General features: G+C 34.7%; 3 protein-coding genes and 1 non-coding gene across 4 annotated transcripts; 2 read left to right on the plus strand and 2 right to left on the minus strand.

The window, feature by feature from the left end:
• The first annotated feature begins 7,517 nt into the window (after positions 1-7,517).
• LOC145015435 (histone H3.3) lies at positions 7,518-8,883 on the plus strand. The gene is made up of 5 exons (XM_078973909.1): positions 7,518-7,648; positions 8,080-8,151; positions 8,242-8,318; positions 8,402-8,492; positions 8,583-8,883. Exons 2-5 carry the CDS (start codon positions 8,080-8,082, stop codon positions 8,751-8,753), a joined length of 411 nt encoding a protein of 136 aa, XP_078830035.1. The 5' UTR covers positions 7,518-7,648; the 3' UTR covers positions 8,754-8,883.
• A 6,060-nt stretch (positions 8,884-14,943) lies between these two features.
• On the minus strand, positions 14,944-16,646 carry LOC145018349 (cytochrome c oxidase subunit 6b-3-like). Its single transcript, XM_078976240.1, has 5 exons — positions 16,549-16,646; positions 15,898-15,981; positions 15,689-15,771; positions 15,455-15,536; positions 14,944-15,104 (listed from the first exon to the last, which is right to left on the minus strand). The coding sequence occupies exons 1-5, from the start codon at positions 16,582-16,584 to the stop codon at positions 15,051-15,053; spliced, it is 339 nt and encodes a 112-aa protein (XP_078832366.1). The 5' UTR covers positions 16,585-16,646; the 3' UTR covers positions 14,944-15,050.
• Positions 16,647-16,740: 94 nt separating this feature from the next.
• Positions 16,741-16,825, plus strand: TRNAM-CAU (transfer RNA methionine (anticodon CAU)). The gene is given in 2 exon segments: positions 16,741-16,778; positions 16,790-16,825. It is a non-coding gene; the product is annotated as a tRNA-Met (tRNA).
• An 11,559-nt stretch (positions 16,826-28,384) lies between these two features.
• On the minus strand, positions 28,385-29,999 carry LOC145014183 (14-3-3 protein 2-like). The gene is made up of 4 exons (XM_078972556.1): positions 29,405-29,999; positions 29,021-29,143; positions 28,774-28,890; positions 28,385-28,649 (listed from the first exon to the last, which is right to left on the minus strand). The coding sequence occupies exons 1-4, from the start codon at positions 29,885-29,887 to the stop codon at positions 28,584-28,586; spliced, it is 789 nt and encodes a 262-aa protein (XP_078828682.1). The 5' UTR covers positions 29,888-29,999; the 3' UTR covers positions 28,385-28,583.
• Between the last annotated feature and the right edge of the window lie 42,090 nt (positions 30,000-72,089).

Raw genomic sequence — 72,089 nt, forward strand, 5'->3', positions numbered from 1 at the left:
CAATTCGAATATGACATGTTTAATTATATATTATTTTTTATAAATTTTATAGTTTTATAAATATAATCGTTGAATATTGTGGAAAACATGTTAATTAGGGTTACGTATATTACTATCAATATATATATATGGATACTGATGTGCCTCAGATTTTGGCTCTGATTATCCTTCGAGTAATCAAGGCGTGAGACCGCCCAACTTGAGTGGCAACACACATAAGCAAGTCATTCATCGAGGATTTGTCGAGAGAACACTCTGATGACAAAGTTAGAAAACAGTATAGGAAGTTATTAATCATAATAGGAAAATGGTTTTGTGGTTGTGTACTGTCACACCCCAAAACCAGGAACGACGGAAACGTTCTGGGGCAGAGGACGTCATGTATAATATCAACAACAATGTAAAGTAGTAAACAAGCAACAACATCATCCATTGCATTAATAATATAATTATTATACAAATATGTTCTGCCAAATTTTGATGAACACTAAAGCATAAATCAAAATGAAAGATAAGTCTTGAACAAGCTCCATCTTCCTTTCTCCTTGCATCGATACCTGTCTATGATGACCTGAGGATACAAGTAATTTTGAAAGCGAGTATCAGCTTTGAAGCTGGTGAGATCATAAGTATTTAGTGTCTTAATTTGTATGTAAGAATTTGTATGTGAACTGTAAGTATGAAAATGTTTGTAAGACAACTGTAAACGTTTGAAAAACCTTAGAAATCCCTATGATTCCTTCTAGTATATGAAGGTGTCTTCTACCAAGACCTAACTGTTCTGTGTGTGTGTGTGTCTCTTGTAAGATGATGTATTTTCCAAAGTATAACTATCATTATCCAAAAATATAGTTTGTACATTTATGTTTAAGTGAGGTTATCACTAAAAATATGTAATGGAAAAATCTATGCAGTACTATGGTGTAGTGCAGACTACAACCGTACCTATTACCTTAAATCTAGGGTAATACTTCCAAGTACTGTAATATTTAATATAAATAACTACATCGGTACTCAACTGCCTTATTTGAGGGATAAGGTATAATGTGATGTCTAGATCCCAGACTATACAGTCCCCTATCAAAGGGATTTTGGAACCTACCCACGACCCCTGCCTGAATGCAAGTCGTGAGCATCCACATTACCGAATGATCATGTATACTCGATATAACTATCACAATTGCGGTGTGATTCATCAGTATAGTTAGATCCTGAACTGGTTCCGAGCTATAGCCCCTAGTGACGTCTATTCTATGTATATGTAAGTGTACTCATGTAAGTGTGATCATGTAATTGTACTCAAGTAAGAGCGATCATGTAATAGTACAGTAGTGTACTGTAATGTTCTACGTGTGCTAGCTGTAATGTGTGTTCTCTCTATCTAGCAAGTATAGTAATGTAATCATTCTAGTATAGTTGTATATGTTCTCGTCCTAGTATAGTTGTATATGTAATGTACTGAAAAGTTCTAGAAAGTATTGACTCGTGAATGAACTGACTCATTGTATGATATCGCGTTCCAGCAATGGTTCTAGTATCTTCCTGAACTACCCATATGGTAGCTTTCTAGTAATCTAAGTGGTACGTGTAGACATGGATGTATAACCTTGCTACCCAAGGGCATATGATGAACTTGAAGGACCTTTTATGACTATATATGTACACATGATATATAACTAATATTTAAACGACTTTCGGACGAATACCCAATGTCCCACCAGACCACATCTCAAGGCGCGAAAAGGAAATAGGGTGGATAGCCTTCCTAAGTCTTTTAAATATTTGTTATATAACTATACATATAGAGGCATGCAATTTATATCATAAAAGCATAAATAAGTTTTGTAAGACATTTGAAACATAGATATTATTTTAAGAAAAGATTTACTTGATGTCAATCTGTAAAACAATTTGAAGGCATAAGTTTAATAAAACAGTTTAAGTATAAGGAAACATTTGTTTGAAACACAGTTGTAAATAAGTTTGAAAGGAAATGTACGGAGTAAACTGTACAGTGTAAAAAGGAGTTTAAAACATATAAAATGTTTATAAAAAGTAATTTGAAGAAAACTGTTTGGTAAAACGGCTAATGAGTAGCCAAATCATTTGAATGTTGTATATTAATCACATGTGATTGATGTAATAAGTAATATAATCCTACTTACTAATCACATGTGATTGACATAATAAGTAGCATGATTCTACTTGTATCCCCCCCCATAAAACATTTAAAAAGAGTTTAAAACATTAGTTAAGGGGTATGAACTCACCTGCAGTAAGTGACTGGAATTGAACGGACTGTTATCGTACGGAAGGATCGGGCAAGTGCTTGGTGTCAAGTGGAGACTTAGACACACACAATGATCCTAATTACATATGAAAACATATGTATATACATAATTAGTGATTATAACACTAATTATACAAGTAATAACATTTAAGCGCGAGGAAAACACTTTTGGTCAAGTGCTAGGAGGCTAAAGGGTTGCAACAAAGGAGTGCAATGCCCCTAATGTGAGTTTAAGGTCAAAAGACCATATTCATTGGAGTTTACGGCCCAAGGAAGTAAGTTCCTGGCCGTAAACTCTCAACCAAGACTTGGAATGGTACTTTCAATTACTACAACCTTAGTGGGAATTGTTTCAAGGCATATACAAGTGTTTGGGCACCATATTGACTCCTTTGGGGAGTTTACGGACCAAAGACCCTTTTCCCTTGGAGTTTACGGGCGTAAACTCCCTTGGGAGGGTGATTATGGTGCTTTCAAGTCTCAAACATTTCTAGGAACAAGTCTAGGCTTTAGTACTTGGCTTTAGGAGGATTTATGGCACCATTTGGTACCATTTCTTGGAGTTTACGGCCATAGAACATCTTGGGCCATAAACTCCCTTAAACATGGGGTTCTAAATGTTTTAGCTAGTCCATAACTCATCTAGGTACTTGTCCAAATTGTCCCTTGGCCTTAAGAAGTGTTTAGGGTGTCATCTGACCCTTTTAAAGGAGTTTACGGCCCAAGAATTACTCTTGGCCGTAAACTCTTCAACACATGTGCTTTCCTTATGTTTTCCAGGTCCTAAATAGTTTAGGGTATTTGTCTAACATAAAGTCCAAGCTTTAGGTGCCTTAAAAACACCATTTGAGCATGTGTTAGGGGAGTTTACGACCATAGAACATTTTGGGCCGTAAACTCCTATTTCTTGGCTGATTTCTTGTACCTAACACACTCCTATACATGTCCAAGGTAGTTACTAAGCACGGGGGACAATCTAGGCTCGGTTTCGGGAGTTTACCGCTCAAGAACACCTTGGGAAGTAAACTCCTAAATCGGATGATTTAGCTATGTAATCTATGTTATGAAAACATTTAAAGCTTTCTAACACTACTAGAAAGAGTTACTCACAATTTGGGATAAAAACCCGAAGATCCGTCAGAGAGAAAATGGATTTTCTCTAGTTGGGAATGTGAATAATGAATGAATTTGGTTCAGAAAACTATTTATAGTCCTGAAATATTTTGGCAGAAAATATTTCTATTCTCGGAATGGATTCTAATGATCTAGGGTGATGGAATTTACAGTGTTGCACAAAATCCTAGTGCAACCACTCTCCGAATAACCCTTTTTGGTGTAAAACCCTAAAACTGCCAAACTTATATTCTAAGTTTGAATTTTCACTGTAACTGATCTACATCTATTGGCTTGATATGGTTTATTAAAAATGGAAATTTCGGGTTGTCACATGTACCTTTGATGATACACAAGGGTTACCTTTATATTGGCCTTCCTTGGGAAATGGTGATTTGGTACGTGTTGTACATACGATGGTCTTATCACCATTAATGCCCTTTGTCACACCCTGGCCCGTAGCGAAAGCATCGAGGTTGCAACGTCAAAAACTGGATTACAGTTTACAAACATACATTGAACTGTACAAAACTTGAATAACATTACATGTCTTCATAGATTTGAATACAAGGATTACATTAATTTAAACTTTGAAAATGCAATTTATAAAACAATTTCAACAAAGTGTAATTTAACAAAAGCAAAAAGCCTAAAGAGGTTAGCTAACAACAAAAGACAAAGAAAGATAAGTTATTCCATAAATCATGAGGCTTGAAATCCAGCTTCTAATTGCTTGATAATACACACGTTTGAAAATACGTCAACAAAATTGTTGGTGAGTTTTACATGTTTTGACTCTGTTTCTTTTGTTAAAAGTGAAATTTTATATAAAAATAAACAGTTATCAGATTGTATAAAATGTTACTTTTATAATTCAAAGTGTAAAATAACAATGAGAAGTGTTACCTTGTCTTATGTATAATTGTACTTGTGATCCGATACAAATATGTATATTGATTCACTTATGAACTATAAGTTAAAGTCAACATGATTTCCTGTTGTATACTCTTAAGAGCTTATTTGATTTAAATAAAACACTACATTTAGTTCTGAACTAAGAGTAAATCCTTATGCTACATATAGTTTTATTCTAACTTAGGGATGTCAACGGGGGCAAACGGGGCGGGGATTGCATCCCCCACCCCCACCCCCGAAATTTTCCTGTTCCCCCGCCCCCGCCCCCGTTTCCCCACCCCCGTTTGGGTTGACTTTTTTTGGGCGAACGAATGTGTAGTTTAGGCTAAAACAAGTTGTTTTTTAATCTAAAAGAAACCATTTTGGATAAAAATAATTATTTATAGCATAAGTTTATATATTTAAAATAAAAATATTATAACATCTTAAAAAAGCTATACTATAAACTTAAAAACATGATATTTAATTGAATTTTGGTAGTTCAAAATCATTGTTATTATTTATTATATTTTTATAATTAATATATATTAATATAAATAATATATTAACGGGGTCCCCATTGGGGGTTCGGGACGGGACTACCCAACCCCACCCCCGCCCCCGAAACTAAAACGGGGGTTGACATTGCCCCCGCCCCCGCCCCCGTCCCCGATTTTTTAAACAAATAATCCCCATTCAGGATCGGGGCCCCACGGGTTCGGGGTCCCACGAGATTTTTTGACATCCCTGTTCTAACTTGTATTAGTATTTTTGAAGTGAATTTTAGGCTACGTGGATTTATAAATAAGCTATATGACTTGAACATGCCTCCGTGAATCACAATTAATAGGTTGGTGTTTGGTGTCCCAACAACGCCTCATCAACGTCGTGATAAAAAGAGTAAGATAAAAACAAGAAGTTAGCATTTGTTTTGTCTCATCAAATGAAAGTTATAGCTAGCAACCACAGACGGGATGTCAACCCGTATAGATCTATACACAATATTCTTCGCTCAAAACGGATTAACGGTTATTACATAGATTTTTACTAAGTTTGTGTTCTTAGTTTGATGAATGCTAGAACTCCGACAAAAATCCCAAGTTTAGTTGCAATTCTACAATTGTTTATGTTCATAAACTTTCCGTTGTAAGGCTTAGTGAACCTTAAGTGTAAAGCTATAAAAGTTTTCCACTTTTCCTATCCAAATCTGTCAGCATAACGATTGAGTTTCAACAAAAACTAAATTTCAACTTAAGTGAAAACCAACAAAAACATTAACAATCTAAACATGTACAACTATAGCAGTAAAATGCGTGCGGAAAATAAAGTAATTTAAATGTGTACATACACAAAGCAAACATTTTAACGAACACATGTAACATTATTTTTTGTTCTTTTCATATATATATATATATATATATATATATATATATATATATATATATAACTATCTTCAAGTATTCTAACTAATTATTGTATAGATGTAGGAATCAATGTGAGTCAATCATTTCAAAACCTAAATAAGGTAAATTTTTAATGTTATCTATTAAGTAATTTTAGTAATTAAATAGAGATTTTAATTAATCATTTTAATTTAGGCAAGATAGTTTAAGAATTAATTAAATAAGATAAACTTTTAATGTTATCTATTAATTAATTTTAGTAATCAAATCTATTTGTTTAATAATTGTATATTTAAGGATGTTATTTAAATTATTATTATGTAACAATATGTATAAATCTATATTTGCATTACAATGTTTGAATATATAAGGATCATGTTATATTTCAACTGAAGGTTCAAAAATATTGTTTTTCTACAAGAAATTACTTCAATCAAAATATCTACTATATCAAAATATATTCTGGCATTTTCAAAGAATATCGTTGTAGCATAATTGCATTATAAAAGAATAAAATCGAGTAAAATTAAAAATTATGTTAGAATTAAAATTTAATTAATTAAAAAAAATAAGAATTCAAAATTAAAAGAATCAATATCCATTAAAATCCGAAATGTTCATTAGTTAAACACCGAAATGTTCATTAGTTAAACATGTGTTTCCTAATTTAAACATTTGTCTCATACTTTAAAGATAGGGAAATCATTACTTAAAATAACTAAAGTCATTGTTCTACATTCATCTCTACATCCAAACAATAATTAATTAGAATACAATAATCTAAGTGTATATATATATATATATATTACATTTTTACACATAAAAGTATATGTACGTATTTTATTATCGCCTAGGTGATAGAATATATATATATATATATATATATATATATATATATATATATATATATATATATATATATATATATATATATATATATATATACTAGCCGTTTACCCGTGCAAAGCGACGGGTGCCGATCAACAAAATGACATAAAAAAATTTGTTAAACAAAATGACGAACAAATAGAGATTTCTTATACTTGGGCTAGGATTAAACGTAAGACATTTTTGGGCTTATTCGATTTTAATAGAAAGAAAAACAAAGGAAGAGGTAGCGAGCATGAGAGAGAACCAAGGTTTTGCGGTCAATGGCAAGACATTCATGATAGACGAATGCTAGATCAATGCGTCTCTTCCAGTTTATATGAAATGTTTTATAACGTGTACATCGTATTAGACCGATTCAAATGGATATGAAGAACACTTGGTTAAACTTTGACTCATTCAAAATCTTATCATCATTTTATTTGTCTTTTTCATTATTATTAGTAGATTCAATATTTAGCGATTCAATTGGATATAAGTATATGATTTTAATTATAAAAATTGAAATAAATCAAAAATTGACAAATAGATAATATTTATTTCAAAAATATCATAAAATGACAAATATCAAAACTTATGAGAGATTGACATGTATCAAAAAAATATTCATTTATTAAGAAAGATATAACACATGTCATGATTTAATTAAGTAGGAAGATTTTTAGGAATAAAAAGTAATAAGATAGTTAATTTTTCTAAAATGACACATGATGATTTATAGAAAAAAAGTAGAAGTATTTAATTTCTCTTTTTAAAATTGACTCATGCCCAGAACAAAGCACATAAAGCTTTTATAGAAATTACACAAAAAATCAACCAATAAGAAGAAAGTATTAGGGTTCTACGATCCGTCTCATCCACATGGGAGACGCATCTCAACCGTCAAATCTACTCAAGAAAAAACACAGGATACGGAATCATTACCGTCAGATCCATCAAAACCATTCGATGCGAGGAAATAAAGACGCTATAAATACCCTTGTGCTTTCTCAACTTGAGTTCTCAGATTTATTTTCCCCCAAATTTTACCGTTTCGTCGCCGATAAGAAAATCATTCGCGGTATGTTCTCTAAAGCTTCTCTAAATTCTGTTTATTTTCTCTCTCTTAATCGATTAGTTAGCAGAGAAAACCTTTTATACGATCTGTTGGTTTCCAATTTCGTTGATTTCGGTTTTAGGGTTTGTATTTAGTTTTTCCTTTCATGTTCTTCATTAGATGATTATATTGTACAAGGAGATTGCTCGTTTCCCTCCCTTTCTTCTCTTTCTGAGGAGAATTTCCTGACTTATTTTGGTCGTTCGCTCTAGTTTTTCAATTTCATTGATTATCTGATTAGGGTTCGTTAATTAACGAGATAAATCTGTGGATCATCTTGATTTCTCCTCTATTCTTTGATGTCGCGGTTGGATCGTATGTTAAAAAAAAATTCATTTATCGTATGTTCATCAAATTCGTAATGATTTCTATGTTTTAATTTCTGTTTCTTGTAGATGGCTCGTACCAAGCAAACTGCTCGTAAATCCACAGGAGGAAAGGCCCCAAGGAAGCAGCTTGCCACCAAGGTATATTCTTTTCCTTTCTCATCTATCCAAATCCCCGTTTTTCTTCAATTCTTGATGCTAAATTGTTAAGTTATGATCATGATATGATAGGCTGCTCGTAAGTCTGCTCCAACCACAGGAGGTGTGAAGAAGCCTCACAGATACAGACCTGGAACTGTTGCTCTTCGGTATGTTACATTTCTTTCTAATTCAACATCAATTTTCACATTTTAATCCCTTTTATATATTAAAATTGGTTAATATTCTGCAGTGAAATCCGTAAGTACCAGAAGAGTACTGAACTTTTGATCAGGAAACTACCATTCCAGAGGCTTGTTCGTGAAATTGCTCAAGATTTCAAGGTTAGTTTACACATGGGATTTGCGCTGGAATTGGAATTCAATTCTATTCCAACATTTGTTAACATATTGTTATGATGTGAAATCTTGCAGACGGATTTGCGATTCCAGAGTCATGCAGTGTTGGCATTGCAAGAAGCAGCTGAGGCGTATTTGGTGGGATTGTTTGAAGACACAAATCTGTGTGCAATTCATGCCAAGAGGGTGACTATCATGCCAAAGGATATTCAGTTGGCTAGGAGAATTAGGGGTGAGAGGGCTTGATTTGAGTGTTATGAAGTAGTAATTAGTATTGTGTTTTGTTGGATTGGAAACTGTGGTTTCTTTGTTTTGTTTGGTAGGATTGTGAACTTGATTGTTGGTGGATTATTGTAATGGTTTGAGTATTTTCTTATGAGATGTTGCAAGATTTGTCAAAATCAACACTAATAACAATGGAGTATGAACGAGTAAACGTTTAATTTAATAATTATTAAAACACAAAAAATCCAGCTACTTAGAAAAATACCAGATAAAACTAATTAATAGATTGGGAAAAACAACAAGAAATCGATCTGATCAGTACTTTTTACTATTTATTGTGTCATATTATTAAAATTTCACTTGGTATGCTTTTAGAGTTTTATTTTTTGTGAAAAACTGAATTTAAATAACATATTTGATGATTTCATCCCCGACAATAAAACTACCATTAAGCCAACATGCTATATAACATATGCATATTTATAATTATAATTTACATTAGTAGTCTAAATAAAAAGCATGGATATAGACCAACTAAAATGTTTTTACAAAGTTTCATGATAGCTAGTTGCATAAATACATAATTACCAATGAATTTAGAGTAAATTACTAAAATCATTCCTATGGTTTGGTCAAATGTGAAAACTAAAATGTTTTTACAAAGTTTCATGATAAATAGTTGCATAAATATATAACTACCAATGAATTTAGAGTAAATTACTAAAATCCTTCTTATGGTTTGGTCAAAATTTCACATTTGGTCCATAACATTTTTTTTGCACTCGGATCATCCCTACAGTTTGATTTCGTTGCAATTTTCGTCCCTATGATTTGGTTAAAATTGCATGTTTGGTCCCTAATTTTATGTATGTAAGGGACGAAAAACGCAACAAAATCAAATCATAGGGACGATCCGAGTGCAAAAGAAAAGTTAGGGACCAAACGTGAAGTTTTCACCAAACCATAGGGACGATTTCAGTAATTTACTCATGAATTTATAATACTTATACATTTATGTATATCAAGTACAAACGCAATAGTGTCAACTACTCTAAGTCGTCCAACAAAGTCTGAAAGTTTATCTGCTCTGAATGTTTATCACTTGAAATAATTAAACACTGAGAGGGATAAGCGGACGTCGCTTAGAGAGTTTAAAAATAAATATAATATAACGCTATGTTATATACATAACAATATAATAGGAACAAAAAGAAACAAAGTACAAAAAAGGCTTATATGTGTATCAAATGAAAGGCTTTTTAGATCAATCAATGGTTAGATTCAAGAGATTACAATCAATGAGACACAATAATTTAGGATCATAAACATCATAAATTCCAGCCAAAAGGCATATAAAACACAATTCCTTTATATCATGTGGCCAGAATATACGGGCTTTCAACCCTACCTAGGCCAAAACCAATACCAAAGTGATACGAATCATGCTCTACATGGCCAAAGGCACAAAGCCAATACCAAAGTGATACGAGTCATGTTCTACATGGCCAAAGGCATCAAAATCCAATATCAAGTAATGACCACTTAGATCAATAACACAAGAAAGCACATTGCACAATAATACATAACACATAACACATAACATACAATTATCCCTATATTGAACTCAGTGTGTTGTAACCGAATGTTGTGATAAAATTCTTCTTTTTCTAATGAAATGACACCATCCTCAGGCCTCTAAAACCTTCAATTATACCCCTGGAGTTCATATTTTAAATTTCATAATCAATTACTCAACTAATCTCAAGTTATGTTATTTTCAATTTAGAAATTTTGGTTTTTGTTTTTTGTATAGCTGTCACTTGTAGATATGTTTTACCCTTCTTAAATACAAAATAACTAATAAATTCTAAATATTAAAAAAATAGACTCTTATATCTTTCCAATGCCACTGACCTCACATTTTTATGATTTTTCTATAATTTACTATGAATTTAACAACACAACATCCCAAAGCTATCAAAATTCAGTACTACACTAAACATATAGCTGTTTTCACCCATCTTAAGTCTGAAATTAGATTTTGGTGTTAAAACAAGAATTAAAGTATACATTCTCAACTTTCCAGGGATATATAGACATATCCATACAGTTTTTGTAACGACGTAAATTTTAAACCAATTTTTTTTCCATTTTTACAGACATCAAAACATCGAGTAATAATTTAAGTTCCAATGTAAATAATATTGTCACGACCGATTACATAAACAAAGATCACAAAATAGTCTTCCCCGAGTGTGTGTACGATCACGCCGGCGCCTTCCCACAGTCCTCGCTAGTACCTGAAACACATAACACAACAACTGTAAGCATAAATGCTTAGTGAGTTCCCCAAAATACAACCTACGCACATACGCCTTTCCAGGCCCTGACCTTCCGGTCCATGTGTCTCAGGGGACTTCCGTCCCGACTGGGTAAACCTTCCGGTCCGACCCATGTCAACCTTACGGTCCATTTTACAACGCCTTCCGGCCCATAACATATTCGCCTTCCGGCCCATAATATAATGCCTTCCGGCCCATATCACACATACCATACATAGCATTAACTTATCACACATAATGTATATATATAACTCATATCATGTTTGACCTTCCGGTCACACAGTTAAACCCTTCCGGGTACAGTATAGTGAGAAGACTCACCTCGTATGTCTCGATAACTTGTGAACCCTGGAAATCACTCGTGCTCGAACCCCTGAGCTGTAATCCTCCTATGACATCATATATCTATAATTATTACTTGCACCACTAAGGTTGACCATCCTTATCAAGTCAACATTGGTCAACTTAGTCAACAGTCTTTGGTCAAATTGACCGGACTCGGCGAGCGCACTAGAGTGACTCGGCGAGTCTACGCGTTTTCACCAACTCGCAAGGATTTTCCCTTTGACACGTCGAGTACTCCCCTGACTCGACGAGTTCCACCTGGGCATGAATCACGGGGCCACCGCGACTCAACTCGCCGAGTCGCAAGGACAACTAGGCGAGTCCCAACTCGACTTGGTCCACCTATCAAATACCTTTCTAACTCTCTGTGACTCACTGAGTCACTCACAACTCGACAGGACTACACATTGGGTGGTCTTAAGGACAATCTTCAAGCTACTCGTCGAGTCTGTTCTTCAGACTCGGCGAGTCCATGCCATGCATCATCTAAAAATTGCTTTTGCGGTTAGATCCGTTCCATACACACATAAATCTGGCCTTCCCAAGCTCATTTATCACGTAAAGTCTCAGTCTTGGCCGCCATGCAACACATACAAGACTCTTTTTGGGGAAATAACCTCTAATATGGCAACCCTAGCTTCCAACTCAAAAGAATGGACATAAAGCTTATCATTTGGGGCCTTCTGGACCTGCTAAGGTCCAGATCTAGGTTCCATATCTCCATGGGACCTTTCATACTTCAAATCCAAGCCAAATAAGGCAAGAAGAAACCCTAGATTTGACACATCAACCAAAATACGAAGTTTAGCTCTGAAAGTTACCTCAAGAAGGTTCCCTTGATGAAATAGAAGCAGATCCAAGCTCCCCAACTCTTCAAGCTTGACCTTCCCCTTCCTTTCTTGCAATAACACACAAAATGATGAACAAATAGCCTCTTATCTCACTCACAAGGTCTCTCAGCCGTTTGGGTGCACTTAAGGCTCAAGGTGGCCGCAATGAAGGGCCATAAGGTCCTTTAAATAGGGCTTAGGACCGGGAAATTAGGGTTTCATTAAACAGCGCGGACTCGCTGAGTCCATCCCTTGGACTCGCCAAGTCCGGACGCGAACCTCCGTCCAAAACCGCGACCCGACTCGGCGAGTTCGACCTCTAAATCGCCGAGTCCCCTCACAAAATACCAAAAATATGAAAGTAAAGATACCTGGAGATCCGGGCTGTTACAATTCTCCCCCACTAGAACAAGACTTCGCCCTCGAAGTCCCGCTATGCAAATAGCTCCGGATGTTGCTCACGCATCTCACACTCCGGCTCCCAGGTCATCTCTGATCCCTTCCGATGCTGCCACTGAACAAATACCAGGGGTACCTCCTTGTTCCTCAAAACCTTGATCTTCCGAACTCTCATGGCTACTGGTCTCTCCGCATAATTCAGGTTCGCATCCACCTGAATATCCCCTAATGGAACCACTGCCGATTCGTTGGCTATACACTTCCTCAACTGCGACACATGGAAAGTGTCGTGAATCTGCCCCAACTCTGCTGGCAAGTCTAAACGGTAGGCTACCCGACCCACCCTCGCGATCACACAGAAAGGACCAATATATCGGGGCCCCAACTTGCCCCTCTTCCTGAATCGAATCACTCCTTTCCAAGGAGAGACCTTCAGGAGTACAAGATCACCGACCTGAAACTCAAGCTCGGACCGGCGTCTGTCTGCATAACTCTTCTGTCGGCTCTGAGCGGTCAACAACCTCTGTCTGACCAGCTGAATCTGCTCGGTCGTCTGGAGTACGATCTCCGTGCTACCCATAACCCGCTGCCCTACCTCACCCTAACAGATGGGGGTGCGACACCTCCGCCCATACAACACCTCAAAGGGTGGCATACCAATGCTCGAATGATGGCTGTTGTTATACGAGAACTCCGCTAAAGGTAGATAGGTGTCCCAGCTTCCTCCGAAATCCAACACACATGCCCGAAGCATGTCCTCGAGCGTCTGAAACGTCCGCTCACTCTGACTGTCTGTCTGGGGATGATTAATTCTCAAGTTTACAAGTAGTTACTTGATTTCCATTTAAGATTCTAGGTTAATAACATCAACTCATGCCTAATTTCATGAAATTAGTGGTAAACCCACTTTGATCAAACCCTAATCTCTTAATAAATCACTAATTACAAGGGTTAATCCAAAAATTAAGAGTTCATACCTTGATTACTAGACTTGATACTTCAAGAGCACTAAAAATCTTGATTTAATCTTCAAAACTTGTTCAAGATTGATCATGTAGGTGAAAATCTTCCATAGTGATGGTGGGGAACTGAAAATATGCAGAAAATATGCCAAATTCGTGTTTTAATGGGTAACTTGTTTAAATAAACATAAACCCAACCTCACTTCCACCTCACCTTACCTTACATACCATACTTTATTTGAATAAATTTTAAAAATCAAGGACAAAATAGTCTTTTTAAGTAAGACATGGACCAAACGTGCAGTAAAAAAAACTGTAGGGACCTTACGAGTTAAAAAAATAAGTTAGGAACCAAACATACAAATTATCCCAAACCATAAGGATCGTTTGTGTAATTTACTCTAATATAAATATATTTAATTTAGATGTAAATTCAAATAAATATTAATATTAATATGTGAATGGTCTAAATTCACATATAATTAATTTATTTGAATATTTTAAGTTATTTTTTTTTTATTTTTTATTTTTTTATACCATTGCAACAATTTAATTATACACAATAAATTTATTAAGATTTACAAGTGAATTTATTCAAATTAATATGTAGAAGATAAAAAATTGTTGCATAAATTAGGTACAATTGCTATTTTAACGTGTACTAAAATATATGTAAAAAACTAAAAACTAATTATAGTTCAAAGCACAATGTAAATCTAAAAGAGTCTTAACTAATTGATTAGTTATACAATCGGTTAGAAGATGGGCATTTATGTAATTTCAATTATTTGTTCGGTTAGTTTGATAGATTGTACATATTAGAACATATGCATTGTATGATAGTATGATTCAGGTTTTAGTAATGAGAAATGAAGAATATCGAAGGGTTTCTTTCTCAAATTCCGCTCTTCAATCTCAGTTCTAACAAAGAGCTTGGAACAATTTAGAAAACGATACAATTTTAATTTTCGTGTGAATCCAACTAATAAATAAATATTGGCTTGTTTTTGACAGTCGATCGTTGATTGGTTAATTGATTTTTATTGGTTTCTCAACCGAAATAACACTTCTATAATATACTTCTAAACCATAGGTTTTGAATCCTAAAATACTTTAATTTTTAGGATATGGGTCCCACCAACATAGAAAAACAATGTAATAGAACTTGTAAATTTATAAACAAACTGAAAATCTCTCACAATAGTTTGTTTGACTTTATAGGTTTGACAAATAAAAAATACGTTGCTATTCTATAACCATATCCTAAAAATTGCACACATCAAAAACAAATAATACTTATTAACCATTTTCAAAATTCACTTTTGTTTCCTCAATGTCACAAAAAATTCAAAATAAAAAAATTGGGGAGAAACAAAGAACCATAACTCAACATAACAACTAAATGATTTATTAACCAAATTTTATTAACCAAAATTTCTTCTATAGAGGACCTGGAAAAGTACCATTCTCCCTTTGTTCGTTCCATCGGTCAACCTACATCAATTACATAACAACCATTTGTCATTTTAATCAAATATCTTTATAGTATATTACCAAAATGTCCCTGATTCTTGCATTTTTTGTCCCAAAAAGTCATCAATGTTCCAAATAAAATGAAAACATATTACCCTTTTTCTCATTCTTTTTTTAATAAATATTTGTTATTTAGTTAATATTTTAATCAATTCTCATAAAATTCCTATCAGATTGGACAAAAAAATTATAAAAGAATTAAATAAAGGGTAAAATAATCGTTTTATTTGAAACAACACTCAAAAACATTACAAAAACATCAAGATTCGAAAGGGTATTTTAGACATTTTGTAGTAAAGAAGCATACATACCCATTCGCCCGGGCAAAGCGAGCGGTAGTATTTTGCAAACTTATCACATTCGGGAGCATCATCTCCCTTAGCCGCAACACACCTAAATTAATAATAATAAAATCAATATTAAAAACCAAAAAAAAAAAAAAATCTAAAAAAGTCTAATTATATACATTTGTTCAAAAATAATGTCAAAATAAAAAAAAAGAAAATTAAAAATAGAATACTATAATTTTATATTTTTTGACTCACCTGTGGTACTCAACATATCGCGAAAAACAATGCCTGCTTTGATTTGTCGTTGGGAATCGATAATCTCCTGGTGCTGTTTCAAGCTTTTTTTTTTTTTTTTTATACCATAATAATTATATCAAATGAGGTGTTAAATAACTCGCAATTTTTCCGGTTAATCTTAATAAAAAAAATAAAAGTTATAATCAACTATTGATTTTTTATTGTACCTTAATCTCTTTTGGTTTGTGGGCATTAGTGACAACAGAAGTTATTGTATCTAATTTATCTTGTGCTTCCTTTAGAAGATAATGCTGCATCAATATATATGTTAAGTGAGAATATGAGATTGAATTGAAACCTATTTATGTTTTTCCTCTTTCTAATTTGTCTTTTATATATATTTGAGGTCAAAAGTTGTGAAAATGTATAATACGTGAATGAGTATAGTAATAGTATACTCAAAGAACTTTGCATGAATATATGATAATGTACAGATTCATTAAGAACAAATAATTAAGATCTATAGCCATAATAACAAATTGAGAACATGAACAAAATGACAAATTGATAGTAACAAAAGAGAATTAGAATTCGAACATGATCAGGACAAAAGGGATTTTGAAGAAAATCAAAATATAAAGCGAAAAATGCGAATTTAATAAATCTAAATCAAACAAACGGGATATGATTCCGTGTAGGATTTATATACAATCTATAGAGACGTAAAATTAAAACGCAAAAATCAACAAACTTTGATCGAATTTTGTATAAACGATACGATATTTATAAATTCTATTGAGAACAAGAAATCTAAGGAATCATACATCGATAATGCATGGTAATAAAAGAAGATGAAGAGGTATGGAGAATGTATATACCTCTGAGAGAGATTTTGCGTTGCCGGATTTCGCCATTGAGTGATCTAGTCGCAATTTGAGAGAGATGCGAAAATGAGACACAATTTGTAAGGTTTTCAAATGCAAGTGAATCGGATGCTAAGATGATTAGTCAAAAAAAATGAAAAATGTTTATATGAAATAATATATTTATTATATTAATGAAAACACAAAGGGGTGGTGGCGCAGTTGGCTAGCGCGTAGGTCTCATAGCTACTGAGTTATCCTGAGGTCGAGAGTTCGAGCCTCTCTCACCCCAATTTGTTTTTTTCACGTAACTCATTCACAAAACATGTTTCTAATGATTTCCTTTATAATTTAAAAACGATACAAACTTATAAATGGAAAACACAAAAATATATATGTGATTTTGGAATTTCTCCATGAAGATACCAAAGTATGTTGTTGTTATGGGTACAAAAATAAAAGCAATAAATAAAAATATGTTGCTTTTATGGTTTGAATGATGTTTACATATCAAATTTTGAGATCTAATGATGAATTGAATTTTGCACGTTTAAATTCGGAACTACCTTAGGTTTTCAACCCATCCCTAATTAACACCCCATTTGTTTGTTGGAACTTCTAGCATCAAAATTTTCTTAGTTTCTAACAATACAACAATTTTCTTAGTTTCTAACAATACAAATGTCATAATACATACAAAAATGATATTAGCAAAGTTTTAGATACAACAAAGTTGTAGATATCATATTCTTGGTTGCAATTTCACAATGTTATTTCCCAGCAAGAAACTTATTGAGAAATACCATTATTGTAGGTGACATCTGAAAAATATTATTTATCGACAAAAGATTCAGTAAGAAATACTATTTTTTTTTGCATATGATATATGTAAAAATGTAATTTCTGAATGAAAATTTCATTGAGGAACATTGTTTTTACATAACATTCTTATTGAAATTAACTATGAGAAAAGAAGAGTTGCTACCTAGATCCTTCTTAACATTCATAAAATCAACAGTAAGATGCTACATAAGTCCAAAAAATAACAATAACCTTGAAATCAACTTCCAATATCTTAAAATATGATATTTGAAACTTGGATGGTCCCTACTGTTTATTTTTGTTGCGTGTTTGGTCCTATGTTACTTAAAAAGACTATTGTGCCCTTATTAATCTATTTTTTAATTAATTTTCTTATTTATGTATTTATTTTTTACATATTTAAAAAAATTAATAGACCACACATATTAGTGTGGTCTATTAATTTTTTTAATATGTAAAAAATAAATACATAAATAAGAAAATTAATTAAAAAATAAATTATTAAAGGCACAATAGTCTTTTAGGTAAAACAGAGACCAACCACGCAATAAAAATAAACAGTTGGGATCATCCAAGTTAAAAAAATAAGTTAGGGACTAAAAATACAAATTCCCTTAAACCATAGGGACCATTCATATAATTTAATTTTTATTTTTCATTTTGTTCATATTTGGGTAATTTTTTTTGTACACATCTAGGTAACGAACTTGTTGAAAGCGTTCACATCTAGGATTTAACCTGCTATAGCAGGTTATAATGGTCATATGTGAACACTTACAACAAATTTGTTACCTAGATACGTACAAAAAAAATAGTTACCCAGATATAAACATACCAAAAAGTAAATTACCTTAATAAGTCTTATTCCCATAAAATAACAAAAGAAGAATTACAGAGACTAGTTTATTAACATGTGAGCTTATCGTGAGCTAACAAAAAACTAAAAAAGAAACTATAAGGGTTTAACTGTAATTATCTTGAATTTGAATTTATAAGTATTTATCCCATGGATTAAGGGATAGTTACTTAAATTAACCAAGATAATTATGGAAAGACAATAAGCTCTTCCCTTCTTTTTCGCTCCTTGGATTTTCTTTTTCCTCATCCTCTCTCTCTTGCTCAAGTTTTGGCATATAACCCTTCCTAGTTTTTTTTTTGGGTCAATAGGGAAGAAAAAGATTGTGTCGAATGTTGCTAGATCATCATTCTTAGGCGCAACTACATCATAACGATTTTGCTTTGTATCTTAATCATATAAGCTAACAAGAAATAATCAAATCTACAAATTGCATCATAAGAGGTATAAAATCCAATCCATTCTTTCTAGTTAATTTTATTGCTAAAACTCATGTGAACATGATTCTTGTGGAGTATGATGATCAAGTTTTGATTTTTATGCTTCCATTGCTTTGTGCTCAAATGATCATCATAACCCAACACCTAATGCTCTGGTCCTAAATATACACATTTCGTTCCAAGCGAGACTTAAACTCTCAACCTCTGGTTGAATAACTCCTATCCTTTAAATCCCGGCTAGGCCAAAGGCCCTTTAGTAGATTTAAGGATAATTTTAGAACAAAGAAAATTCAGATTTGGAGTTAAAAGCTTAATAAGTGACTTAATTGACCAGTGAGATTTATTTTATCCAACTATTGTTATCTTTAGGTAACCATTAAGTTCACCCACAACCCTAGAAGAGAAGCGAAGTATGTACGAGTTTTCTAGAAGATTTGATTTGATTAAATACCAAGAGTACATGTCCATATTACTAAATATTTTATAGATGATTTGGCTTAATTCTATAATATAGTACTCTTGATTTCTATGTGACTACTATATGTTATTGTTGCATTCATGAAACTTATTCTGAATGTGTTAATTTACGTTTGATTGGAATTTAAATGGTTTAAGCATCCTATATGTTCATATCACTTAGGCTGTGGTTGACTTGAGTGTTTCGAGGGCGCTTTTAGGATTAACTCTCATTTCGTTCTAAGTGGAGGATCGTTTTAATTGGAAGTTTTTGTTCAATATGGATGATTAGTTACTAGACGTCTAAATGGGTTTTTTGTGACATCCCCAAAATCACGGCCAGAAAAGACCGATTTTTTTTTTTTTTTTTTTTTTTTTTTTTTTTTTTTTTTTGGTATATGCTTTATAAAAATCAGAGTACTTCTTTTAATAAAATGTTGCGGAATTTGTTCCCAGAAAAACATGATAAATACGTTATTAAAACATTTTCGAAGAAAAGTATTTTATTCATTTCAAAACGTTTGGGATGACATCGTTAATACAGAAACATAAGCATAAACAGAACTTACATTTATTTACACTAGTGATCTACATTTTTTTAAATCTCTCAGTGTAATGTGACTTCATATCAACACCTGTGATATAAATAAACTGAGTGGGTCAGGTTGGGAAACCTGGTGAGTACATAGAGTTTTCAACCCACAATAATATAATTATTATGTCTAAACAATCAAACAATCAACCCAATTACCCATCCCCGGTATCTTCTTTATTCTTAAGGGTCTACCCTAAGAATCAGCTATTTCTCATTCATTCATTCCTAAGGATCATCCTAAGGAAACAACATGAAGTCCATTGTTGCCAATGACATATTGGTCAAGCGCAGCTACTAATCTTGTCACTTAGGCGCAACTGCCAGAATTGGGACATTTTCTATGAGGCGCTTCTGCCGGTATTGACCTTTAAACGCTACTGTCATGGTCATAAGGCTCCCTATTAGGCGCAGCTGTCGATACTGTCCTTAGAGCGCAGCTGCTAGGACGTTTACCGTAGATCTAAAACATCTACGGGTTGTGGCGCAGCTGCCAGTGCTCATCTATAGGGTACTAGGTCCACTGCTGCCAATGTATACCCATAGGGCACTAGGTCCATGCTAATAATGTTCCTCTATATCAACTTTTATCGCTCATTATTCATCTACCCATGTTTTACCCAACATATTTTGTAGATATAAAATACTTTATACAGTTTACATCATTTAAAACATGTATAAAAATCTTTCCTCAACATAGACAACAAGTATTCAGACAATATGCACACATAGCACGCAATTTATAATAAAATACTTCATATCTATGTGTAAGATGAAAGGGACCATGCACTCACAACACGTAAATTATATAATAAATACTTCATATCTATGTGTAAGATGAAAGAGACCATGCACTCACCTGAGAAGGTGGTGACTCGGTACTCGGACAGCGCTTCGTTTACTTTAAAATAATTTCCTTCGACGAAACCTAGTATTATCACCAATAGATTTTAGTCTATTATTCGCCGAGACTAATTAATAGTCTAACTATTATTACTACTATATAAGCGTTAAAAAAATACTTATGTAACCCATAATAATAGCCCAAGTATTTATTATATGTTCTTAATAACGTTAATATAATTAAATAAACACTATATTAAAAATAGCGTAGCCGTAGCTCACTTACACCGGGTTTTATAGAAAACCAGGCTTTGCTTGGAGCAGCGTTTCTGAGCCGAAAAGCTCTTCTTCTCGGAGCCGTCGAGCACTCCGGGGCTTCCGCCTCGTGCTAGGGAGTTTCCCTAGGCTTTTCGGGGGATTTCGGGGCTAGAGAGAGGTTCTAGAGAGAGAGTAAAGAGAAGAAAGAATGGGAAAGGTGTGAAGAAAATGAGGGTGAGAGAGGTTCTAGTGCCACATCACCCATTTTCGCACAACACGCTTCCGACTTCTAAAATCCGTAACTTTCACATACGACCTCAGTTTTTGATGTTCTTTATATCCACGCGTAGGTAAAAATAATATCTAAATCTTTCATTTTGAATCCGTCGGCTAATTCTCGACCGATCTTAAATTTAACATTACGAGGCGTTTAGACTGTTAAATGACCGCGAAGAATTCGTAACTCCTTCATACGGACTCCGTTTTCGTCTGTCTTTTTACCGTTGAGTTCCTATTAATGAGATCTTCAACTCTCATTTAGGTCACGTAAGCCAAAAACCGCTCGAACTAAAATTCGAGTTTCGGGCCGTGCACTGCTAAGCCGAATCTTAGAAAAATCATAACTTCCTCATACGAAGTCAGATTTGGGCGTTCTTTTTATCGACGCTCTTAGTTTAACATATTCTACGACTTTATTTTAGATTGCTAAGGATAAATCTCGCTCTATCGTAAATTCACTATTTACGCTTCCCGGTGCCGTGCCGGTTTTGCCATAAAACTTCGACGGGCCATAACTTCTTCGTTATAACTTGGATTTCGGCGTTCTTTATATGTACGGAAACCTTGTGACATATTATATAATTTGGTTAAGATGATTTATTATAAATAATATTTTGTCGAAAAGTCATTTTCGACCCCTATTGCCTCTAAATTGACTAGCTCAGATCTGCGGGCGTTACAATTATCTCCCCCTTAGGATGATTACGTCCCGGAATCATCAACGAAACAGGGCTCATATAATGACTCCATACTTCATATCTTCATCCTAGGTAATAATTATAACTTCTTTATTCCTTCGAGTCTATCTTTTAGACTTATTGTCTGTAAGCAGTACTTAATTGTGCACCTGCTATCTTCTTCAGGTTAGACTCCAGATTACGACGTATCATCATGTGACGCTCGTTTAGACTTAGGTCTTTTAGAGTTAAATTCTGAAATAAACTATGCCTTCCTTCATGTTCTAATGTGATATAATCACACTTTAACATGTAGCATTTCTAGCTACCAACTTCTTTAGCGTCGAGCCGATGCTTCTATTGGTCGCTTTGATTTCAGTTGTTTGGTTAAAGTCGGATGCTAAATCAAACTTGGTTCTCTAAACCACGTAACCTACTCATCATAGTCGGACTCAATGTGACATGACCACTAGGGTTGGGATAACAACAATCTTCTTAGTCATTACCGAAACAATGGTAACGACATACTTAAAATAAAACGAAATCAATTACTGGCTTTTTGGTAACCTTGTGACTTTCCCTGATCCAAGTGTGAGTCCTGTGCTTCTGGTAGTATAGGCCTCTACTACCATTCACACCTACTCATACTCGTCCCAAGTATTGTCCCGTAGTTTCCCAAGTCACCATGCAACAAATCACACAATCATTCAACACATTAGATAACAAAACGAAGGTATTATTACTTGAAACGATTACATGGGTGTTCAAGTTCACCCTAGATTATGCCTCTAATAGGCTACATCATGTGACACTATCAATATGGCTTCTTCATAAGTCGATCTCTATGTATCCATCCTTACTCCTGATTCCTTGCATCATCAGCTGCTTCGTCAAGGATCATTTGAAATGCTCTTGCCTTTGGTTTTGGCGGCACATTTGGCTTTGTAGCCCCTTCTCTCTTTGGGCAATCTTGCTTGAAGTGCCCTTCCTCGTTACATTCGTAACACACCCTTTTGTTGAATTTACACACGTTGGCATAATGCCCATGCTTCCCACACTTGAAACAAGTTACCTCCTCACCGCATTTTCCAGAGTGTTTCTTTTTGCACTTCTCACACCGTCTTTCTTCACTCCCTCCTCCTCTAAATTTCCTTGTACTGGACTTTCTTCTCTCATCGAGCTTCGCAGAGCCCTCAAACTTTCTATTTTCGCCAATCTCGGTCTCGTTGGCGGCTCTTCCCTTGATCATCTCCTCAACCGACTTGGCAGCCCAGATAGCTGCCTCCAAAGTAGGTGCCTGACGCACTGGCACCACGTACTCCCATGGAAGTCCTTTTGCATACTTGTCGAATTTTGTCAGCTCATCCGGAACAAGACGTAATGCGAACTCCATCTTCTCTGTGAAGTTGTTGGTGTATTCATCAATAGACATGCTTCCTTTCTTCAAGGTAAGGAATTGGTTTTCTAGCTCGAGCAGATTTTGGGCTGAGCAGTACCTACGTTTGAATTGCACCAGAAATTCTGCCCATGTTAGTTGCAGGGGCTCATTGGGGCTTAGAGTCTTCCCCAAGGTATTCCACCAACGTACAGTGCCTCCTCGAAACTGACGCACTGCAAATGTGGTCTGTGGTTTTCCCTTGCAACCGCACGTCATGAAAGCTAATTCCATCTCCGAAATCCAATCGATGACCCCGATCGGATCCTCCTTTCCAGTGAAAGTTGATGGCTTGCAAGTCAGAAAATCCTTGTACTTGCATCCATTCCTCTCGACTTCGTCGTCGTGGTTGTTTTGTCGAACTATTGGTGGGTTGACTTGACCAACAGTCCCACTGTAGTTCTCCTTCTCAGTCTGCCCTTCATTCAACTCGGGCCGTTCGATATGAATAGTTGCTTCCTCTCGATTTTGCTGGAGCAAACGTATGGTTTCCTCCATTTGACGATCCAACATCACCTGGATCATTGCTTGCACTCCGGCCATCGTTATTGGCTCAGCAGCGGCTACCACAACCGGTATTTGCTCAATCACTGGGGGCTGGTTTCGGTTCCCATTTGCATTCATGTTTCCGCTACGGGTTCTTGCCATCTTGATCTATTCACCTAATAAGGTGAATCTAGAACTTTACTTAGGATTGACGGTTAAATCATCCTTATCACTCCGAAACATTTATATGCTAGTTCTAATATCGTAGTTAAACGCTTAGAATCCTAAACACATAAGCTTTCCAGATCCGGTCGGCAATAGACCATAGATCCGAATAAATAACAACATATTAGGCACAAGCATTTAGCACATAGAAGCACTTTAGGCACAATCTCTAAAATAATCTAGTGCTCACACCTCACAATCATCGCTTAGCATTCTAAGTTTAAGTCTAGAAATAAATCCATATTCCTAGTTCGCTTAAACTAATGCTCTGATACCAACTGTGACATCCCCAAAATCACGGCCAGAAAAGACCGATTTTTTTTTTTTTTTTTTTTTTTGTTTTTGTTTTTTTTTTTTGTTTTTGTTTTTTTTTTTTTTTTTTTTTTTTGGTATATGCTTTATAAAAATCAGAGTACTTCTTTTAATAAAATGTTGCGGAATTTGTTCCCAGAAAAACATGATAAATACGTTATTAAAACATTTTCGAAGAAAAGTATTTTATTCATTTCAAAACGTTTGGGATGACATCGTTAATACAGAAACATAAGCATAAACAGAACTTACATTTATTTACACTAGTGATCTACATTTCTTTAAATCTCTCAGTGTAATGTGACTTCATATCAACACCTGTGATATAAATAAACTGAGTGGGTCAGGTTGAGAAACCTGGTGAGTACATAGAGTTTTCAACCCACAATAATATAATTATTATGTTTAAACAATCAAACAATCAACCCAATTACCCATCCCCAGTATCTTCTTTATTCTTAAGGGTCTACCCTAAGAATCAGCTATTTCTCATTCATTCATTCCTAAGGATCATCCTAAGGAAACAACATGAAGTCCATTGTTGCCAATGACATATTGGTCAAGCGCAGCTACTAATCTTGTCACTTAGGCGCAACTGCCAGAATTGGGACATTTTCTATGAGGCGCTTCTGCCGGTATTGACCTTTAAACGCTACTGTCATGGTCATAAGGCTCCCTATTAGGCGCAACTGCCGATACTGTCCTTAGAGCGCAGCTGCTAGGACGTTTACCGTAGATCTAAAACATCTACGGGTTGTGGCGTAGCTGCCAGTGCTCATCTATAGGGTACTAGGTCCACTGCTGCCAATGTATACCCATAGGGCACTAGGTCCATGCTACTAATGTTCCTCTATATCAACTTTTATCGCTCATTATTCATCTACCCATGTTTTACCCAACATATTTTGTAGATATAAAATACTTTATACAGTTTACATCATTTAAAACATGTATAAAAATCTTTCATCAGCATAGACAACAAGTATTCAGACAATATGCACACATAGCACGTAATTTATAATAAAATACTTCATATCTATGTGTAAGATGAAAGGGACCATGCACTCACAACACGTAAATTATATAATAAATACTTCATATCTATGTGTAAGATGAAAGAGACCATGCACTCACCTGAGAAGGTGGTGACTCGGTACTCGGACAACGCTTCGTTTACTTTAAAATAATTTCCTTCGACGAAACCTAGTATTATCACCAATAGATTTTAGTCTATTATTCGCCGAGACTAATTAATAGTCTAACTATTATTACTACTATATAAGCGTTAAAAAAATACTTATGTAACCCATAATAATAGCCAAAGTATTTATTATATGTTCTTAATAACGTTAATATAATTAAATAAACACTATATTAAAAATAGCGTAGCCGTAGCTCATTTACACCGGGTTTTATAGAAAACCAGGCTTTGCTTGGAGCAGCGTTTCCGAGCCGAAAAGCTCTTCTTCTCGGAGCCGTCGAGCACTCCGGGGCTTCCGCCTCGTGCTAGGGAGTTTCCCTAGGCTTTTCGGGGCTAGAGAGAGGTTCTAGAGAGAGAGTAAAGAGAAGAAAGAATGGGAAATGTGTGAATAAAATGAGGGTGGGAGAGGTGGTATTTATAGGGTGAAAATGGCTGAACTTGGTGCCACATGTCACCATCTAGTGGCAAGACTTGGGGAGAAAGCAATGGCCAAAATTGTGCCACATCACCCATTTTCGCACAGCACGCTTCCAACTTCTAAAATCCGTAACTTTCACATACGACCTCAGTTTTTGATGTTCTTTATAACCACGCGTAGGTAAAAATAATATCTACATCTTTCATTTTGACTCCGTCGGCTAATTCTTGACCGATCTTAAATTTAACAGTACGAGGCGTTTAGACTGTTAAATGACCGCGAAGAATTCGTAACTCCTTCATACAGACTCCGTTTTCGTCTGTCTTTTTACCGTTGAGTTCCTATTAATGAGATATTCAACTCTCATTTAGGTCACGTAAGCCAAAAACTGCTCGAACTAAAATTCGAGTTTCGGGCCGTGCACTGCTAAACCGAATCTTAGAAAAATCATAACTTCCTCATACGAAGTCAGATTTGGGCGTTCTTTTTATCGACGCTCTTAGTTTAACATATTCTACGACTTTCTTTTAGATTGCTAAGGATAAATCTCGCTCTATCGTAAATTCACTATTTACGCTTCCCGGTGCCGTGCCGGTTTTGCCATAAAACTTCGACGGGCCATAACTTCTTCGTTATAACTCGGATTTCGGCGTTCTTTATATGTATGGAAACCTTGTGACATATTCTATAATTTGGTTAAGATGATTTATTCTAAATAATCTTTTGTCGAAAAGTCATTTTCGATCCCTTTTGCCTCTAAATTGACTAGCCTAGATCTGCTGGCGTTACATTTTTGGTGTGATGCGGCTACGTAATTTATGACATTGAATCATTGTTACCCTATAATGAAAAAGACAAGTTTTAAGAGCAGAGAAGTTAGGTTGGAATCGTAGATGCATGTGCACTGCATGCTTGATCGGTTTTAAAATTAATTGTTACTATTTTAGTATTTCTTCTTATCCTCATGTACTTATTCACAAATGGTTTTGTAAAATATTTTTGGAGTTTGACCTTAGAATTGGTTTATCCGATTACATTCAAAAGTCAAACTCTGGGTTACTACTAGGGCTTTCCAAACCTAATGTTACTATTCTGAATTACTATTAGGGCTTTCCAAGCTTAATGTTACTGTTTTGAATGTACTCATATTAGAAGATGGAAGTATAGTTAAAGGCATAACTTGGAAATTCTAGGTCACAAATTTTGTAATTGTTCATCTTTTGACTTTTTTTTTTGAACGGTAAAGAGGAAATTGCATTAAAGAAAGCCAGCAGGAAGTTGGACAAAACAGTACATACAGAGCATTAAATTAGAATGGAAAATTGAAATGAACTAAACTAGATAAACTAATGATGAACTAGAGATTTGAGTAGTGAACCGAAACACATGACTAACTGGAAGACCAGATGGGAACTACTATGTCTGAGGTATCTTTAACCTTTGAATGAGGCAGCACCAACAGGGCGTAACGGGCAAAATATCAGTGCTTCAATCCGGTGCTTCTAGAGCCGCCATGAAGGGTACCCCAAACAGCAGTAAGCTCTAACCTACTTCGTACTCCTCTGGGAAAATGAGATACATCCAATCTTTGGCTGACATATTCGAGGCTGTCTTCAAGGAGATTCTCCAAGTGGGCATATTCGGATATTAATGGGATTTATGCAGCATAAACCAAGAAGTATCCAGATTTGAGGCCCTGCGAAAAGAAACAGATCGAAAGAGAGAGAAAGACACACGCCAACATAAAATTCACCCCCCACCCAAATTTGTAACACCAAACACACGAAAGAAGACAAGAAAAAATACACGAAAGAAGACAAGAAAAAAATACCAAACACAGTTATGTTCCTAAAGAGATGGGTACCCAAGAGAAAGAAAAATACACAACTGCACTTGACTTTTGTTATGAACTAATTATACACCCTTATATTATAAGGTTTCAAACTATCATTTTGACATTAATTTTTGGACTTAAATTCCACAACAAATGACTAAATAAAAGATAATTTGTAGACGCCATCGGTAAAAAAAAAAAAAAAACATGGTTATCTTGGAAGCCTCCTTAAATTTTAAGGAATTGAATTATACATTATAAAACCTTAATTTTAAATTTTTATTATAAGTTTTGATTTACAATTTTTAAACTTTCAATACATAACCTTTAATCATATAATTCTTAGGATTATAAGCATATATTTATTTTGAAATATGTTTTATCAACGATTTAGTTGGTAAACAATATACTTATCTTTATTTTCAAAGTATAGAATAAACCTTTCCCACTAAATAACCTTTTAAAACTATTAATATTTGAACACTTTTTAATTCTTGAGGAACCAAAATTGTTGCTTTATGTGATATATTGGGTTGAATCATTGGTCTTATTCACAAATTCAAAAACCTATTCACGAACTATATATGTGGTTATTTAGTGATACTCTTGGAAAATGGCAATTATAGCCTATTAAATATTAATCGAGTCATATTACTCAATACTGATATTGATTCATGATTTAACAACAAAGGAAATAAACCTAATTAGAGTAGCCAATGCAAATCAATAACTCATTCAGCTAACTTCAATAACAACAAGAAATCATCACATGTGACATGACAAAACTGAGCATTGAAAATTCATTCAATAGTAATAGTAAGTAGAACCTAATAAAGAGAAAATAAATCAATCACATTCCTACTAATAGAAAAACGTAAACAAAACAAAAACCTTAACTTTATCAAAAAAAACATCACTACTGTTTTTCCCCTTCACTTTGTTTGGAAGCACCTGATTCCTTAATTTCATCTCCTCCCTCATCCTGCACCCCAAAAAACACCTCATTCAGACATTCTTAATCGTTAAGCTAAAAATTTGTTTTTTTAATGTAAGAATAAAAAAAAAATCATTTATCTACACAACATTTAATTTATAAATATCGATACCTGCATATCAGAGGTCCACAATGTAAGATTGTCACGAAGGAGTTGCATGATCAAAGTGCTGTCTTTGTAGGAGTCCTCTCCTAATGTGTCCAGCTCAGCAATTGCTTCATCAAAGGCCTTCAAATTTATACAAAATGTTAATCCATCTTCAAATTCAGAAACCCTCTTATTTACTTAAACAAATCAATAGAAGTAATCGTAAAATCTGTATAGAGGTTATGAAGAATGAATTTTCAATTGTGTTTACCTGTTTAGCAAGACTACAGGCACGATCTGGTGAGTTCAAAATCTCATAGTAAAAGACTGAGAAGTTAAGAGCAAGTCCAAGTCGGATTGGGTGTGTTGATGCAAGTTCAGTGTTAGCAATATCCTGCAAAATTTGAAATTATCGACACATACACAACTTTCATTCAGAATTTGAAAACAAATTCATGGAAGCATTGAAAATTGAAAGGTAATTAAACCGTATCTTAATGTTTCTTAGCAGCTACTCCTAAGAGGAATTCTAACAGTTAAGTAGGTCAGGTATGATTCGAAATTTTGGATGCAAATCTACATCTTTGACGCATAATCGATGGGGATAAACTCCATGGGAGTAATTTCTCTACGATGTGAAAAGTAATATCCTAACCTGAGCGGCCTTATAGGCAGTGAGAGTGTTCTCTGCGGCCTCTTTACGTTCAGCGCCTGATTTAAACTCAGCGAGGTAGCGATAGTAATCTCCCTTCATCTTCAGATAAAACACCTTCGAATCACCGGAGGCGGCGGATGGAACGAGTCTCAATTCGAGCAGTTTCAAAATCCCATCGCAAATGTCGGAAAGCTCCTTCTCGATCTTCGATCTGTAGTCCTTGATCACAGATACGTGGTCGGCGTTGCCGCGAGACTCCTCCTTCTGTTCGATCGATGAGATGATACGCCACGAAGCGCGGCGGGCGCCGATGACGTTCTTGAATGCGACGGAGAGGAGGTTGCGTTCCTCGATTGTAAGTTCTTCGGAGTCCGTGACAGCGGCGGAAACTTTCTCCATGAATTGAACCATTTCTTCGTAACGCTCCGCCTGTTCGGAAAGTTTCGCCATGTAGACGTTTTCTTCACGCGCCGATGATGCCATTGTGCCGATGAGCGGGATCGGGAGAGACAATAGGGATCTTAGGTTTTCGAATACAGTTTTAGAGAGAGAAAACGATGCGTAATGGGGTGGGTAAATTTTTGAAGAGTAATTATATTATATAGGCCTATAGGGCATGAGAAACGATCCATTCTTATGATATCTTTACATACACATTATTATCATATCTTTACGGGAAAATGATTTTCGAGGGTAATTAACTTTTGCGTTTGTACTCATTTGGTTCTTTTTGTTTTTTTTGTATTCAATATACTATCGAACTTGTTGTTGGTGTTTACCATAGCTCTTTTGACCGGCTTTTGACCCGTGATAGCCGGTCAAAGGGTTATGGTGAACACAAACAACAAGTTCGATGGTATATTGAGTACAAAAAAAGGAAAGGGATCAAATGAGAACAAACGCAACAGTTGGTTACCCTTCTGATTCATTTTTCCTTTACTCGTTTACAACTAATCCCACATCATCTCCTAGTGATATTAATGACTTTATGATATTCATTCTTGCTTCTCTTCAAAACATAACCTACGAACGGACATTATTCATACATGTACAACGTTGTAATGCACTTGAATATTTATTAGGGGAATCTTGACTAAGCAGACACATTTCATGACTACATTTAAATTTGCAATCAAATGATTTATCGTATCATGGATTCTAGACAAGTCTACAAACGAGTGGAATCACAAGTGTTGTGATTTTTGAGTTTACTTAGCTTTAAGATCGAACTCATGGGATAAGCTACAACATCAATATGTACAATATCATGCTGCTTTTGTAGACACATCACCTTAATATTGTACATATTGATGTTGTATCTTTTCCCATGAGTTCGATCTTAAAGCTAAGTAAACTCAAAAATCACAGCACTTGTGATTCCACTCGTTTGTAGACTTGTCTAGAATCCATGATACGATAAATCATTTGATTGCAAATGTAAATGTAGTCATGAAATGTGTCTGCTTAGTCAAGATTCCCCTAATAAATATTCAAGTGCATTACAAAGTTGTACATGTATGAATAATGTCCTTTCGTAGGTTATGTTTTGAAGAGAAGCAAAAATGAATCTCATAAAATCATTAATATCACTAAGAGATGATGTGGGATTTGTTGTAAATGAGTAAAGGGAAAATGAATCAGGAGGGTAACCAACTGTTGTGTTTGTTTCCATTTGGTCCCTTTCCTTTTTTTTGTACTCAATATACCATCGAACTTGTTGTTTGTGTTCACCATAACCCTTTGACCGGCTATCACAGGTCAAAAGTCGGTCAAAAGGGCTATGGTAAACACCAACAACAAGTTCGATGGTATATTGAATACAAAAAAAGAAAAGGGACCAAATGAGTACAAACGCAAAAGTTAATTACCCTCAAGAGTCATTTTCCCTATCTTTACATACACAATTACACATCACTATAAATATTATCAATATCTTTTGTTTATGAATATATTATGTTTTTATTATGAATAAATAAATATATTGATTTAGGAAAAATTAAATTGTAAAAGGTAAATATAATATGTAAATTGGATAAACACAAATAAAAGTAAAAAGAAGATAACACAAATAAATTAACCGACGTTAAAAAAGTTGGAGGTGACATGAATCCCAACGACCAACTACAATAACCCATTAAAATATATTAAACAAAAAAGGAAAATTGAGTCTTTTGATCTTAATAAATGATTTTTATAAAAATAAATTTTTTTAAGTAACTATCTGGAACACATTGTTCCAGAGAGGTCTCCTGAATTATGGAGTATGATTCCGGATCATGGTTCCGAAACAATTTCCCCCCCCCCCCCCCCCCCCCCCCCCCCCCCCCGTTTTTTAAGGGTTAGATTCCGGAAGGCCTCCGAAACACTAAAGTATGATTCCGGAAGACCTCCTGGACACCAAAAATATTAGCATAGTTTCTTTCTATATCAAACCTTGTTAATGCTATTGGCACTAAAAATGTTAGCATAGACTTTTATTTATTTATTTTTATTATTTTGTTTTAAATTGTTATTTGTGTAAATTACTGAAATCGTCCTTATGGTTTGATCAAAATTGCATGTTTGGTCCCTAACTTTCTTTTTGCACTCGGATTGTCCCTGTGGTTTGATTTTGTTGCGTTTTTCGTCCCTATGGTTTGGTCAAAATTACACGTTTAGTCTCTAAGTTTATGTATGTAAGGGACAAAAAGAGCAACAAAATCAAACCACAGGGACGATTTGAGTGCAAAATAAGTTAGGGCCCAAACATGTAATTTTGACCAAACCATAAGGACGATTTCAATAATTTACTCTTTTGGAAGTTTTGTTTATACATTAAATAAAATGTAACTGATAATCTTAAAATCAACAAAAACAAATAAATTTATAAACTAAAGGGATTTGTTTGAAGTAATATTACAATGTTCAAACCATCTTATTCCTTGTACTTTAAAATATTTTTGTCAGTCGTTTACGATATGACATAGCCATGTACCCCTTGGATCGTATATATAATATGATTTCCTGATGATCAACGCTTCGATGAACCAATATAAAAACACCACACAATCCCCTCTATTGTCAATCTGTTGTGGTACGTGTGGTGACTTTTCAAGGGTCACATTGAAACTCTAAAGTGAGATTGAATCACTTGGTTCGGTACCCCAGTAGTTGATATCCACTAACAGTTTACGGATGCAGTCTCACATATTAATAAACCAATCATGGGTTTCTGAAAAGTAGTCGCTCTTCCAATGACTATCATATATTGTCATTTGGAAAGTTTTCAAATTCAAAGCACCAAAAAACCAGTGAGCAACTGGTATATTGATTGGGATGTAAAGCTACAAAAAGGTTAGAAATTCTACTTTCTCTCTCTTCCCGTGATTCTCTCTGACGGTATTGCGATCTAGTTCGTGTTTCGCCGGAGCTGCTTCTCCGGTGTTCCTTTTTACATTGTAGAACCATTTTCTCTTGCCATTTCTGGTGTGCTGATGGTTGCTTCTTCTAAGAAGGACCGATTGAAGGATGCGAAATTGAAGCCCCCTAATAAGAGTGTTGTTGTTCGGTATGTAAGAATGGAAGTTGACTTGAGTGAGGTTGTTCCGGCTGGGGTGGTTGAGCAAACTTCTTCTACCATCTATATAACTAGAAGGAAGCCAAGTGCATCAGGTGGTGTGGCTATTGGGATTGGCAAGTCGGAATGGAAATCTGAAGGTAAGGTTTATGTTGAAAGGAAAGCATGGCGAATAGGAAATGATGATAGCAGTCCTATGGATGTGGTGGTGTATTATGAAGAGGATGTATCAGAGGAAGAAACTGAGGGTGATTTGGATTCGGTATCTTCTTGGGAATCTGATGCTAGTATTTCGTTGTATGGAGATCGTGCTAAATTGAAGGAATTCCAAGCTAGTGAATCTGGTGAATTGAAGATGGATGTAATCTATGACATCTCTATTCCTTTAGGTAATACTGCTACTCTGTTGAAGAATTGGGATGAACCAAAGGGTGATGAGGGTTTTTTAAGTCCTAATTCAAAATTGAAACGACTTACTAGCCAGATGATAGGGGCTAATCCATCTATTTTTGTCAATGTTGACCTTAATCCTACATGCCCTGATTTTGTTAAGTGTCATGTTGAGAATTCTAGGGTGGAAGGGGTTGATAAGGGTAATTTCAAGGAACATGATGTGAATATGGAAATGAGTGAAGAATTTGTTCATGGTGTTAGATTTAAATTTCTTAGTAAGTTGAAGGAAGATGAAGCTAAAATGAAAGAGATACAAAGTGGTATGAATTTGGGAATTGAAGTTGATCTATCGTACTGTAATAAAAAATCTAACTGAAATGAGAAGGGTAGTGTTATAGTGGAATGTGTTGATGAATCTAGTGAGGAGGAGGAGATTATTGTTGAAGGGAAGTGTATTGTAAAGGAGAATGATGTATCTACTGCAAAATTGAAGGCTGGAGCTGTTATCAATAGTATAAACTTTAAACCTTCATTGTTGGGTGATACGAGTAAAAGGAGGAAGGGTTTAGTTGATGGGATATTTGATTTGTCTCAGGATTTTATTGGTTCTGGGCAAGGGAGTAAAGTTGTCACACCCGAACCAAGGATGGCGGAAACGTCCGGGGATGGAGGACATCATGTGTAGCATCATAACAACGAGTATAATAGTGCTCAAAGTAAATACAACCATTATAAATATAATCGAGAAAGTTACATGATTTCACGAGTTGACGTGTTTCAAAATCGATTACAATATAATGACAAAAATGTTTTCCTTGACGTCGTAGCGTTCCATCCTCAAAAGCTGGTAGTTACCTGTTTTACTGATTACCTAAGAATACAAGTAGTTTTCAAAGATTGTCAACAATTAAGTTGGTGAGTTCATAAGCTTTTGGATGTACAGTTTGAAAACCCTGGTTAGTGCGAGAAAGTATAGTAGTTTTATTAGACAAAATAAAACCGAGTGTTGTATCCCGAGTTTGAAAACCTTTGTTCGTAAATGATATGTATAACCAAGAAAAATACAATATTTTCCTTAAATAATGTTATGTAGTCTTAAATCCCAAGACCTAGTGAATGCATGTTATTTCGTATTTGTAATAATGAATGTCAATTTAAATGGCTAAATCCTTTTTTAAAGTAGAAATCCTCGTAAACTATATGTGTGTCGATATCTCTCTATGTGAGTCGCTATAATTATACTATGACAGAGATGACCTGCACGCGATGTTCTTCAGGCGTCGAAATAGATATGACATTTGTCACTCCCGAATGGCCGGTCGTACTGTGGGAACAATCAAGGGTTTGGGTTTTCAATCCTAATATAGATCTATACACAATTATCACGCTCTCCCTACAAGAGATTCTGGTTATAACTAGCAGGCGTTTTAACCCGTACTCTAAGAATACCATGAAGACTAGTCTCACAATTTACGTTAACAAGTTTACGTGTAGTGTGAGTGTAAAAGCGTTTTTTGTAGTGGGATTGAAATCCCCGTTTATCTTGTATGTTTGAAAGGTGAAATCCCAAACTATAACCTTTATAGTTCGTTATGTAGTATGTAGTAATTTAGCAATAACATAACTATACTTATTATGTTTCATCTTGTTTTATATTTAGTAAGAAAGGACTCTTACCATTCAGTGAATATTTTATGTTATCTACTTATATCAAAAAAGAAAAACACGTGCAAAATAATGATTTATCAAAGTTTAACAATTTGTTCAACATGTTACAAAGTGTCGTGAAAGTATAAGCTGTTGATTCGTTTTTAACATTTATGCACTGTTTTAGAGAAATTACAGAAAAATCATACGAAGCCGAAAACTGAATCTGTAAATTCTGAGAGTTTAGAAAATATGTTTAGTTTGTTCATAAATTTCATCATTATTTTTAGTAGTCTCTAACTGGTGTGAAAACGTTCATATTCACAGATTGGTCCAAATTCGTAGCTACATTGATAGGCAATTTTGTAGAATTTACAACTTGAATTAGCGGATCAATGGTTTTTGCTTTAGGTATGGAGGATCTGTGTGGTGTTATAGGTTATGCATAAGGATTTATTGATGAAGTTGATGTCGAAGAAAAATGAATGTGGTGGTTCAATCTTGGGGGAGAGTTAGTCATTCCCTGAGTAGAGGCTTCTTCCATATCAATGTTTGATGTGTTGGTATCATCTTTAGATTCATCATCTTCATGATCAACATCATCTTCATCATCATCATCTTCATCGCCTTCATCATCCTTTTCATCAAATTCATAGGATTCAACTACATAAGGATTTGCAACCCAATCCTCTATGCACCAAGTAAGATGCATATCCCCATCAATGGGCCCGCATGATAATCTTTGATGTGAGAATTGGAAGTTTTATGTAGACTCCATGGTTGCCATTGTAACCCTCTATAGTACAAGCCAATAATAATGAAAGCCAACGAGGATATGTAACGTAGGTTGGCTTTTCGTTCCAATCACCCCTGTAAAATTCTTCCACCTAACACAATAACATTGATGAAGGGTATTTTTAGTTGGATCACGAGTAGTACCTAGAATAGAGAAATTATACCCTAATTTGGGTCGAAGAGACCTACTTTTTTTATTCAGAATGATTTTTAGAGTATTTTTCTAGTTTGAGGAAGTCGTAGAGCGATTCGAAGAGAGGCTACATTGATAACAACCCTAGAATGATTGTCTCCAATAGTTTCGGTGATGGTTTGAGCTTAGCATCGACAATACAAGAATAGTAAAACTCACACACTTTCTTAAGGTATAATGGCTCTGGAAAATCACAAAATGCATAGCGAAGAGGATATCTTTTGACATAGTTGTCAAATCTTCAATTCTTGAATTCTTGTATTGATTTGGGATGATATTTGAGAAGGCAACGTTGTTTGCTTGGATAACGATAGGAGTGTCAGGAGCATGGGGCCTTTGACTACATTATCATCGTGAGCAAATACATAGAGAACCTTTGACATGATGAAATCTTGAAGAGCTTGAGACGAAGAAGATGATGATCGAAAGAAATTTTGTGAAAGAACTTCAACTGCTTTGATGAGTTGTAAAAGTGACATAAGAGAGAGAGAGAGAGAGAGAGAGAGAGAGAGAGGGGGCGAGAGAGAGAGTGAGAGAGAAAGAAAGAGAGAGATATGGGGCCTCGATTTTTTTTTTAAATCGTTAAAATAGATAAAAACGAAAGAAAAATGGAAAATACATACCCTACGATAATATAGTAATTATAATTTTCGGAGGCACCAAAACCATATATAAACATGATCAAAATGACCACCAATGTTTAAATCGAAACCCCCAAAAAATTTATACTATATAGACTTATTTTGCAATTTTGTCTACAAAGAATTTCAACTAACTCATGGATAACTAACATACCTAAATACGAATAAAAATGAATTGGGAAGGTTATTAACTTTTCAGGAAGTTCACATCTAGGTACTATTTTTTTATTTTTACTTTTTGTATACATCTAGGTAATGACTATATCCAAATTCATAGCTACATTGATAGATAGTTTTGCAGAATTTTGAAGAGTAATTATACTATATAGGTCTATAGGGCATGAGATAAAGACTATCCCCGATCCATTGTTATCATATCTTTACATATACATCACTATAAATATTATCAATATCTTTTTGTTTATGAATATATTGTGTTTTTATTATGAATAAATAAATATATTGCTTTAGAAAATATTAAAATGTAAAAGATAAATATAATTTGTAAACAGGATAAATACAAATAAAGGTAAAAACAGAATAACACATATAAATTAACCGACGTTAAAAAAGTTGGAGGTGGGATGCATCCCAATGACCAACTACAATAATACATTAAAATATATTAAACAAAATTTTTAAAGGGAAAATTAGTCTTCTGACCTTAATAAATGATTTTTTATTAATATATATATATATATATATATATATATATATATATATATATATATATATATATATATATATATATAAAGGAACTATCTGGAACACATTGTTCCAGAGAGGTCTCCTGAATTATAGAGTACGATTCCGGATCATGGTTTCGAAACACTTTTTTTCCCGTTTTTTAAGGGTTAGATTCCGGAAGACCTTCGGAACACTGGAGTATGATTCCGGAAGACCTACCGGACACTGAAAATATTAGCATAGTTTCTTTCGATATCAAACCTTGTTAATATTATTGGTACTAAAAATGTTAGCATAGGCTTTTATTTATTTATTTATTTATTTTTATTTTTTTGTTTTAAATTGTTATTTGTGTAAATGTGTTTGTTTTGGAAGTTTTGTTTATATATTAAATAAAATGTAACTGATAATCTTAAAATCAACAAAAACCAAATAAATTTATAAACTAAATGGATTTGTTTGAAGTAATATTACAATGTTCAAACCATCTTATTCCTTTTACTTCAAAATATTTTTGCCAGTCGTTTATGATATGACATAGCCATGTACCCCGTGGACCGTATATATAATACGATTTCCTAATGATCAACGCTTCGAGAAACCAATATAAAAACACCACACAATCCCCTCTATTGTCAATCTGTTGTGGTACGTGTGGTTACTTTTCAAGGGTCATGTTGAAACTCTAAAGTGAGATTGAATCACTTGGTTCAGTACCACAGTAGTTGATACCCACTAACAGTTTGAGGATGCAGTCTCAAATATTGATAAACCAATCATGGGTTTCTGAAAAGTAGCCGCTCTTCTAATGACTATCGTATATTGTAATTTGGAAAGTCTTCAAATTCAAAGCACCAAAAAACCAGTGAGCAACTGGTATATTGATTGGGATGTAAAGATACAAAAAGGTTAGAAATTATACTTTCTCTCTCTTCCCATGATTCTCTCTAATGGTATTGCGATCTAGTTCCTGTTTCGCCAACGCTGCTTCTCCGGTGTTCTTCTTTACATCGTAGAACCATTTTCTCTTCTCATTTCTGGTGTGCTGATGGGTGCTTCTTTTAAGAAGGACCGATTGAAGGATGTGAAATTGAATCCCCCTAATAAGTGTGCTATTTTTCGGTATGTAAAAACGGAAGTTGACTTGAGTGAGGTTGTTCTGGCTGGGGTGGTTGAGTAAACTTCTGCTACGATCTATATAGCTTGAAGGAAGCCAAGTGCATCAGGTGTTGTGGCTACTGGGATTGGCAAGTCAGAATGGAAATCTGAAGGTAAGGTTTATGTTGAAAGGAAAGCTTGGCGAATAGGAAATGATGATAGCAGTCCTATAGATACGGTGGAGTATTATGAAGAGGAAGTATCAGAGGAAGAAATTGAGGGTGATTTGGAGTCGGTATCTGTAACGCCCGTAGATTAGGGATAGTCAATTTAGAGATGATAATCGTCAATAATGAATTTTTGATGGAAGATTATTTTGAAGGAATAATCTTAACTAAGTTGTAGTATATGTTACAAGGATTCTATACAAATAAAGAACGTTGAAATCACGGTTATAACGAAGAAGTTACGACTTATCGAAGTTTCGCGACAGAACCGGCACGACGCTGAATGACGTAAAAAGTGACTTTACGTTAGAGCGATATTTAGCCTTAGCGATCTAAATGAAGGTCGTAGAGTTCGTTTAACCACGAGCGTGCATAAAAAGAACGTCCAAATCTGACTTCGTATGAGGAAGTTATGATTTTTCTAAGTTTCGACTTAACGGTATGATGCCCGAATACTCGATTTGAGATCGAGCGGTTTTTAGCCGAAACAATCTAAATGAGAATCTAAGATCTTGTTGATAGTAGTGCAACGGTAAAAAGACAAACGAAAACGGACATCGGATGAAGAAGTTATGAATTTATAACGGAGTTTTCTTGTCCCGGCCTACTAAAAATAAATAATAAAAATAAATTCAAAATTAGCCAACGGAGTCTAAACGAAAGTTGTATAGCGTAGTCTCATCTACGCGTGGATATAAAGAACATCAAAAACAAAGTTCGTATGAGGAAGATATGAATTTTTGAAGTTTACTAAATAATTAAAATATTAAATTTAATTATAAATTTCAATATTATCCAAAAAGGGGGGGGGGGGGGGGGGAGGGAGGCGTCAGCGGCGTTATCCAGGTTACGCCCAGCGTAACTAAAGATTACCACCAACGTAATTCGGGGTTTCAGCCCCTATAAATAGATGTCGAGTGCAGCCAAGTTTTGGTGCTCCATTCTTCCCTTTCTCTCGCGTTTTTACCTCGTTTTGCGTGCAAGAAATACCCCGAAGCCCCGGTATCATTCCTGAGACCCGAAGCAACTCCGGAAGCCCCGAAAATCCTGAGAAGTGAAATTCCCGAGCCGAATCTTTGCCCGCGAGAAGCTCGGTTTTTGTGAAGATCTCCCGGTTTCACCGAAGAATACTACTTCTACAAGTCGTAGTGCTGTCTGATCATCTTCTGATCAAGTGAGTGTATAGTTACTTTCTTCTAACACATAAATATAAAGTATTAGCTATGAAATACGTACTATGTGTTATATATTATTTGTCTATTTGAGTTGGACTTGGAATTGATGTTTTTATACGGTTGTTAAATGATTTAAATTGTGTTTGTATTTATATCTACAAAAATGTTGGGTAGAACATGGGTAGATGGAATAGTTGGTGACGATGCGACTTCGTGCCTATTTGATAAACCTTGGTGACGATGTGACTTCGTGCCTATTAAGTAAGCCTTGGTGACAATGCGACTTCATGCCTATTTGATAAACCTTGGTGACGATGTGACTTCGTGCCTATTGTGTAAACCTTGGTGACTATGAGACGTAGTGCCTATTATATGAACCCTGGTGACTATGTGACGTAGTGCCTGTTGTATAAACCTTTGTAGCAAATGGACTTTGTGCCAGTTCCTTAGGTAAATCCTTAGGAATGAATGAATGAAGGATAGTTGGTTCTTAGGGTAAACCCTTGAGAAACAAAAGGAGATATGGGGATGGGTATTTGGGTTGATTGTTTTATAATTGAATATAATAGATGTATTATTGTGGGTTGAAAACCCTATATGCTAACCAGGCTCCCAAGCCTGACCCACTCAGTTTTCTTTGCATTACAGGTAATGGCACAAGGGTATAAGTTGGTGGACTTGACGAGAGATTTTGTATTATAGATCAGTAGTTATAAATAACTGTTGTAAGGTCTGTATTGTACTGTTTATGCTTTTGGTGTGTATCGGAACATGACATCTCGAGGTTTTATTATTTAACGAAAATACATTCTCTTTGAGAAGCGTTTTGATAAATTTTATCGTTGTTTTGGGAAAAAATTCCATAACTCTTTTAATCAAAGGATTACTCTGATTTTATAAAACAAAGCATAAAGAAATCGGTCTTTTCTGGCCATGAAATTAGGGATGTTACAGTTGGTATCAGAGCATTAGTTTAAGCGAAATAGGAATTTGTAGGATTTCTAGACTTAAACTTAGGATGCTAAGCGATGATTGTGAGTTGAGTGTGTCTTTTATATTTTAGGTAGTACACCTAAATTGACACAAGTACTAGTTTATTTAGGAATGATGCCTAAAATGCTTTTATGTGCTAAATGATATATATTTGCCACATATGCTATTATTTGTTTGGATCAATGGTCTGATGCCGACCGGATCTCGAAGTTTTATGTGTTCAGGTTTCTAAATGTTTAATTACAATATTAGAATTGACATGTAACTTTTCGGAGTAATAAGTAGTTTTACACGTCTAAATCTTCTCTATCTATATTTTCGTCTCGATGCAATGAATGCATGCTTCTGTGAAAATAAATTCATGGTGAAGACTCGTAGAGAAGTGAGTAAATGGAGGAATTAAAAGGGCTTATGATAGTGAATGACACCTATCGGAAGATATAGTAAAGAGTGGTATCTTGCCTTTAGAATATGTCTGATAAAATTACCGAACATTTAGAGGAGTACGGCATGTCTGAAGTACACCTTTGATTAGTAGGATGATGGAACGGTTGGTGTAATTCTCAAAGTTGTCCCATTGTCTGGAATTTCCATCACCAACTGAGTTGGAGTAGAATTGATGAGTAAAGATGCGCATGGATGAAGTCCTAGTAGAGTCTAGGAAAGTTTGTATGATTAATTGAACACATTCGTATGTGTTAAATTGTTTTGTGATTTTAGGACATGAGGACTGCGAGATAATACTTGGGACGAGTATGAGTAGGTGTGAATAGTAGTAGAGATCTATACTACTGGAAGCACAGGACTCACGCTTGGATCAGGGAAAGTCACAAGGTTACCAAGAAGTTAGTGATTGGTCTCGTTTTATTCAAGTATGTTGTTACCATCGTTTCGTTAATGACTAGTGAGATGATTGTTATTCCGACCCTAGTGGTCATATCAAATTGAGTCCGACTACGATGAGATGGTTACATGGTTCGCAGAACTAAGTTTGATATAGCATCTGAATGAGGTCAGAGGATTGAAATCAATACGACCGATAGCATCGTGCTCGTTGTTAAAGAAGTTAATAGCTAGAAATGCTACATGCTAAAATGTGATTGTATCACATTAGAATATGAAGGAATGTATATTCCATTCTGGAATTTAACTCTAAGAGACCTAAGTCTAAGCGTTGCATCATATGATGAGAGGTCATTAGAACATGACCCATCAATCTGTTACAATAGATAAAAGAAAGTACTTATTCTAAGAAGAAGAAGAAGGAGTTCTTAGTAAGGATTTATTTTTTAATTCGAAGGTTACGAATGAAAGTCCAACATAGTACAATGAGTAGATGCAGAATTAAGCATCAATGTTATTACTTAGGATGGAGAGATAACATATGGAGTCAGTATGCAAATCCTATTTCATTCATGATTCTGAGACGTAATCATCCTAAGGGGGAGATAATTGTAATGACCGTAGATTAGGGCTAGTCAATTTAGAGACGATAATCGTCAAAAATGAATTTTTGATGGAAGATTATTTTGAGGGAATAATCTTAACTAAGTTGTAGTCTATGTTACAAAGATTTTGTACATATAAAGAACGCTGAAATCCGAGTTATAACGAAGAAGTTTTGACTTGTCGCAGTTTTGCGACAGAACCGACACGATGCTAAATGATGTAAAAAGTGAATTTACGTTAGAGCGATATTTAGCCTTAGCGATCTAAACGAAAGTCGTAGAGTTCGTTAAATTGTGAGCGTTCATAAAAAGAATGTACAAATCTGACTTCGTATGAGGAAGTTATGATTTTTCTAAGTTTCGACTTAATGGTATGCAACCCGAATACTCGATTTGAGATCGAGCAGTTTTTAGCCGAAACAATCTAAATGAGAATCTAAGATCTTGTTGATAGTAGTGCAACGGTAAAAAGACAGATGAAAACGGATGTCAGATGAAGAAGTTATGAATTTATAACAAAGTTTTCTTGTCCCGGCCTAATAATAAATAATAAAAATAAATTCAAAATTAGCCAACAGAGTCTAAACGAAAGTTGTAGAGCATAGTATCACCTACGCGTGGATATAAAGAACGTCGAAAATGGAGTTCGTATGAGAAAGATATGAAATTTTGAACTTTATTAAATAATTAAAATATTAAATTTAATTATAAATTTCGATATTATCCAAAGGCGCGGGGGGGGGGGGGGGGGGGTGAGGGAGGCGTCAGCGGCGTTATCCAGGTTACGCCTACCGTAACTAAAGATTACCACCAACATAATTCGGGGTTTCAGCCCCTATAAATAGATGTTGAGTGCAACCGAGTTTTGGTGCTCCATTCTTCCCTTTCTCTCGCGTTTTTACCTCGTTTTGCGTGCAAGAAATACCCCAAAGCCTCGGTATCATTCCTGAGACCCGAAGCAAGTCCGGAAGCCCCGAAGATCCTGAGAAGTGAAATTCCCGAGCCGAATCTTTGCCTGCGAGAAGCCCGGTTTTTGTGAAGATCTCCCGGTTTCACCGAAGAATACTAATTCGGGGTTTCAGCCCCTATAAATAGATGTTGAGTGCAACCGAGTTTTGGTGCTCCATTCTTCCCTTTCTCTCGCGTTTTTACCTCGTTTTGCGTGCAAGAAATACCACAAAGCCTCGGTATCATTCCTGAGACCCGAAGCAAGTCCGGAAGCCCCGAAGATCCTGAGAAGTGAAATTCCCGAGCCGAATCTTTGCCTGCGAGAAGCCCGGTTTTTGTGAAGATCTCCCGGTTTCACCGAAGAATACTACTTCTACAAGTCGTAGTGCTGTCTGATCATCTTCTGATCAAGTGAGTGTATAGTTACTTTCTTCTAACACATAAATATAAAGTATTAGCTATGAAATACGTACTATGTGTTATATATTATTTGTCTATTTGAGATGGGCTTGGAATTGATGTTTTTATACGGGTGTTAAATGATTTAAATTGTGTTTGTATTTATATCTACAAAAATGTTGGGTAGAACATGGGTAGATGGAATATTTGGTGACGATGCGACTTCATGCCTATTTGATAATCCTTGGTGACGATGTGACTTCGTGCCTATTGAGTAAGCCTTGGTGACGATGCGACTTTGTGCCTATTTGATAAACCTTGGTGACGATGTGACTTCGTGCCTATTGTGTAAACCTTGGTGACTATAAGACATAGTTCCTATTGTATGAACCCTGGTGACTATGTGACGTAGTGCCTGTTGTATAAACCTTTGTAGCAAATGGACTTTGTGCCAGTTCCTTAGGTAAATCCTTAGGAATGAATGAATGAAGGATAGTTGGTTCTTAGGGTAAACCCTTGAGAAACTAAAGGAGATATGAGGATGGGTATCTGGGTTGATTGTTTGATAATTGAATACAATAAGTGTTATTATGGGTTGAAAACCCTATATGCTCACCAGGCTCCCAAGCCTAACCCGTTCAATTTTCTTTGCATTACCGGTAATGACATAAGGGTATAAGTTGGTGGAATTGAAGAGAGATTTTGGATTATAGATCAGTAGTTATAAATAACTGTTGCAAGGTCTGTATTGTACTGTTTATGCTTTTGGTCTGTATCAGAACATGACATCTCGAGGTTTTATTATTTAACGAAAATACATTCTCTTTGAGAAGCGTTTTGATAAATTTTATCATATTTTGTTTTGGAAACAAATTCCGCAACTCTTTTAATCAAAGGATTACTCTGATTTTATAAAACAAAGCATAAAGAAATTAGTCTTTTCTGGCCGTGAAATTGGGGATGTCACAATATCTTCTTGGGAATCTGATGCTAGCTTTTCGTTGTCTAGAGATCGTGCTAAATTGAAGGACTTCAAAGCTAGTGAATCTGTTGAATTGAAGATGGTTGGAATCTATGATATCTCTATTCCTTTAGGTAATACTGCTACTCTGTTGAAGAATTGGGATAAACCATAGGGTGATGAGTTTTTTTTAAGTCCTAATTCAGAATTAAAATGAGTTACTATCCAGATGATTAGGGATAATCCATCTATTTCTATCAATGTTGACCCTAATCCTACATGCACTAATTCTGTTAAGTGTCATGTTAAGAATTCTAGGGTGGAAGGGGTTGATAAGGGTAATTTCAAGGAACAGGATGTGAATCTGGAAATGAGTGAAGAATTTGTTCCTGGTGTTGGATTTGAATTTCTTAGTAAGTTGCAGGAAGATGAAGCTATAAAGAATGAGATACAAAGTGGTATGAATTTGGGAAAGGAAGGTGATCTATCGTACTATAATAAGCAATCTAAGTGAAATGAGCATGGTAGTGTTATAGTGGAATGTGTTGATGAATCAAGTGACGAGGATGAGATTATTGTAGAAGGGAAGGGTATTGTAAAGGAGAATGATGTATCTACTACAAAATTGAAGGCTGGAACTGTTATCAATAGTATAAACTTTGAAACTTCATTGACGGGTGATGCGAGTATAGGAGGAAGGGTTTCGTTGATGGGATATCTGATTTGTCTCAGGATTTTATTGGTTCTGGGCAATGGAGTTAAGTTGTCACACCCCCGAACCAAGGATGGCGGAAACGTCCGGGGATGGAGGACATCATGTGTAACATCATAACAACGAGTATAATACTGCTCAAAGTAAATACAGCCTTTATAAATATAATTGAGAAAGTTACATGATTTCACGAGTTGACATGTTTCAAAACCGATGACAATATAATGACAAAAATGTTTTCATTGACGCTGTAGCGTTCCATCCTCAAAAGCTGGTAGTTACCTGTTTTACTGTGACAACTCGAAATTTTCATTCAGCCAAACCCTAAAAGTCAATCACTTCATATTATAATTCAATTTCAGTTCTATTTGTTTTTAACAAATTTAAAGTTCGTTTGACTATTATAATAATTATTCTTTAAATGAACGGGTGAAAGAATGTGCCATCTCGGGTCTTGAAATTTCTAAACCGCGAATACCACGTCGCTTAGAAGTTCACGGCCAAACTTTAATGTTTGGGCCGTAAACTACCCAAAAAAACGTAAACTCATGCTTAAGCATGAGTTTACTCCCCAAAGTGCATCACTTCTCATTTTCACCCTAAAAGAGTAAACTCCAAACTCTCTCAAGTATCATCCCGGTTTTCACCCGATTTCCAGAAAACGTCAGTGTTTCTCGACTTGATTAGTTGATATAACATAACATCTAGTGATTATACATCCTTTAATCCATCCATTTATGTGTTTTGACTAGTTTTCCAAAACACCAAGAACACCAAGAACACATACTAGTGTTCTTGGACTTTAAGTTCATTTCAAGCTTCCACAAAGTAAGTACTTCTATCCTAGAGTCATTTAAAGCTTGCTATACATATTAATATCAAAGAAAAGTCCCAAGAACACCAAGAACAAGGTGTTCATGGTTTTGGGAGGCTCCCAAAACCGTAAACACCAAGAATAGGGCCAAAGTGGTGCCTTAGGGTGCCTAGATGCTTCACAATGCCTTAGGGACTTGTCTAGATCCATCCTTGATGAGTTTATCACACAAAAAGCACAAAAACCTTACATTTATATGTGTTTATGGTTTGGGGATCTCCCAAAACCGGAAACACCCCAAAAGGTGTTTAAATGTCCCATATTTACTCCTAATGCATAGAATCTAACCTAGACTAATACCATGATGAGCTAAGGACTTGAAAACACCAAAGTACCTAAGTCCATGAGAGTTTAAGGTAGTAAACTCATGTAGAAATGGTCCATAGACCGTAAACTCCATTTAGGAGTGTTTTGATGCCACACAACACTTCCTAAGGCTTAAACATGAAGTAGGAATGCTTGGATTGGCTTAGAAAGCTTCAAACAACAAATGGTCACAAAGGGGGTGAGCTTACAACTATAAATACAAGGTTTTATGACCTTAAAACCTTTTGCTAGTGACCATAAGACCGTAAACTCCATAATGGAGTGTTCCTTGAACCCCAAACTCACTAGCTATGCCCTACAACACTTGGTTGCAACCCTTGTGATCTTTAACACTTGAAACAAAGTGTTACCATGTTCTAGAGTGTCTTAAATTAAATTATTAGAGATCAAGTGCCTAACTAGTTATTTATATATTGATTATATGATAACTAGGCTAGTTGTGTGTGTACAAGTCTCCACTTGTCACCTAGCATCGTATCCGACACTTCAATCCAATCCACTCACTACAGGTGAGTTCATACCCCTAAATTAACCTTTTAAATGTTTTCAAATGTTTATAAATACTTTAATTGGCGGGGGGGGGGGGGGGGGATACAAGTAGAAACCAACATGCTATAGAATCAATCACATGTGATTTATAACTGTGTTTTCATCCAACTGATTTCACATGCTTTAAAATGCGATGTATGAAATGGTTTTCTATCTTAAAAATACTTTGTTATCAAATGTATTACTTTTGAAATGTTTATTAAAATGACATCAAGCATTGTTAATTATTGTTCAAAACTTTTAAATGTCTTACAAAACCATTTTCATCTTCTTGAACAAAACTATATCTATACACTTATATTCTTATGTATGTAATGATATGATAGCTTTCATCCTTCATTCAGTTTCCCACACTCTTGTGTAACAAGGGTGTATAAACCTGATTGGACAATCAATTACCTTCCAGTTAACTATTATAGGGATAGTTGGAGATACAAAACATTATTCCTATTACAAGGAATTACACCAGAGTCAGTTCATTCATGAGTCTATACTTTACATTACATGTTACATCAATACATCTACATCGATATGCTTACATGAATACATTTACATATATGCATTTATTTGTATACACTTACATGGTTACTTGTACCTAGATTTACTATGATGAGTTACTAGTACATTATGTGTAAATTGTTCTGCTTATCCTAGTTCAAAAGGATAACTTGACGGGACTAACCCATCTGTTAGCAACAGAGGTAATGAACATCTACGGATGCCTACAGTTAATACTTATATTAGGAGTACCTTTACGGGACTAACCATTCCTTAAACCTGCTGCTAGCTACAAAGGAAAATGAACAATCTACGGATGTTCAAGGTTATACATTTCGGCAGTCGTGATGTCGCATTTATCCTAATGGAAAAGGATAATACTTTTATGGTTATATTTTCCCTATTACTTTTATTTTGTGTTACATTCACATAAACGAGGAGGTAGACTATATATTGTAAATAGTTGTCATAAAAGGGAAAACCATCTTTGTTACAACAAAACATACAGGTCTTGGTAGAAGACTACTTTCAAAACATTCGGGTCTTGGCAGAAGACTTCTCTTATACTGGTAGGAAATATGGGATTTTCCAGGGATTTTCATACTTATATCAATTGTTTCATTCATATATTTACATGGCATTCATAACAGCTTTCCAAAATAAGGCAATGACACTTAAATACTTATGAATTCACCAGCTTTATGCTGATACTCGCTTTCAAAATAACTTGTATTCTCAGGTCACCCGTAGACAGGTACGATGGCCAGGTTTTGAGAAGACGGAGCACAGACAAGACTCGTCTTTTATTTTGATTTCATATTTTGGTGTCTTATTACTTTTAAAGAACACACATGTATTAAATATTTACTTTTAATGCAATGGGTGATGTTGTTACTACTTTGCATTGTTGTGATACTGTACATGACGTCCTCCAGCCCTAAACGTTTCCGTCGTTCTTGGTTTTGGGGTGTGACATTTACTGATTACCTAAGAATACAAGTAGTTTTCAAAGATTGTCAAAAATTAAGTAGGTGAGTTCATAAGCTTTTAGATGTACAGTTTGAAAACCCTGGTTAGTGCGAGAAATTATAGTAGTTTTATTAGACAAAATAAAACCGAGTGTTGTATCTCGAGTTTGAAAACCTTTGTTTGTAAATGATATATATAACCAAGAAAAATACAATATTTTCCTTAAATAACGTTATGTAGTCTTAAATCCCAAGACCTAGTGAATGCATGTTGTTTCGTATTTGTAACAACAAAAGTCAATTTAAATGGCTAAATCCCTTTTTAAAGTAGAAATCCTCGTAAGCTATATGTGTGTCGTTATCTCCCTATGTGAGTCGCTATAACCATACTATGACAGAGATGACCTGCATGCGACGTTCTTCAGGCGTCGAAATAGATATGACATTTGTCACCCTTACTGGCCGGTCGTACTGTGGGAACAGTCAAGGGTGTGGGTTTTCAATCCTAATATAGATCTATACACAATTATCACGCTCTTCCTACAAGAGATTCTGGTTATAACTAGCAGGTGTTTTAACCCGTACTCTAAGAATACCATGAAGACTAGTCTCACAATTTACGCTAACAAGTTTATGTGTAGTGTGAGTGTCAAATCCTTCTCTGTAGTGGGATTGAAATCACCGTTTATCTTATATGTTTGAAAAGTGAAATCCCAAACTATAACATTTATAGTTCGTTGTGTAGTATGTAGTTATTTAGCAATAACATAACTATACTTATTATGTTTCATCATATTCTATATGTAGTAAGAAAGGACTCTTACCATTCAGTGATTATTTTCTGTTATCTACATATATCACAATAGAAAACACGTGCAAAATAATGATTTATCAAAGTTTAACACTTTGTTCAACATGTTACAATGTGTCGTGAAAGTATAAGCTGTTGATTCGTTTTTAACATTTATGCACTATTTTAGAAAAATTACAGAAAAATCATACGATGTCGAAAACTATATCCGTAAACTCTGAGAGTTTAGAAAATATGTCTAGTTTGTTCATAAATTTCATCATGACTTTTAGGAGTCTCTAACTGGTGTGAAAACTTTCATATTCACAGATTGGTCCGAAGTCGTTGTTACAGTGATATGCAGTTTTGTAGAATTTAAAGCTAGAATTAGTGGATCAATGGTTTTCGCTTGACGTATGGATGATCAGTGTGGTGTTATAGCTTCTGCATAAGGAGTTATTGATGAAGTAAATGTCGAAGAAAAATGAATGTGGTGGTTCAATCTTGGGGGAGAGTTAGTCATTCCCTGAGTAGAGGCTTCTTCCATATCAATGTTTGATGTTTTGGTATCAACTTCGGATTCATCATCTTCGTGATCAACATCTTCTTCTTTATCAACAGCATCATCATCTTCATCCCCTTCATCATCCTCTTTATTAAAGTAATAGGATTCAACTACATAAGGATTTGCAACCCAATACTCTACGCACCGAGTAAGATGTATATCCCCATCAATGGGACCGCATTGATAATCTTTGATGTGAGAATTGGAAGTTGTATGTAGACTCCATGGTTGACATTGTAACCCTATATAGTACGAGCCAAGATTAATGCAAGCCAACGAGGATATATAACTTAGGTTGGATTTTCGTTCCTAGTAATACATTCAACCAGTTGATAAAAGAAAAAGTCGAGAAAAGTCAAATCTTTTGTTGTAGTCCATGACATACATAATCCATTGCTCAAACGGGTTCAACTGATTTAAGCTACTAGTCTTATGTTCAAGACACTTGCCAATTACCCTTGTCAAATACTTCCACCTGACATAATAACATTGATGAAGGGTATTTTTATTTGGATCACGAGTGGTACCCAGAATAGAGAAATTATACCCTAATTTGGGTCGAAGAGACCTACATTTTTATACAGAAAGAGTTTCTGTGTAGTTTTCTGATTGAGGAAGTCGTAGAGCGATTCGAAAAGAGGCTACGTTGATAACAACCCCAGAATGATTATCTCCAATAGTTTCGGTGATGGTTTGAGCTTAGCATCGACAATTCAAGAATAGTAAAACTCACACACTTTCTTAAGATACAACGGATCTGGAAAATCACAAAATGCATAACGAAGAGGATATATTTTGACATAGTTGTCATATCTTCAATTCTTGAATTCTTGTATTGATTTGGGATCATATTTGAGAAGGCAACGTTGTTTGCTTGGATAACGATAGGAGTGTCAGGAGCATGGGGGCCTTTGACTACATTATCATCGTGAGAAAATACATAGAGAACCTTTGACATGATGAAATCTTGAAGAACTTGAGACAAAGAAGATGATGATCGAAAGAACTTTTGTGAAAGAACTTCAACTGCTTTGATGAGTTGTAAAAGTGACATAAGAGAGAGAGAGAGCGAGGGTGAGGGAGAGAGAGAGAGAGAGAGAGAAATATAGAGAGATATACAAACATGATCAAAATGATCACCACGGTTTAAATCGAAACCCCAAAAAAATGTATACTATATAGACTATTTTTGCAATTTTGTCTACAAACAATTTCAAATAACTCATGGATAACTAACGTACCTAAATACGAATAAAAATGACTTGGGAAGGTAATCAAGTATTCAGTAACTTCACATCTGGGTAACTATTTTTTTATTTTTATTTTTTGTACACATCTAGGTAACGACTATCTCCGAATTTGTAGCTATAGTGATAGATAGTTTTGTAGAAATTTGAAGAGTAATTATACTATATAGGCCTATAGGGCATAAGATAAAGACTATCTCCGATCCATTATTATCATATCTTTAAATTTACATTTCTATAAATATTATGAATATCTTTTTGTTTATGAATATATTGTGTTTTTGTTATGAATAAATAAATATATTGCTTTAGAAAAAATTAAAATGTAAAAGATACATATAATGTGTAAACAGGATAAACACAAATAAAGGTAAAAACAGGATAACGCAAATAAATTAACCGGCTTTAAAAAAGTTGGAGGTGTGATGAATCCAAACGACCAACTACAATAATCCATTAAAATATATTAAACAAAATTTTTAACAGGAAAATTGAGTCGTCTGACCTTAATAAATGATTTTTAATAAAAATAATTTATTTTTTTAAAGTAACAATCTGGAACATATTGTTCCAGAGAGGTCTCCTGAATTATGGAGTATGATTCCGGACCATGGTTCCGAAACACTTTTTCCCCGTTTTTTAAGGGTTAGATTCCAGAATGCCTCCGAAACACTAGAGTATGATTCTGGAAGACCTCTTGGACACTGAAAATATTAGCATAGTTTCTTTCGATATCAAACCTTGTTAATGCTATTGGCACTAAAAATGTTAGCATAGGGTTTTATTTATTTATTTATTTTTATTTTTTGTGTTAAACTTTTATTTGTGTAAATGTGTTTTTTTGGAAGTTTTGTTTATATATTAAATAAAATGTAACTGAAATGAGATTGGTAGTGTTATAGTGGAATATGTTGATGAATCCGATGAGGAGGAGGAGATTATTGTAGAAGGGAAGGGTATTGTTAAGGAGAATGAGGTATCTACTGCCAAATTAAAGGCTGGAACTATTATCAATAATATAAACTTTGAACCTTCATTGATGGGTGATGCGAGTAAACGGATTCCGGGTTTAGTTGATGGGATATCTGATTTGTCTCAGGATTTTATTGGTTTTGGGCAAGGGAGTAAAGTTGTCACACCCCCGAATCAAGGATGGCGGAAACGCTTGGGGATGGGGGACATCATGTGTAGTATCATAACAAAGAGTATAATAGTGATCAAAGTAAGTACAACCATTATAAATATAATCGAGAAAGTTACATGATTTCACGAGTTTACATGTTTCAAAATCGATTACAATATAATGACAAAAGTGTTTTCCTTGATGCCGTAGGTTTCCATCCTCAAAAGCTGGTAGTTACCTGTTTTACTGATTACCTGAGAATACAAGTAGTTTCGAAAGAGTGTCAACAATTAAGTTGATGAGTTCATAAGCTTTTGGATGTACAATTTGCAAACCCTGGTTAGTGCGAGAAAGTATAATAGTTTTATTAGACAAGATAAAACCGAGTTTTGTATCCCGAGTTTGAAAACCTTTGTTTTAAATGATATGTATAACCAAGAAAAATCCAATATTTTCCTTAAATAACATTATATTGTCTTAAATCCCAAGACCTAGTGAATGCGTGTTGTTTCTGTCACACACCCGAACCAGACGGCAGAAAGGTCCGAGGGTTCGCGTGACTTATATTGAATATCATCACAATGAATATACATGAATCATAACATAAACATCACCATGCATAAATATAATACAACTGGCATTGTTCACATCAAGTACATTGTTTTAACGATTCAAATCCATACATAAATTGTTTGATAGTTTACAAAAGCGAAACACACTAACATACTTGGTACTTATTCCTCAGCTTACTTGTTACATGAGAATACAAGTTATTTTGAAAAACTGTCAACATATGGAATGTTGGTGAGTTCATAAGTAGATTTGATATGAAAGTGCTTTGTGTAGTTTGAATGAAAACAACCCAGAAAATTCGATATTTTCTGAAAAGACCATTGTTTATAAAAAAAAGGTGTGAAGATCCGTAAATATATGCATGATGATTTCAAAACATGTATAATTGAAAAACTTTGTATTAAATGTACAAGTGAAATGTTGAACTTCCCCGCAAAACCCGATGTTTTCCAAAATATAAATATCATATAACGGTTTGAATGGTTATCCATCACGTGAATGATTTTGAATTACCTTGATTACTTGATTTATATTGGATTTATTTATGTGTGTCGTTATAACCATGCATGATAATGACTAGTTCGTCTGTCTTGGCACTCTGGTGAACGCCGGAATTGATCTTAAGATTTTGTCACCCTAGATTAGCCGAGTCAAACTGTAGCGAACAGTTGAGGTGTGGGGGAGTCACCCCCGTATAGATCTATACACAAACTCTTGCTCTCCCTCTAGGAGACTTTGATTATAACTATAGACTACGACCGACACACGTTGGTGCCACCCGTTATTACTCACTAAATCGCAATTGAATTTGATTACTTTTGATTATCGACCTGTATTTGTTTACTTTGATTACGCATAGGCCTAACAATCAAGGAGAAGAGGAATAGAAGCCCTGCTACCTTCGTGAGTTTTTTAGGCTGTTGGGTATACGAAGGACACGTTGGCCCATTTCGCATTTGATTACTTGGACCTTACTAGAAATGCTAATGGGCCACTAAGGCCCAATAACACTTAAAAACCATTGATGGTCCCTTAAATATGAAATTGGGTCATAGAAGACCCAATAACATTTATAATTATCTCTTGGGCCCAAAAATCATGTTAATGGGTCACAAAGGCACAATAGGCATGTTTGGAAACTTTCAAGCCCAACGAATTTAATGTTTACTTGTTTTAGGTATAGTATAGTTGTTGGAATGTTTAATTGAACAATTGTTAAATTTGTATCGTTACGAGTCCGGTTGGTCATTTGTAACGGTATTTCGAAATTTATGTATATTCATCTTGTCAATTTTTCATAAGTTGTAGTTTTGTATTTTTGACTCAAATATCTTAATAATAAAATAATTGACTCAAAATATTGGTTTGACTCATTTTAGCCCTTCTTTAATAACGATGACAATTTTAATCCATTTTATAAAAAAAAGACATTTTAAGTCATTAAATCATTTTCTAGACACATTTGACATATAGACTTACTAAATTGATATTTTTAGCCGAAAACTTACTTTTTAACAGTTTCAGCCCTTCGAGAATAGTATTTTTTTGGTCACAGCCCAAACTTTTGCAACTTTTACAATTTTGGCCCAAAATCCAAAATCTTTACATTTTGGTCCTTTTTAGTAAAGAAACACATTTTGACCCTTGAAATAATTTTTGTTTACCTTTTTATCCCCTGTTTTGAGTAAGTTTTCATTTTAGCCCTTTAAAAATCAGAAATTTCGCAACTTTGAGCTTAGCATCGACAATGCAAGAATAGTAAAACTCACACACTTTCTTAAGGTACAATGGCTCTGGAAAGTCGCAAAATGCATAGCGAAGAGGATATCTTTTGACATAGTTGTCAAATCTTCAGTTCTTGTATTGATTTTGGATCATATCTGAGAAGGCAACGTTGTTTGCTTAGATAACGATAGGAGTGTCAGGAGCATGGGGGCCTTTGACTACATTATCATCATGAGCAAATACATAGAGAACCTTTGACATGATGAAATATTCAAGAACTTGAGACAAAGAAGATGATGATCAAAAGAAATTTTGTGAAAGAACTTCTACTGCTTTGATGAGTTGTAAAAGTGACATAAGATATATATATATATATATATATATATATATATATATATATATATATATATATATATATAGAGAGAGAGAGAGAGAGAGAGAGAAAGAGAGAGTGAGAGAGATATGGGGCCTCGATTATCTTTTTTTAAATTGTTAAAATAGATAAAAACGAAAGAAAAATGGAAAATACATACCCTACGATAATATAGTAATTATAATTTTCGGAGGCGCCAAAACCATATATAAACATGATCAAAATGACCACCAATGTTCAAATCGAAACCCCAAAAAAATGTATACTATATAGACTATTTTTGCAATTTTCTCTACAAACAATTTCAACTAACTCATGGATAACTAGCATACCTAAATACGAATAATAATGACTTGGGAAGCTAATTAACTTTTCAGTTAGTTCACATTTGGGTAACTATTTTTTATTTTTATTTTTTGTACACATCTAGGTAACGACTATCTCAGAATTCGTAGCTACAGTGATAGGGAGTTTTGTAGAATTTTGAAGAATAATTATACTATATAGGCCTATAGGGCATGAGATAAAGACTATATCCGATCCATTATTATCATATCTTTACATATACATCTTTATAAATATTATTAATATCTTTTTGTTTATGAATATATTGTGTTTTTATTATGAATAAATAAATATATTGCTTTAGAAAAAAAATTAAAATGTAAAAGATAAATATAATGTGTAAACAGGATAAACACAAATAAATGTAAAAACAGGATAAAACAAATAAATTAACTGATGTTAAAAATGTTGGAGGTGATATGAATCCCAACGACCAACTACAATAATCCATTAAAATATATTAAACAAAATTTTTAAAAGGAAAATTGAGTCTTCTGACCTTAATAAATGTTTTTTTATAAAAATAATTTATTTTTTTAAAGTAAGTATCTGGAACACATTGTTCCAGAAAGGTCTCCTGAATTATGGAGTATGATTCCGGACCATGGTTCCGAAACACTTTTTTCTCCGTTTTATAAGGGTTAGATTCTGGAAGGCTTCCGAAACACTAGAGTATGATTCCGGAAGACCTCCCGGACACTGAAAATATTAGCATAGTTTCTTTCGATATCAAACCTTGTTAATGCTATTGGCACTAAAAATGTTAGCATAGGCTTTTATTTCTTTATTTATTTATTTTTATTTTTTTGTTTAAATTGTTATTTGTGTAAATATGTTTTTTTGGAAGTTTTGTTTATATATTAAATAAAATGTAACTGATAATCTTAAAATCAACAAAAACCAAATAAATTTATAAACTAAAGGATTTGTTTGATGTAATATTACAAAGTTCAAACCATCTTATTCCTTGTACTTCAAAATATTTATGCCAGTCGTTTACGATATGACACAGCCATGTACCGCTTGCACCATGTATATAATACGATTTCCTGATGATCAACGCTTCGATGAACTAATATAAAAACACCACACAATCCCCTCTATTGTCAATCAGTTGTGGTACGTGTGGTGCGTTTTCAAGGGTGACGTTGAAACTCTAAAGTGAGATTGAATCACTTGGTTCGGTACCCTAGTAGTTGATACCTACTAACAGTTTGCAGATGCGGTCTCACATATTGATAAACCAGTCATGGGTTTCTGAAAAGTAGCTGTTCTTCCAATGACTATCATATATTGTCATTTGAAAAGTCTTCAAAATCAAAGAACCAAAAAACCAGTGAGCAATTGGTATATTGATTGGAATGTAAAGCTACAAAAAGGTTAGGAACTCTACTTTCTCTCTCTTGCCGTGATTGTCTCTGATGGTATTGCGATCTAGTTCGTGTTTCGCTGGTGTTCCTCTTTACATCGTAGAACCATTTTCTCTTCCCATTTCTGGTGTGCTGATGGGTGCTTCTTCTAAGAAGGACCGATTGAAGGATGCGAAATTGAAGCCCCCTAATAAGAGTGTTGTTGTTCGGTATATAAGAACGGAAGTTGACTTAAGTGAGGTTGTTCCAGCAGGGGTGGTTGAGCAAACTTCTGCTACCATCTATATACCTAGAAGGAAGCCAAGTGCATCAGGTGTTGTGGCTATTGGGATTGGCAAGTCGGAATGGAAATCTGAAGGTAAGGTTTATGTGGAAATGAAAGCAAGGTGAACAGGAAATGATGATAGCAGTCCTATGGATATGGTGGAGTATTCTGTAGAGGAAGTATCAGAGGAAGAAACTGAGGGTGAATTGGATTCGGTATCTTCTTGGGAATCTGATGCGAGCATTTCGTTGTATGGAGATCGTGCTAAATTGAAGGAATTCCAAGCTAGTGAATCTGGTGAATTGAAGATGGCTGTAATCTATGACATCTCTATTCCTTTAAGTAATACTACTACTCTGTTGAAGAATTGGGATGAACCAAAAGGTGATGAGGGTTTTTTAAGTCCTAATTCAAAATTGAAACGACTTACTAGACAGATGATTAGGGATAATCCATCTATTTCTGTCAATGTTGAACCTAATCTTACATGCCCTGATTCTGTTAAGTGTCATGTTGAGAACTCTAAGGTGGAAGGGGTTGATAAGGGTAATTTCAAGGAACATGATGTGAATTTGGAAACGAGTGAAGAATTTGTTCCTGGTGTTGGATTTAAATTTCTTAGTAAGTTGATGGAAGATGAAGCTAAAAAGAATGAGATACAAAGTGTTATGAATTTTGGAATGGAAGGTGATCTATCGTACTGTAATAAGCAATCTAACTGAAATGAGAATGGTAGTGTTATAGTGGAATGTGTTGATGAGTCCAGTGAGGAAGAGGAGATTATTGTAGAAGGGAAGGGTATTGTAAAGGAGAATGATGTATCTACTGCAAAATTGAAGGATGGAACTGTTATCAATAGTATAAACTTTGAACCTTCATTGATGGGTGATGCGAGTAAAAGGAGGAAGGGTTTAGTTGATGGGATATCTGATTTGTCTCAGGATTTTATTGGTTCTGGGCAAGGGAGTAAAGTTGTCACACCCCCGAACCAAGGATGGCGGAAATGTCCGGGGATGGAGGACATCATGTGTAGTATCATAACAATGAGTATACTAGTGCTCAAAGGTAATAAAACCCTTATAAATATAATCGGGAAAGTTACATGATTTCACAAGTTTACATGTTTCAAAATCGATTACAATATAATGACAAAAATGTTTTCCTTGACACCGTAGCGTTCCATCCTCAAAAGCTGGTTGTTACCTGTTTTACCGATTACCTGAGAATACAATTCGTTTTGAAAGAGTGTCAACAATTAAGTTGGTGAGTTCATAAGCTTTTGGATGTACAGTTTGAAAACCTTGGTTAGTGTGAGAAAGTATAGTAGTTTTATTAGACAAAATAAAACCGAGTGTTGTATCCCGAGTTTGAAAACCTTTGTTTGTAAATGATATGTATAACCAAGATAAATCCAATATTTTCCTTAAATAACGTTATGTAGTCTTAAATCCCATGACCAAGTGAATGCATGTTGTTTCTGATGGGTTTTATACAAACAATACTATGTGTGCATGCAACCCTAGAGTTGGATCTATGTTTTCACTATTAGTTATACAACTTTATGAACACAAAAAGAAACCTGCCATGCTAGTACTATTTTTGAAATCCACATAGAAGAATAGAATACATAACTTTTGTTGTTATATAGTAATAACAACTAGTTCCTTGAATTTCTTTAGCTCTTGAAAGCAAGTACCACATGTGTAGTACCTTTGATGGATCACAAACACACTAGGTGAAATGATGAATATGAGAGAGAGGAGATAAGGGTATCTTGCCCTAGAATTCTTCCCTTTTAGGGTTTCCCAAAGCTTAGACGAAATCTTAGTTCCTTAGGGGTGCTATTTATACTTAAGGCTAACTAGGGTTTCAAGGTGTAAACCCTATTCCCTTAGCTTAGGGCCTAAGCAAGTCCATGGACTCCTTTCCTTAACCCCTTGGATGAAAACTCCTAGATCCTTCTAGGATTTTCATTCAAGCCTTAATAAAGGTGATCCAATGGCCCAAATTGTCAACTATTGAGTAATTAAAAAATAGCCCCTGCACTCTCCGTCAGTTCCTTTAATCCCAAAATTAATTCTAAATTAATTTCTGATTAAATACTAATTAATAATATGATTCCAAATTAATATATTATTCATATAATATATTAAAAAACCATATTTATATCCTAGTTTATTATTCTTAACAATAAACCAACCTCTCTCCTCAATAATCATCCTGTCTAGTCACCAGTGTGAAGGCAACCCAAAAGGACCATGGACAATCGGGTCAAGTACATACCAAAATAGTTATGGACTTAGACACTAATCCAACAGTCTCCCACTTGGATAAGTCTAATAACTATTATACGTATGACTTCAGATCCTGATTAGCAATCGTAGCTTTCAAAGCTGTCAACTTTGATCTTATCAGAAGCATGTCCTTTAGATAAGGGATCATATATTCCTCCATTCTTGATATCGTATAGATGTGAGACAATGGATTGAAATCATTCTCTCAGTCTATGTGTTGTTTCCTGATTTCCGATTTATGACGACTGACAACATACTACAATTGAACACATCAAATTAGTCCCGACTTGGCCAAACGCTTAGGGTGTCATCACTAAATCATCGAGGGGCCCACAAATATCGATTTTATCCCACTTTGGAAAAAGGAACGGATAAAATTCGACTAAATGCTTGCTTGTACTCACTCATCGAATCACACAGAACAATAAGTTTTATAACACCAAGTTATTGGTGCGTTTACTTATCATCAATGTGCAACCGACCAGCAAATAACAACTCACACGTCTCGGTTTCAAGAATATACAATATTATCGACTCACAATCACTCGTGATAAAATCCATGAAGTGATTCTTGTGAGCGTGGGTTTAATCCAATGCTCAAAATGATATTCATAAGCACTCACGAACGTTGCAACAATCCTTTGCTATGTCTAATACACTTTAGACAATCTACAAACCAATTCATGACAGTCTTCATTCATACCTACTTCCAACATATGAACGACTGTGGACCATTCGAATAATTTGATTATTCTGAAATAATTAATTATTCAGGAAGTCAAAAAATGCAAAGTGAAACACAAGAATAATACTAATCCTATATGGTCCCAAACCTTGAGTATAAATAAAACACCTTTTATTCATCACCATATCGATCACTCATTATTTGTTGTTTCTATTAATTAACTTATTACTTGAATTATTACTACAATTGTCCCATGCTCTTAGCATGCACACAATGTTTACCTATGGTCCTTACATTGTGAAATAGATTAAATGAACACATTTCCAATCATACTCATTTCACAACTCCCAATCCTTAATACAAGTGTAAGAATATCAAATTCTTGTCACTTATAGAATATGTTATATTCTAATGTTTCATGTAACAATCCTTTCGTAATGTCACTGCACTAAAGTCACAATGAGTATTGCCAATGAAATTACAAAGTCCTCTATTGGAGATTGTTACAAGAAAATTCCATAGACGTAATGTCTCTCACTCAAAGTACATTCCTTTGAACATCCTTTTGCATAAAATTTTCTAATCTAGACATAGACTCTCAATATCCAACTCCTAATATGGAAACATTTCCATATTTTCCATATGACAACTCATTCTTAATAGAATCTTATCTATTCATAATAATGTAGATAAGGTCCATCCAATACCATACTTCCAACTACTCACAAGCGACCAATCCTCAGCGAACTTTGGATCGTCCTTTGATAGTTGTTTAATTATCTTAGTCAAAACCGATTCTTGTCCTTTTTCCCTCTTAATGCGCTAGACATTTGGAAAATTTTAGAATGGTCAAATATTATGGCACTTGCAATCGATCCTATACCCGAAACGTATGGGACACGATGCATAATGTCTTACATAAAGATACAATACTCTATCAATCTTCTGCCACAATATTTTATGTGTCGCGTTCTTACAATTCGAACTATGAAGAGGGATGCCGTAATCATAATCGAAATTTAAGAACACACTATGTATCATTTGACTAAATTTATTAAAATTTCTCAATCTAAACTTTAGATTTTGAAACGAAGTACAATATTCCCTCCCTTAATTATAGCAAAACAACTTTTCAACCCTTACGACTTTTGATATGGGCATATTTAGTTATAAAATTCATGCATTATCTTAATACTTTATGTTGATTTTATCTCATTTAATGAGCAAAAGGTGCTTAATTAGTTTATAATTTCATTTTTTAGCAACAATTACATGCTCAGATGGAAAAGGAAGCGGAACTAGCGATTGGAAGCTTGGATCTTGGATTTTGAAGAAAGAAGGATGTTGCTGGACAGCTTGACCCCTCGTCAGTGTTTTGGCCATATCTCATGAACCGTAACTCCGATTGACGAGATTCAAAATGTTCCGAAAAGTAGACACAATTTCGGACGACTTTTGTGTTTTGAGAAAATGCTGATTCGAAACGTACTCGGCGAGTAGGGTCGATTACTCGGTGAGTTGTATCGAACTTTCGCGATTCTGGACGCGCTGACTTGCCGTACACGGGTTTTAAGTGATGGACTCGCCGAGTAAGTCACTGGACTCGCCGAGTAGCCTCTGTTTTGTGAAAATCTATGTAAAGGGACTTTCAGATCGATATCATAGCATGGAGAGAAACCCTAGGAGGCTGAGAAACGATTGGAAGTGCTGCTAGGTCGTGAGGAACTGAAGAATCAACCCTCCATTCAATTGTGAAGAGAATCAAAAAAATTTTGGTTTATTCTTAGTAACTTTTTGATTTGAATCATGTTTACATACTTTCATTTCGTTTTTAAGTTTATGTTTACTGCAATCATGAGCTAAAAACTTATTCTTCTGTTAGGGTAGACAATTTTGTGAACATGGATTGATTATTTGAGTAGGATTAATTTTGATTGGTAATTATGTTTTGTTAAGCTTGTTAAAGAACCTTATGTGTTGACAATAACTATTCTTCTATTAATAAATCAACAATTAAGTTGTATGAACATCTCTTAGTTATTAATTTCATATAATTTATTGTGACCACATAGTTGTATGTCTAGGAATAACGAACGTGAAACTAGAATTAACTAGAAGATAGGTAAGTGAATGTGTAAGCTTGTTGGATGAACATCGATATGAGGTTAATTGAAGGGCCAATTTAGTTAACCACTACAAGTCTTACTTAACCCGAATCAATAATCTAGGAAACCCGTTGATTTAGACAACTGACCATTGCTTGAGTTCATTTGTTTTCTAAGAATTAGGAATAGCGAACATGAACCTAATTATCTTAATCGGTAGCCAATGAAGAATTAATCCGATACATTAAAATCATCCATGGGAACAAATGATGAATTCATACCTAAACAGAAGTCCTCTTTACTATTAAATTTAGTTGGTAATTAATTGTTTTAGTTGCTAGTTAGTTAATTTGTGTGTTGGTTATTCTAATTAAGTTTCTAGTCTTGTAAAACTAGAGAAAACCCCCTTTTTGTTATTTGTTTTATTTAGATAATATTAGCATTTATTTTAATTGTTTACCGTTCCCTGTGTTCGATACCCTACTTGCTTGAACTATATTACTAATCGATAGGTACACTGCCTTTCGTGTGTTTATTTTGTGTCTAAGTTAGTAGGATTAAAACTAGTTGGTTTTACACACATCAACTTTGCAAGGTATAACTCTTGTTTTCTATAATTCATATTGCTAACTTGCAATACTTTCCTTAATAATCATACAAGCATAACATTTATGCGCCCATTATCATGATGGTTATTATCATATAAGCATAACACTTATGCTCCCACTAGCTTTGACATGTATTCAGAAAACAACTGAACTTCCAGAAAACAATACCTATTGAATTTCTTAAGTTCATATTTCTAATACCCAATTGCCAAATCTCACAATTCGAACTATGGAAAGGGATGCTGTAACCATAATCGATACAATTTTCACAATTGCTATCTTCTTAAAATCTCTCTTAGTGAAAGCATTTCCTCACAGTCATTTTCATGAAGGTGGGAATCTCATGACACTTAGATTTTATGGTGTATGTGTTCTAGCCATGTGAATTTTTCAAAACCAAAGTTTGCGACAAATCCAAATTCATATGGACCGAACTTTCTCAATCTTGATTTCTTGCCTTATGGTAACACAAGTGTCCACCATGTTTTCCAAGTAGTTTAGCAACTTACCCTTACATATCAATGTACTTTCCATCGATCAAGGTGATTTCTCTTTATGCATTCAAATGAGAACTCATAGAACTCACATGCATAATGAACTCAATTGGAATGACGCAGAAATAAAATAATGTCAACACGATAGGTTATAAACCTTAAGTTGTGTGCTAGTGATGATTAATTAGGTTTATTCTTGATTTGTTCTCAAAACTTTTCAAGACCATCATTAAGACTCCCATTGACTCCTTGATATATAAGGTTCTCTTGTCAAGAAACTTTTTCTCGATAAAAAAATATTCAAGAGTTAGTGTAGCTTTTATCAAGACAAAACACTTCATAAAATTTGGTCCTAGTTGGTCTTTGTCTTATCCAAAACATCACAAATTACCAATTTCAAATGTGCAAGAATAAGAAAACCTTTTTCCAAATTCCATATTTGATGAATGTTATAAACCTTCTTTAGACTTGTCACTCAATGTCATAATCTTAACTCTAAGACTTGTTTTTGGAACAAAATATGATTGACTTCTTGATTTAACAATTTCTTCAATTCTCGATTCTTCTCAGACATACAATTGCACTAAGACTCACTTAGAGGATCAATTGAGATATGGTTCTTAATCATTAAGACTTATCACAAAACACAATAAAAGATACTCTCCCTTCTTCTTAGAATGGAGAAACTTTTATCTTTCTGCCTTCTTGATTCTTCTTATTCATTCTGCTATTCATTGAAACTCTTTCAATCAACTCAGAATTACACTTAATCTTATAAGTATAATCATATTTACTAAGCTTTAGTAAATCGTGATGAATATCTTTGTCACTCTTGTGCTGGACTTGATCAACACACAACCTAGTGTGCTCGATCTCCTAGTCCTTCACTTGATACTTTGTCAAAGAATTAGTCTAATTTCCAAAATATGGAGTCTCTCATTCATCACGCAACCAAGTTTTTATGATTCCAAGTTTCTGTCCAATTGAAACTTGGGTGATGAGAAACTCTTCCTATTTGGTAAATTCTCGACATTTCCACAAATAACCTAATTAAGACTCAAATCCATCATTGCTAATAATAGAAACCTTCAAACATTAATTTCTCATACACGCCATTGCAAGGATAAATAAATAATATAAAATCAAAATTTATTTTATTGCGAAAAATTTGTCCTTACAATGCAATATAGTTCGTGATTCTCATATACTAGTGAGCAACTGGTATATTGATCGGAATGTAAAGCTACAAAAAGTTTAGAAATTCTAGTTTCTCTCTCTTCCCGTGATTCTCTCTGATGGTATTGCGATCTAGTTCGTGTTTCCCCGGCGCTGCTCTCTGGTGTTCCTCTTTACATCGTAGAACCATTTTTTCTTCCCATTTCTGGTGTGCTAATGGGTGCTTCTTATAAGAAGGATCGATTGAAGGATGTGGAATTGAATCACCCTAATAAGAGTGCTGTTTTTCGGTATGTAAAAACGGAAGTTGTCTTGAGTGAGGTTGTTCCGGCAGGGGTGGTTGAGCAAACTTCTGCTACGATCTATATAGCTTGAAGGAAGCCAAGTACATCATGTGCTGTGGCTACTGGGACTGGCTAGTCGGAATGGAAATCTTAAGGTAAGGTTAATGTTGAAAGGAAACTATGGCGAATAGGAAATGATGATAGCAGTCCTATGGATGCGGTGGAGTATTATGAAGAGGAAGTATTAGAGGAAGAAACTGAGGGTGATTTGGAGTCGGTGTCTTCTTGGGAATTTGATGCATGCATTTCGTTGTCTGGAGATCGTGCTAAATATAAGGAATTCAAAGCTAGTGAATCTGGTGAATTGAAGATGGGTGGAATCTATGATATCTCTATTCCTTTAGGTAATACTGCTACTCTGTTGAAGAATTGGGATGAACCAAAGGATGATGAGGAATTTGTAAGTCCTAATTCAGAATTGAAACGAGTTACTAGCCAGATGATTAGGGCTAATCCATGTATTTCTGTCGATGTTGATCCTAATCCTACATGCCCTGATTCTGTTTAGTGCCATGTTGAGAACTCTAGGGTGGAAGGGGTTGATAAGGGTAATTTCAAGGAACAGGATGTGAATCTGGAAATGAGTGAAGAATTATTTCCTGGTGTTGGATTTAAATTTCTTAGTAAGTTGAAGGAAGACGGAGCTAAAAAGAATGAGATACAAAGTGTTAGGAATTTTGGAATGGAAGGTGATCTATCGTACTGTAATAAGCAATCTAACTGAAATGAGAATGGTAGTTTTATAGTGGAATGTGTTGATGAGTCCAGTGAGGAGGATGAGATTATTGTAGAAGGGAAGGGTATTGTAAAGGAGAATGATGTATCTACTGCAAAAGTGAAGGCTGGAACTTTTATCAATAGTATAAACTTTGAACCTTCATTGATGGGTGATGCGAGTAAAAGGAGGAAGGGTTTAGTTGATGGGATATTTGATTTGTCTCAGGATTTTATTGGTTCTGGGCAAGGGAGTAAAGTTGTCACACCCCCGAACTAAGGATGGTGAAAATGTCCGGGGATGGAGGACATCATGTGTAGTATCATAACAACGAGTATAATAGTGCTTAAAGTAAATACAACCATTATAAATATAATCGAGAAAGTTACATGATTTCACGAGTTTGCATGTTTCAAAATCGATTACAATATAATGACAAAAATGTATTCCTTGACGTTGTAGCGTTGCATCCTCAAAAGCTAGTAGTTACCTGTTTTACCGATTACCTGAGAATACAAGTAGTTTTGAAATAGTGTCAACAATTAAGTTGGTGAGTTCATAAGCTTTTGGATGTACTGTTTGAAAACCCTGGTTAGTGCGAGAAAGTATAGTAGTTTTATTAGACAAAATAAAACCGACTGTTGTATCCCGAGTTTGAAAACCTTTGTTTGTAAATGATATGTATAACCAAGAAAAATCCAATATTTTCCTTAAATAACGTTATGTAGTCTTAAATACCAAGACCAAGTGAATGCATGTTGTTTCATATTTGTAACAATGAAAGTCAATTTAAATGGCTAAATCCCTTTTTAAAGTAAAGATCCTCGTAAACTATGTGTGTCGTTATCTCCCTATGCGAGTCGCTATAACCATACTATCATAGAGATGACCTGTACGCGACGTTCTTTAGGTGTTGATATGGATATGAAATTTATCACCCCCGACTGGCCGGTCGGATTGTGGGAACAGTAAAGGGTGTGGGTTGTCAATCCCAATATAGATCTATTCACAATTATCACTCTCTCCCTACAAGAGATGCATTTTAACCAGTACTCTAAGAATACCATGAAGACTAGTCTTACAATTTACGATAACAAGTTTACATGTAGTGTGAGTGTAAAAGCATTTTCTGTAGTGGGATTGAAATCCCCGTTTATCTTGTATGTTTGAAAAGGTAATCCGAAGCTATAATCTTTATAGTTCGTTGTGTAGTATGTAGTTATTTAGCAATAACATAACTATACATGTTATGTTTCATCTTGTTCTATATGTAGTAAGAAAGGACTCTTACCATTCAGTGATTATTTTGTGATATATACTTAGATCACAACAGAAAAACAAGTGCAAAATAATGATTTATCAATGTTTAACACTTTGCTTAACATGTTACAAAGTGTCGTGAGAGTAAAAACTGTTGATTCGTTTTTAACATTTATGCACGGTTTTAGAAAAATAACAGAAAAATCATACGAAGTCGAAAACTGAAACCGTAATCTCTGAGAGTTTAGAAAATATGTCTAGTTTGTTCATAAATTTTATCATGATTTTTAGGAGTCTTTAACTGGTGTGAAAACATTCATATTCAAAGACTGGTCCGAATTCTTAGCTACATTGACAGGTAGTTTTGTAGAATTTACAACTTGAATTAGTGGATCAATGGTTTTCGCTTGAGGTATGGATGATCTGTGTGGTGTTATTGCTTCTTCATAAAGAGTTATTGATGAAGTAGATGTCGAAGAAAAATGAATGTGGTGGTTCAATCTTGGGGGAGAGTTAGTCATTCCCTGAGTAGAGGCTTCTCTCATATCAATGTTTAATGTGTTGGTATCATCTTCAGATTCATCATCTTCATGATCAACATCTTCTTCTTCTTCATCATCAACATCATCATCTTAATCGCCTTCATCAAATTCATAGGATACAACTGCATAAGGATTTGCAACCCAATCCTCTATGCACCGAGTAAGATGCATATCCCCATCAATGGGCCCGCGTTGATAATCTTTTATTTGAGAATTGGAAGTTGTATGTAGACTCCATGGTTAACATTGTAACCTTCTATAGTACGAGCCAAGATTAATGCAATCCAATGAGGATATGTAATATAGGTTGGATTTTTGTTCCCAGTAATACATTCAACCGATTGATAAAAGAAAAAGTCGAGCAAAGTCAAATCTTTTGTTGTAGTCCATGACATACATAATCCGTTGCTCAAACGGGTTCAACTGATTTAAGCTACTAGTCTTATGTTCAAGACACTTGCCAATTACCCTTGTCAAATACTTCCACCTGACACAATAGCATTGATGAAGGGTATTTTTATTTGGATCACTAGTGGTACCCAGAATAGAGAAATTATACCCGAATTTGGGTCGAAGAGACCTACATTTTTATATAGAAAGAGTTTATGAGTAGTTTTCTGATTGAGGAAGTCGTAGAGCGAGTCGAAAAGAGGCTTCATTGATAACAACCCCAGAATGATTATCTCCAATAGTTTCGGTGATGGTTTGAGCTTAGCATCGACAATTCAAGAATAGTAAAACTCACACACTTTCTTAAGATACAATGGATCTGGAAAATCACAGAATGCATAGAGAAGAGGATATCTTTTGACATAGTTGTCATATCTACAATTCGTGAATTCTTGTATTAGTTTGGGATCGTATCTGAGAAGGCAACGTTGTTTGCTTGGATAACGATAGGAGTGTCAGGAGCTTGGGGGCTTTTGACTACATTATCATCATGAGCAAATACATAGAGAACCTTTGACATGATGAAATCTTTAAGAGCTTGAGACAAAGAAGATGATGATCGAAAGAAATTTTGTGAAAGAACTTCAACTGCTTTGATGAGTTGTAAAAGTGACATAAGAGAGAGAGAGAGAGAGCGAGGGCAAGGGAGAGAGAGCGAGAGAGAGAGATACGGGGCCTTGATTATTTTTTTTAAATCGTTAAAATAGATAAAAACGAAAGAAAAATGGAAAATACATACCCAATGATAATATAGTAATTGTTATAAATTTGATGTAATTAAAAGAAGATTAGTAAAACTAAACTAAGAACCTTTAAGAAAGAAGAAAGAAGATTTGGAGAGAATTTGATAACTTATATAAAGTATTCAAATTGGTGTGTCTTTTACATATGTGATAGTGCTATTTATACTAGTTAAATCACTAGACATAATTAATGAGTTCTTACACATATTTGACATATTTATCATAAGAGTTGAAAATAACTCTTACACATTTGACATTAGGAAATGTTGTCATTCAATTATTTACAACACTCCCCCTTGGATGACATCATTTCAAATTAGAGTTCAACCTTGAAGTACTGCCTCATTAAAAACCTTGCTAAAGAAAACCCAGTGGGAAAAAAAACTTTAGCGAAGGGAAAAAGAGTGCAGTGTATAGTTGACTCCCCCTTATTTAGACATCTGTCACATTATATTCTATGCACATGTCGCATTCCGATGCCATGGACATGTTTCCTGAATATTGCAGTAGGAAGTGACTTCGTAAAAAGGTCTGCTGCATTGTTACTGGATTGAACATATTTGATTTCAACTTGATGGTTCTTTATAAGCTCTTGAGTGTACTCAAAAAACTTTGGAGGTATATGTTTTGTCCTGTCGCTCTTGATATATCCTTCTTTCATTTGAGCGACACATGCTGAGTTATCTTTATATATTAAAGTTGGACATATATCCTTTTCAAGTCCACAAGAAATTAAAACTAGTTGTGTCATTGATCTTAACCATGTACATTCTCTACTAGCTTCATTTAGTGCAATCACTTCAGCATGATTTGAGGATGTGGCAACAAGTGTTTGCTTTTGAGAACGCCAGGAAATTGCAGTACCTCCATTCATGAATACGTATCCAGTCTGAGATCTAGCTTTATGAGGATCGGATAAATAACCTGCATCTGCATAACCAATCAAACCTTGTTTTGAATTGTTAGGGTAAAATAACCCTAAATCACTAGTTCCTCGAAGGTATCGAAAAATATGTTTGATTCCATTCCAATGTCTTTTTGTTGGGGCTGAACTAAATCTTGCTAGCAAGTTTACTGCGAAAGAAATGTCAGGTCTAGTACAATTGGTAAGATACATAAGAGCTCCAATTGCATTTAGATATGGCACTTCTGAACCAAGGACTTCTTCATTTTCTTCGCATGGACGAAATGGATCCTTGTCAATATTTAATGATCTAACAACCATTGGAGTGCTTAAAGGATTTGCATTGTTCATATTGAAACGTTTCAAGACTCTTTCTGTGTAATTTGATTGATGCACAAGTATTCCGTTAGGCATATGCTCAATCTGTAAACCAAGACAATATTTGGTTTTTCCAAGATCTTTCATTTCAAATTCTTTCTTTAAAAGTTCAATCACTTCAAGGATTTCTTTATTCGTTCCAATGATGTTCAGATCATCAACATAGACTGCTATGATCACATATCCAGATGTTGTTTTCTTAATAAATACACATGGACAAATAGTGTTATTTTTATAACCTTTACTTTTCAAATAATCGCTTAAACGATTGTACCACATGCGCCCAGATTGCTTTAAACCATATAAAGATCTTTGTAATTTTATAGAATACATTTCTTTGGGTTTTGTACTTAATGCTTCAGGCATTTTAAATCCTTCAGGGATTTTCATATAGATATCACTATCAAGTGATCCATACAGGTAAGCTGTAACAACATCCATAAGACGCATCTCTAAATTTTTAGATATTGCCAAGCTGATTAAATATCTGAAAGTGGTTGCATCCATTACTGGTGAATAAGTTTCTTCATAATCAATTCCAGGTCTTTGAGAGAAACCTTGAGCAACAAGCCTGGCCTTGTATCTTACAATTTCGTCTTTCTCATTTCTTTTTCGTATGAAGATCCATCTATATCCTAATGGTTTCACAACTTCAGGTGTGAGGATAATGTTCCCAAAAACCTTTCTCTTGTTAAGAGAATTTAATTCAACTTGCATAGCTTCCTTCCATTTAGCCCAATCATTTCTTCTTTGACATTCAATGACAGATTGTGGTTCAGGATCATCATTCATAATATTACATGCAACTAAATAAGAAAATATTGCATTTATACTGTCAGTTTCATTTTGGTTACATATTCTATTTGGCTGACCATAATTTTGTGCATCATCCTCTTTTCCTGGGGGAATTTGAATAATTCGTGTTTCTCCAGGAACACTTTCCTCATGATCTAGTGCATTTTCTGCTCCTCTTCTTTTTCGTATGTTCTTATCCTTAGAACCAAATGGCCTTCCACGCTTCAGGCGTGTTTTAGACTCTTGAGTGACTTTATCATCAAATTGTCCATGTGGAATGTCAATTCGAGCTGGAACATTGACAGCGGGTATATATGATTTAGTCACCCTTTTTGTGTCAGTAAATGCATCAGGTAATTGATTTGCCATTTCTTGGAAATGCATTATCTTTTGAACTTCTATATCACATTGCCTTGTGCGAGGGTCAAGATATGATAAAGAAGGCTCATGCCATGACACATCCTTTTCCATGATCTTCTTTTCTCCACCTAATGATGGGAAATTTGCCTCATCAAATTGACAATCTGCTAGGCGTGCTGTGAAAACATCACTTGTTAATGGTTCAAGATATCTTATAATAGAGACTGACTCATAACCAACATATATTCCCAACCTTCTTTGAGGACCCATTTTTGTCCGTTGAGGTGGTGCAATAGGGACATATACTGCACACCCAAAAATTCTCAAATGGGATATATTTGGTTCTTGACCGAAAGCAAGTTGTAGTGGAGAATATACATGATATGAACTTGGTCTTATGCGTATCAATGATCCAGCATGTAAGATTGCATGGCCCCAAACAGACACAGGAAGTTTGGTCCTCATTATCAATGGTCTAGCTATTAGCTGGAGACGTTTAATCAGTGATTCAGCTAAACCATTTTGTGTGTGTACATGAGCAACTGGATGCTCAACAATAATTCCAACAGACATACAATAGTCATTAAATGCTTGTGAAGTAAATTCACCAGCATTATCAAGTCTCACTCTTTTGATAGTATAATCAGGGAAATGTGCCCTTAATTTAATAATTTGGGCAAGAAGCTTTGAAAATGCCATCTTACGAGTTGATAATAGGCAAACATGAGACCATTTACTGGATGCATCTATTAAGACCATAAAGTATCTAAATGGTCCAGATGGAGGGTGAATCGGTCCACATATATCACCTTGAATTCTTTCTAGAAATCTAGGTGATTCCCTTTCAACTTTCATTGGAGAGTGTTTTATAATTAACTTTCCAAGGGAACAAGATATACATGGTTTTATGCTATTGGATTGAGGGAACTTTTGGTCCTTCAATGGATGCCCATGTGTATTCTCAATTATCCTTCGCATCATTGTTAATCCTGGGTGGCCCAACCTATCATGCCATAAACTGAATGTCCCAGGATCACAATGTTTTCCTTCGATTACCATATTTGATTCAATCATATGTATATATGTATAATGCAGACCGGAATCAAGTGTTGGTAGTTTTTCAAGCACATGACTTTTGTCTATAATATACATATATTTCTTATTTTCAATGGTCACAGTCTTTGTGTCATATCCTTTGAAATATATGTCATTGAAACTTAATAAGTTTCTATTAGACTTTGGAGAAAATAAGGCATTTTCTATACAAAAGTTTGTACCATTTGGTAATATAAAATGGGCTTTCCCGGTTCCCTCTATCAAGTCTGCAGGACCTGATATTGTATGTATAATTGTTTTTGTTGGTACTA

The sequence above is a fragment of the Lactuca saligna genome, chromosome 9, assembly GCF_052625555.1.
Source record: "Lactuca saligna cultivar CGN05327 chromosome 9, ASM5262555v1, whole genome shotgun sequence".
Taxonomy (NCBI): Eukaryota; Viridiplantae; Streptophyta; class Magnoliopsida; order Asterales; family Asteraceae; genus Lactuca; species Lactuca saligna.

Coding starts and splice junctions, on each gene's coding strand:
- LOC145018349 (XM_078976240.1), bottom strand. CDS start 16,584: ATGGCGAAATCCGGCAACGCAAAATCTCTCTCAGAG. Junction 15,982..16,548: donor ACGCAAAATCTCTCTCAGAG/GTATATACATTC, acceptor ATATTGATGCAG/CATTATCTTCTAAAGGAAGC. Junction 15,772..15,897: donor ACAAACCAAAAGAGATTAAG/GTACAATAAAAA, acceptor AAAAAAAAAAAG/CTTGAAACAGCACCAGGAGA.
- LOC145014183 (XM_078972556.1), bottom strand. CDS start 29,887: ATGGCATCATCGGCGCGTGAAGAAAACGTCTACATGGCGAAACTTTCC. Junction 28,891..29,020: donor CCTGTAGTCTTGCTAAACAG/GTAAACACAATT, acceptor ATAAATTTGAAG/GCCTTTGATGAAGCAATTGC. Junction 28,650..28,773: donor TGTGGACCTCTGATATGCAG/GTATCGATATTT, acceptor TTTGGGGTGCAG/GATGAGGGAGGAGATGAAAT.
- LOC145015435 (XM_078973909.1), top strand. CDS start 8,080: ATGGCTCGTACCAAGCAAACTGCTCGTAAATCCACAGGAGGAAAGGCC. Junction 8,152..8,241: donor GGAAGCAGCTTGCCACCAAG/GTATATTCTTTT, acceptor ATGATATGATAG/GCTGCTCGTAAGTCTGCTCC. Junction 8,319..8,401: donor CCTGGAACTGTTGCTCTTCG/GTATGTTACATT, acceptor AATATTCTGCAG/TGAAATCCGTAAGTACCAGA.